Source organism: Poecilia reticulata, chromosome 22 (assembly GCF_904066995.2).
Source record: "Poecilia reticulata chromosome 22, P_reticulata-male-v2, whole genome shotgun sequence".
Taxonomy (NCBI): domain Eukaryota; kingdom Metazoa; phylum Chordata; class Actinopteri; order Cyprinodontiformes; family Poeciliidae; genus Poecilia; species Poecilia reticulata.
The window spans coordinates 11289917-11352853 of NC_088851.1; the positions used below are offsets into that span (position 1 = coordinate 11289917).

A 62937-nucleotide genomic window follows, 5' to 3' on the forward strand; every position below is an offset into this window, starting at 1 on the left:
ATTTGTTCATGCAAATAAAGTTTGCATGAACTTTATTGTCCTGTCTTGTCACAGGACGTGAACTGGGTGGATTTCTGGGCTTTAAATAGGACAACACCAGAGCTTTTATCTTACTTTTTGTCGAGCTGTTTAAAGGTGCTTGTGTGTTTCAGATTACAGTCCAGCTGCTTAAATAAGATGTGCTTGAGGTTACGGTCATAAATTGTTAGTTGGACGCTCTCCTGGAGCAGCAAATCATCCCGATTGCAACGGTTGTTAATTTTCTTCATTTTGATAGTCTGAGGTTAAACTCAGTTTCTCATAAAATGTGGGTAATTACAGTCTATTCACGATCAACAAGAGGGTCAATTACCTTTTCACATAAACTTAAAAAGCAAGTGTGTGAATGTAGAGCGAAGCGCTTTGGGGTCTTATGGATTTGATAAAGCACTTTTCAAGGACAGGCCATTTACCATAATGTCAGGATGATATTAGTGGTTTTTCTCCGCTTAATAACCAAACTCATCATTTGAAAACTTCATTCTATGCTTACTCTGGTTATCTTTTGTCTTGCATTAAAAGGTGTTTGATGATCTGAAACATTTAAGTGTGACAAAAAAAAGCATCATGAGTCTACGTATGATGCATTCTTTACATAGCTTATCTTTTGAAAAAGCAGGTTGCCCCGCAGGCCTTTAAAAAAAGAAAAGCTGTATGAATGTCAGAAGTCAGAAACACAAATCTAATACTTGAAAGATTGTTTATTTGAAAACCAGCTGTGTACAGGTAATAGACAGACAATAAATAATAGCGAGAGCAAAAAAAATAAAATAACATTTCGTATGCCTAATAAATTAGGAAAAGAAGTGATAGAAAATGTACAGTTTACTTTACCAGCCATGGAAAGCAACATAAATACACACAGAAATGGCGATTTGTCCTGGATCACCTCCAGAGGTTTGACACCTTATAGTAAAAAAACAAAACAAAAAAAAAAGAGTAACACTGGCTGAACATAAGAACATGTTATTTAAAAGTACACGTAATGCAGGGACAAATACAAGTACACATCCTTCATTCTCAGCATGTCAAAGCAAAAAAAAAAAAAAAAAAGATCTTATACAGCCTGCCTCCATACGTCAATGCAACATACATTATCAGTACACTAAGCAGTCAATGGTTGCAGCTCGAGAGGAAGTCCGCCCCGTTTCAACTACATAAAGCTAAACTAAAGATTACTTTAAGCCGAGCTAAAACTTGTCGGCTTGAGCCGAAATGCTATGGATGCACTTAGTATCGGTGCCGAATTAGCCCTACGCTTTGGGCTTGATCGGACGAGTCCATGATGCGAGTTAGTGTTTATAAAGCGTGAAGGCATTCCGTTGCGTTATAAGAAGATTACTAAAGAGATGAAAAGGCAAAACAGGTTTTATAGTACATCTGAGTTCCTTGAGAAGAGAAGTATTGTTAAATCAGCCTCGTAAAAAAAAAAAAAAAAAAAGAAAACAAAAATTGCGCTGAGGTCTCAGAAAAAAACGTCAGATGCTTCGGTCCAAGACGCCTGCAACCGCACTAGCAGTTATGGTTTTTGTGAAACTTTAATTTCACCGAGTTAAACACACACTGCTCCAGGAAACGTAAACTGAAACATTTTTTAACCTTTAATTAAAAAGAAAAAAAATTATATATTCCACATTCTCCCAAATGATCAAAAGTAATATAAAGTAAACAACAAAAAAGTTAAGTAAACAAGCAATTAATATCTACAATACATACAGAGTACACAACTTATGTTGCTCATTTATGAAAGTTAATTACTTCCGGCCCCCATCAACACCCTCGGAGCTGATGTGCAGTTCGCCGCCGTCCGTCCCCATTTCCATGACGTCTGGAAGAAGTCCGTAAAAAAACAAAAACAAAAAAAGCTTTTCTAAGATGACAGAAAAGGAGGTGCGTGGCTCCCTCTGGTGGAAAGCCCGTGAAATGACACGAGATGAGGGCGGAGGCGCTTCAGAGATTATCCCCCGGCTGGTACTGAGGCTCAGTGGCTGTGAAGTAGTCCTCCAAAAAGGCTTGCAGATACTCAAAGGTGGGCCTCTCCTCGGGGTCCTTCTTCCAGCACTGCACCATGAGCTCGTGCAGGGAGGTGGGGCAGTCCTGAGGGCACGGCATCCGGTAGCCTCGCTCCACCTGCTCCAGAACCTCGCGGTTGTTCATGCCTGGGGACGAGGGAAAGCGGACAGATTCCCTCTCACTCTCACTGACCTCATTCAAAGCTCCCAGCAGCACTAAGCAGCTTAATACATCTAAGAGTTTGTGATTTACTGCTGGTTCTTTGTTTTTGTTTGCTTTAATACGCCATATTGTTAATGTGGTTTGATATCTTATGAGACCTTTTTTTTTCTTTTCTTTTTAATGATTTTTTTTACTTCAGATTCAAATATGCGTGCTTTTTTACGTGAAAGTGCTGCATAGTTGTGAAGCAGAATAACGTCCTAATGGGACGTAAACCTCGGCCTCGGTTTCAGCTCAACGTTGGGTGTTTTGCTCCCTTCGCCTGAATCAGAAGGTGCCACCACCAAGACGAATTTATCCTCAAAGGCAGTTTATTGCTCGGGATTTTATTTAGTAAATGGCATGCAATCCAATTCCAATTTTTTTTTAATTTAAGGATTATTGTCCCTCTGCTTTGCGTTCGTCTATCGTATAAAATTGAAACAAAACGCACTAACGTTTGTGGCAGTAAATGCAGCACAATGCTTATTTTTCCTCGCAAAAACCCTAACGAGGCCACAAGCAGCATTTACCAGACGTGACCAATCAACAGGAAGGCGTCTCACCTGGATAGGGCACCCTCCCCTTGGTGACCAGCTCTGTGAGCAGGATGCCGAACGACCACACGTCTGACTTGATGGTGAATTTCCCGTACAGCGCGGCCTCGGGAGCCGTCCACTTAATCGGAAACTTGGCGCCTGAAACAAGTAAAGGCGTTTGGTTTGTATGTTTACTCCTCCAGCTACAGCAACGTGTTTGTGACTTCGCTTTTGCCGATCCCCGAGAAAATACTTCGGCGGCAAGTAGGTCAGGCTTCATCTGCGGTTTCACATCACAGCGTCCCGCTGGGAAAATGACGGAACAGTTCCATTATCTTCCCCTCCCCTCCGCCCCCCTCCTCTCCTGTCTCCGTTCGCACTTGGCCCGAGTTAAACAATCGAATGCTTTTTAAGCTGCTGTCCAACGAGCAGCTGGGCATGTTGACAAGAGTAGTTTATGTCCGACTCGTTGAGGAAAAACAGCCGGACTGTCGAGTGGAAACTCGAGCAGTTAAACGCGCTCGTCTGGATTAGGTTTTTCACTGTTGCTCGGTATATATTCAGCTGCCTTTCAGCCATGTTCCAACCACATCCTTCTGTTTTCCAAGCCTTCATCAGAATAAATTCATGCATGTTTACCCTCTGAAAAACCACGGACCTTTTTCCTCTGACTGCAAGTATTCCTAAGGATGTTGTGGGTGAGGGAAGCGGAGGCTACTGAAGGAAAACTGGAGGAACATGCAAGATATGTGCGCACAGATCGGCCTTTGATGTTGCAACTGTGTCTTGAGTTTTCACTGTCTGACACTAAATTAGAATAAGCTTGTCCTGATTTAGCTCGTTTACGATTCCAAGTTTTTTTTCTATTTGGTGAAATGCCAGAATAGTAAGATAGAGTACATTTTTTGTTAACGTTTTTCAAATTCTGCGAATGACATCACATTCATCATGTGAACTGACAGCGTTATTGTTGAAAAACAGTAATAGAAAAAAAAAAAGAACAAGTAAACTGTCTCTGTTTGAAGATCCAAGTAGGTATGTCTGCTGCACATGAAGTAGGCATTTCCAAAGGAAGGCATTTCTCAGGATCTAATTGGACAAACAAAATCAAGTGCAACACGATTGGGGGAGCCTGTCGTCATTATTACATAATAACAGCAGGCAGACAGTATTAGCCCATCCGACATTACCTGCATCTCCATAACTTTTCCTCCAGCCTGTCTTAACAGTCTGGTTATATTTCAAAATAAGAGCATCAACATAAATCACACTGTTGTTATACCAGCTAAAAGTTGTGACTTTTCTGAGACGTTTTACAAGTAGGGAGGGTTAAATGTTAACACGTAGCCATTACATTAAATCCATTTTGGTTACAGAAACAATGCGAAACTGACATTAAGCTAATATTAAAAGAAATAAAAATTAAATTATCATTCAAAAAATAACGTTAAGTCAAAGGAAGGTTGTCCATTTGGATGTCCAACCTGTTCTTTGGGAGTAAATGTAACCCGGCTGGTGTCTTGAGATGTCACTTCAATATATTCACATTGTTTATACCAAAATATTTTGGCACAAATCTGCCCCTTCACTACGCTCCTCTATCCGGTGGGCCCACCTTGTCTCGCTGTGTATTCGTTGTCCTCGATGAGCCTGGCCAGACCAAAATCGGCAATCTTGCAGACCAGGCCGTCGCCTACCAGGATGTTGGCAGAGCGCAGGTCTCTGTGGATGTAGTTCATCCTCTCAATGTACGCCATTCCTGCTGCCACCTGGGAAAAAGAGATTTCATTATTTTTCCATCTAAAACGACATAAAACCGAACAGTTTCAAGGTCGGCAATGTGTGTTACGCAGAGAGCGTCTTCCTCCCCCCCCCACACACACACACATTAGTAAATGGGCCCACACTTCAGCCACGCCATTAAAACCACCGTCTAATGGAAACGGGAGAACGGCGCTGCAGCATTTAGCATTTAGTCCTGAAACCCAACGCTGGAGATCAACTCATTAGAAGATAATCAAAACCAGCTGGGAGATCCTAAACAGCCGTCATCTGATTGTTTTTACAAAACTATAAACACCAGCTGAACATTTTATTCAATTTGAATACTTAAACTTCTTTAAAGATAACTGGGGTTGCTAGTTTAATAATGTACAGTTTGTAAGGACTAATGCAAATTAATACATTTTATCTGACTGTAACTTAAAAAAAACAGATTTAAAGGAGCGATTGCCTCCATTTATTTAACAGGGACAAGAGGTTCCTAGCCAAAACAAAAAAAAACAAGGATGATTTGTAGAAAAGCAAAGCTAATAAGTTTATTGAGGTTTTGACTAATGATTTATGTGTTTCTTATGGGGCATAAATTGAATAATACAACAACAATACAACAAAGCAGTGATGGAATCAGTCCACCATAACAAACAACAAGAAAATAGCACAGTAAAAACTAGAGAGGTTATAAGCAGCACACCTGCGCTGCCATGTCCACCAGGTTTGGCAGTTTAAGAACTCGTCCTTCTCCGTCTTTCAGGAAATCCAGCAAACTTCCTAAAAAAAGAAGAAGAATCTGTTGCATTTCACTCTTATAGAGGTTTCCCAGTTATTCCCTGGGTATCTTTTCTTTTTTTTTTTTTTTGTTCTCTCGAGGAATGACGCGAACTGTGACCTTTGCTCATGTACTCTGTGACGATGTAGATGGGTTCTTCGGACACGACTGCGTAGAGCTGCACCAGTTTATCGTGTCGGAGCTTCTTCATGATCTGAGCCTCCTCCAGGAAGGACTCGGGCGACATGGTGCCAGGCTTCAAGGTCTTCACCGCCACCTTCGTGGTGCCGTTCCATGTGCCTGATGAAAAAAAAACAAAAACAAAAATAGTTGCAACAGGATTCCGTTTTTCTAAGGAGTGGTGCTCATCTTTGGAACAAAATGAACATTTTCTATATTTAAAACCCATTTTCAGTTCTACGTCATGCTATTGAGCCAGTGTGAGCCGAATGTGGCTTCACAGCTACTGGTTGTAGACTGCTGGGAGGGACCGAAGCAGAGTTGTGAAAAACTGTCAAAGAGATGTGAAATTATGCAAGGTTTTCACATATTTCTAAAAAGATAAAAACCGGAAAGGTGTGGCAGTCGTTTGCGATCAAAGTGAAACGAATTGTTACAGCTGCATGTTTTAGTACAAGTCCCTGCAGGGCCGTGAACTTCTAATAGGTCTTCTGAAGAAAACCGTGTCCACAGTACGACGCAGCCAAAACCATGTTTCACAGGGCTGCCTTTGAGGTGATGTCTTGGCTTTTTTTCTTGGCCTTCCTCAAAAAAAAAAAAGAGAAAGATGTGTGACGTGCACGACTGAGAAGGTCCAGTCAACAGATTCCCTCTCTGTGGACCTGTGTGGGTCTTCAAAAGTGATTTATCTTCCTGCTTCTCTTTCCAGTTTTCGTGGACGGCCACGTCACCGCGTGTTTGGATTCGTGACATGCTGCAATTATTTTCAGAAGATGGATTGAACTTTGCTCCAAGAGAAGTTCAAAGCTTTATAAACGAACTCTGCTAAACATCGTCACGTATCACTAGGTTTCTGGAAGGATTTTGGGAAAAATGTGAGGGAGTTCATGGAAGGAGCGTGTCCTCTTTGCACCGGCCACCAACATGTACAGCAGATATTTAAGTATCGGTTAATGTTTAGAAGAAAAATTCTTTGTCAAAACTGAATGAAAGAATAACATCTCGCTCCTCCTAAGCTGCTGCTGGAATAGGACATTGGGACAAGTTGTGTTTTCATGAAGCTCAAGTCAAAATCCGCTCTCTAAAATCTTGACTCAGGCAAAATGGGTGCAGCTTTAAAACAGCAAATTAGAACCGGCTCCCACACGGACTCCAACTACGTACAGCTGTTTTGCAACAGCTGTCCGAACCGTCGCCCGCGCCAAACGATACACACCCATCCAGACTTCTCCGAACTGGCCGTTGCCGAGGCGTTTGATGAGCTGCAGAGACTCCCGTGGGATCTCCCACACGTCTTTGGTTTTGACGGAGAGGTCGGTGAGACGAGGCATGCCTTTGTGGCACGGCACGATCAGCCGACAGCACAGCCCTGCAGCCCTGGCTGGAAACGCGGAAGGACACACGCATGAAGAACAAAACTCCTACTCGGAGCTGTCATGGTAAGTCATTGCTCTCTCTCAAATCAAGCGCTCTCACCGGAGTAGTGCTGAACAAGCTGCTGGAGGGTCTCGAACTGGGCCCTGGTGGTGATGTAGTAGCCTCCGTTGTCCAGTTTACGAATCTTATAGTGTTTGACGTGATCTCCCTTGATGTCATCCCAGTCCTGGATGGAGAGAGAGTACGCCCCTGGAACGGAGACAACGCATGCGTCAACAAATAGCATATAGGCACGTAGCTCATGAAAACCAGGGAGCAGAAAACTGATGCCAGTACAATACAGTGATTTATGTAAGTATTTCCTATTGTTCCACATTCAACATTCTCTGTTCTTTGTGTCTATTTTAGCATAGTATGAATTTATGGTCGATATTTTGGCCTGAGGGTCATGAAATCTTCAAATTTCCACAGTCAAAAACAAGAACAGAAAGAGAACAAGAGAAGGAAGGATACGAGGAAGGATTAACAGGTCGGATAAGAGGAAGGAAAGAAAAGAGGGAAGGAAACAAAATGAAGAAAGACGTAAAGAAGAGGGATAAAAGAATGACAAGAGACTTGAGGGCACAGACTAGAAAGGAAGGACATGAGGAAAGAAGGACGTACAGAGAGAGAGGAGGAAGTGTGCAAGGATGGAAGGACAGACACAAAGGAATAAATTAAGGGCATGAAAAACACAAAAAGGGACGATGTACTTGAGAAGATGTAAGGGAAGAAAGGAAGGAAGACAGGAAAGAATGAATAAAGGAAGAAAAGAAATAAATGTAGAAGGAAAGAAGAAGGGAAAGTAGAAGTAAGGGAGAAAGGAATGAAGGGCACAACATTTAAGGTAAGGCCATTTTATTTGTATAGCACATTTTCAGCAACAAGGCAATTCAAAGTGCTTTACATGAATTAAAACACTTTGCACTAAGAAATAAAGGCTGAAAATGCAAATATTTTCACACATTCTTATTTCTCTTTTCCATACAGATCTGGACCTGGAATTTGTTGAAAGTTTTATTGAGTTTTCGAGTTTGCCAAGATGCCCTGCGCAGTGCTTGTATTGGCACGTGTTTCACACACCTTTCCTGAAGGGTAAAAGTGTTCGCTATCTCAGCGTGTCGCCGCTGTGCGGTACCTTTGGTTGTTTCGCTCTCACGGATGAGGAACGTGCCTCTGGCGTTGCCACCGGAAAGCAGCTGCCTCTCCGCGTCCTTTCGGCCTAATTTACCAAAATACCAGCTGCGGGAGAAACAAATAGGCATCAGGTTTAATATTTGTTGTTCCGAACACACTTCACTCGCTCTGTTTGTAGTGGGTGTGACACCGCGTCTCGTTACACAAAAGACAGACGGGGAAGTTGCTCGACATTTACGACGGGCTCCCAGAGAACAGGATCTGATCTCATGAGAAAAGGTGAACTCACTCCTCTGCCTGGATCGAATCCACAGGAGCGACGTAATTGCTGGGAATGTATCCAGTTCCACCTGTAGAGAGGGAACGAGCCTCCCACCAGTCACCCTCCCTGGGGAGAGAGAGAGAGAGAGAGGGTGAATGAACAGCAGGTTGGAAGAAACAAACACTGATCAGCAGCAGATCTCTGGCCCGAGGAAAACTTTAGCTCTAGTAAACCCAAAACGTTGCAGAATATTTTCTAGATAGTTTTGGCAACAGTCATCTGGTACTGTAAAGTGAAAACAAGTACGAGTGGGGCCCAAAAACAAACACTGAGAAAGACTGACAGGCATATTTGTGTGTACGCTGTAGCCATTTGCAAGATAATCTGTTCCTTTCTCAGCACATTTTGACTAAAACGAGCACAGGTGACTCTTGTCTCTTGTCCTGCAGAAATGTTTCAACTTCCTGTAAATATTGTTCTCATTAGGACAGACTGCTGTAGAACCAGCTACGGCTGCAATATTTTGAAGCATGACAGTAGCAGCTTTGCAAATTGAGAGACTGAAATCTTGGCCCCATTTTTTTTTTTTTTTTTAACAAAATAGCTGCAATTTAGTCAGATTGAATGGAGAGATTATCTATGGGATTTAGTTCTGCACTTTGACTATGCCACTCTATAAATCATTCCCCGTTCCAAAAAAATTTCCTGGAGCTCTTAAGACAACTAGAACTTTAGATAATACAAAACTTGTCAAGATTTAAAACGATTTAATGTATAAAACTTTATTTCACTTTGAAATTAGGTGATTCATTTTGCTTCTTTTTATTAGGTTTTTGTGTAGAGAAGGAACTTCAAGGTTTTACAATCAGCAAAAAAAAAAAAAAATTTTGTAGAAAGAAACCAACTGAGTCGTTTCCAAATTCAATCAAAGTGAATAAAAAATAAAAATAAAAAATTATTTGTTGGTGTCATTCTGGTGAATAAATTCCATGGAGATAACACATTAAACCAGATAAAATAAGAACTAGAGTATATTTACAAATACTGTTTCTATATAATGCTTGGACAGAGTTATTAAGACACATTATGAAGGGGCCAAAAAGCCACAAAAGACTCGAGAACGGTCATAAACATGAACTACTTTGTGCTGGTCAGTCAGATAAAATCTCAATAAAATATGTTAAAGTCCACGTTTGTGACAAAATGCGGAAGAGATCAAGTCGTAAGAAAGGTTTTCTAAAGTCTGGTACTACAATCTGAAGCTAATCCTTTTGGCAAAAACTGGAGCAAAGTGTTGAAATGTGCCACACAGCCAGTCCCAGCGTGGCTTAAACTCCACGACGACGTTCTGCTCAGAATAAAAGGAGAACGACGACAAAAACAACGTAATTCAACACAGACACCGACTGCTCTCCGTGTTCCTGTGTGGCATTTTATCCCAGATGTAGCGTTTGGATCTTGGTGAAAAACAATCCCTAAACTAATCGGAGGAGAACACAACCAGCACCCTCCCTCTGCATGCTGTCATACAGATGTTTTCACACTTACGTGCTGTTGAGGATCTGAAACCTCTCCCCCTTTCTGAAGCTGAGGTCATCCTCCGTCCTGGCCTCATAGTCATACAGAGCCACGAACAGAGTTACCCCTGCAGGGGAAAACAAGAAAGTCACATACAGTATGACAGCTGGGCTTAGAAAGAGACCTAAAAGACTTGAAGGCCGTCTGTGATTTGTACGGATTAAAAGTTTCATTTTAAGTATTTCACCAAAACAGGAAGGGAAGAAGGATGGAGAGATAGGAAGCAAGCACTGACTTTAGGGTCAAAAGAAGACGGACCACAACAAAGGGAGGCAGATAGGACAAAGCAAAATGATAAACTAAAAACAGGAAGAAAGGAAGGAAGGACACAAGACAGTAAAGAAAGGAATGAAAAAATGATTACAGAAGGGAAAACAAAGAGCTGCTGGACACAAGGATGGAAGGAAAGAAAAATAAGAAAAGAAATATGGAGAGAAAGAAAGTTGGTAGGACACAAAAAGGAAGAAGCATGGACAGAAGGGTGGAATAAATTAAAGGAAAAAGGAAGGCAGGCAGCTTAATACTCGAAAAGGAAAAGCAGAAGGATGGATGGAGGGAGAGAGTTGGGACACAAGGAACAAACAAAGGACACAAAGAAAGGAAAGAAGTAAAAACAAAACAAAGGAATGATGTGTGGACACAAGGGTGGAAGAAAAAAAATGCAAGAATGGAACATTCTGAAAAGAAGAACAGCATGAAGAAAGGACCTAATGACACAAAGGTGGATGAAGGACACAAGTAAGAAATTGTATCAATGTGATATTTTTAGGATTTGAGGCGTGGAGATCAATATGGATCAGTCCTGGTTTTAAGTCTGGCCCTAAAAATACTTTTATACTTACTGAGCAGCAAACAGGCGACATATGGGGAGTCAAAACTGGCCCAAGATCCTCGTCTGAATCGTCTCTCGAAAAAATGTCAGCCGTCTTTCGGCTCACCGCCTTTGTTTTACGGAATGCAACTTTAATGTTGTGGCGAGAGTCGCCACAACAGACTTTATCACAGAAATCGACTTGTTTGGCCACTAAACTGTTGTGGCTGTGACCAAAATAAAGGAATGCAGTCTTTTTTTGTTACAAGACGAAGATGCCTCTGGAGTCCCAGCATCTTCAAACAAGCCTGAAACTACTGAAAGATTTCACTTTCTGAATCCTATTAAACCCACCAAAAGCTCCCCTTTATCTCCTCTTGACCTTCATTCTCATCCAGTGTATCGACCTGTGTTGTTTAGTTCATTCACGCAAAACTCCACTGTACAATCCTCTGACTCTACGTACTTGCACGTTGGGGGGAAAAGAAGGCCCAGGACAGCTAACGGTGAAGAAAGACTTGCTTCATATGTGTCTTTAAAGCCTTAAGCAGAAGCGGCGCAACGCGCTGAAGAGGGATTTGCACTCTTCAGCAAAATGTCTGGTCCTTCTGCTCGTCAGATGTGCTTCACAGAGCACCGGCTATAAATTAGGTCACTCTGTTTTCCATTAACCAGAGGGCCGGGGTCGAATGTCCTTCACAGACAGATTCCTTTATCGCAGCATGGCATTACTGGAGAGAAAAAAAATCTAATAATCCCAGCCATGATGAGATGTTTTTTTTTGTGAGTCTAAGCTGTGAAGAAGGAGATGATTTCCAACGTGTTTGAAGCTCCCCTCTGTGTTAAACTGAATATTTCTGGTTTTTAATTGCTTTGTTGAACAGTTCTGACATAACCGTACGTTGAACGATTCCACTTAAAATGACTTGAACTGAAGAGGTATTCACTCTTTTATTGGGATTTCAGGTTACAGATCAACAGAAAGTGGAAGAAAAATGTTACACGTCTCTACCAGCTTCATCTCATCTGGAGACCTTTGGGGGAAGGTCTGGTCGTCCACAAGGTGATTCAAAGTCTCCCCACAAAAAAAAAATAGAAGCAACTGAGATCAGCGAATCATATTTAAAACAAGAAACGCATCGAAAGAAAAACAGCTAAACATCTCAGCTCAATCAAACAGGGTTTAATAGTTTCTGTTTATATTTAAGTCCTGGCACTGATTCACGGTCGGATTTCTGACATTTAATTGGGTCGTTTTAACACATAACGATGCTAAATCTTTCCATTGCAGCCATGCGATGTGTGGTTTTCATTGTCCTACTAGAAGGTGAGTCTGTGAGTCTCCACCCCGGACTTAAACAGTTTCGCAGCCTCTTGTTTTTTTGAGCAAAACACGTTTTTGATCAATTTTGACACTTCTTTCGTAATAAAACGTTTTCCCACAACGTGACATTGTCACAAAGTGGGATTTTGAGGCTCTTTTTGAACAATAACTTTATTTTCACAGCTTTTCCCACATAAGGTCAAACTTGAGGAGTGACTGACGTAAACAGATTCTCCCACCTGAGCGGTGGATGTCTGCACCTCCTCCAGAGTTACCATGGAAATCCTGTCTGGACTGTTAGCTTAGCGCAGGGATATGAAAAAGAGCCACTCTTTTCACCTTCCACAGTGGCTCTAAATAACATGGTTTAAAAAAAAAATCATCTAATATTTTTAAATATAGATGTTATAACAAATGCAGGTTTTAGATTATTTTTTTTGTCATTGAATAATTGCGTTAAGTTTCCACAACAGAATGACACTAAAAAAAAACCAGCAACATGTTTTTAGATCTTTTTTTTCTGTCATTTAGTTAGAAAGTGTTTAAATATGATTTTTCTGAAAATATCCACAGCATCCCGTTTGTCTTCTTTTTTTCAAAAAGCGTGCGCTTTTGTTTATTTGAAACTCCTACAAACAAAATTAACTTAACGGTTGTTCTTTAAGAATGTCAACACATTTCCAGCAGTAAATATTGATCAAAATTATAATCATGTAACATTATTGGCTCTAGATAAGCTTTATTTAGCTGGATTGAAGGTAAAAATGGCTCTTCGCATTGTGAAGGTTGCAGACCCCTGGTTTAGTAGAAGGCCATGTTTAAAAAAAAAATAAAATACACACTACTTTGTGATATGCCAACCAATCACAATGCAGTTTTTGATTGCATAACAGATAACAGAAAAAGTCCAGATACTTTTCCAAGGCAGAATAGAATCGTCACCTTCCTAAAATAATGATTTTTTTGCAAAAGAACACTTGACGACGTCTAACTGCGACCGACAGAGCAAGACCGTGGTAGTTTTTGCAGCCACAAAGTGTTGTGCATTAAGTCTGCATGCGGATAAGCTGCTGCGCAGGTCCAGCCTCACCTGTCCCTCCCCGAGACCGCAGCGTCCCGGACTGCGAGGACGTGTGCACGCCTCCGAACACCGTCACCCCCTGCGTGGCGGCGGTGTGGAAGTTGTTGTAGTTGGGGATACTGGTGACGCCGAAGCTGGGGTAGTGCTGCGGCGTGGGGTCGGAGCCATAGCGGTACCCCGAGCTGTGTGTGAGGCTGGTCTCGCGGTCATCGGTGAGTTTCGCTGCTTCTTTATCCTTACATTGGACACAGCCCATCCTCTATCGTCTGTGAGCGGACAGAAAGAGAGAGAGAGAGAAAGAGAGAGAGATGGAAGGAGTGAGAGACAGAATGAGGATGTAGGTGGAAATAACAGCTCCAAAGCTGCCTCTCCTGGGGAATTTATGATTTAATCTTCCATTATTTTACATTTTCCTCTGAGACAAAGCCTTCAGAAAAATTCAACAGTTAGGCTGAAATTAAACCCGATCCTCGCTCTCCAATTTAACACAAAAACAGACCGAAACCGAGCCGCGTGTGGTTGCTTTTAAAATATGAATTAACTTCTTTATGGCTTACTTCTCCAAAGTGTCGCGTGACCACACATGTGCAAAGAATTTACTCCCACGCCACCACATTTATGATATGGCATGCAGTTCGTTTTTGTTTACTTTAACAGGAGCTCCACGCACACACACACACACACACACACATCTATGGACCCGGAGTACTGAAGTAAAAAAACAAACAAACACACACAGCAGCAAACCGCTTCCTGGCACTGCTATTTATCCCTGAGCACGGAGGATTTGGCCTGACTAAACCAGTTTTGCTAATGAGTAAGGCGATCTCTTTAGAAGGAGCCCTTCCATCTTTATGGACCCAGTCACACTAATGAACATCTAGGCTCAAGGTGTCCCTGGAAGAGGGTCTTGAAGCTGGTGAAGCATGGCTGGCTGCGGGGTCGTCTTTCATCAGAGCGAGCAGCCGACTGACTTCAGACGCGGCTAATTGGAAACACACTTGTTGACAGAGTCTGTGGACGGGGAGAGGTGGCATTAGCGGGAAGGGGAACCGTCACCGCTCCCTCCATCAAAGAAAAGGATGGGCTGTCGGCTGATGGGGGATAATTTATGAGTGCTGGGTGTAAAAGGAGCAATAATGTGGAAGTAACCTGTCATTTAAGGCATTACTGTGCCTTAAATGACAGGTTTTACACTAATTGCATTCTACGAGGATGAAAAAGAAAAAAATACAATTAATAGTACAAGTTTGGAAATACTGAAACAAAAAGAGTTTTTACTAGGGTGTTATTATTATTATTGTTATTGTTATTACTAAGGCTGCAGAATAGGATTAGCATTAAGAAAACTGGTGGCATTATTGTTGCAGATTGCAATGACGATACCAGTTGGCATTAACTCACATTTTTTTCAATCCTTTTAAAATTTTTTCATAAATAAAGGATAAAAATATGACATAAAAAACAGTACTTTACAAAAGTTCTAGCTTATCACCCACAGAAGTTTATCAATCGGGTATCATTATTAATCGTCATCATCATCATCATCATCATTTAATTTACGTTGGCTTAGTAAAGTATTCATATTCCCTGAATTTTGTCAGGTAATAACCACAGATTTCAATTAATTTTATTAGGATTTTATGTGATAAACCAACACAAAATAAAGCATAATCATGAAGTTAAAAGAAATCTTAAAATCTTAAAAAAAAAATAAAAAGGTTCGACACACTTTATTGTTCAGCTCCAATAAAGTGTGTGTGGAGGGTTTTCATAACAACCCTCCACACAGGGCGGCGCAGCCTGAGGGGCGGCAAGCATTCAGAAAAAAAAAGAAAAAGAAAAAGCCCTGCCAAGACCGGAAATCAGAAAAAGCTGCGTATTTACAACTTTGGAATGGTTCCGTGAACGTTTTTATCTTGGAAGCAACAGCAAAAAGAAAGTAGCGATAATTGCTTTATAGGCCTAGTTAGTTGTTGAGTACTGAGCAGCTCCCAGTACTCTGATACCCCAAATTAAAATCCAGGATAAATATTCCCCATCATCGCTGCTGTGGGGAAGATTTTCCCTCAGCGGGGAGTCAGAATCCAGTCAGAGTTGACAGGAAGACGAATGGAGATAAATAAGATTCAATAACAGTGGGAAACCCAGTCAGAGGACGCAAACGATCTGAGGCAAAGGTTCACGGTTATGCATAACAACAACAACCCTAGAGATCTACATGCTAACATATAAGCATATTTATGTTTTAAAAAATCTGTGACAACACACTGCTTTATGTTGCTCTATAAAATAAAACCCCAATATAACATAATGCAATGAAGAATGCTGCTACCATGTCACAAAAAGTGAAATATTTTTCACTTAAAGCAAACTTTCTCTTAGGATGGCTGTTGCGGGATAACTGAAACTTTCCTGAAAACATTTTATCATCTTACATTGTCAAAAGGAAACACGTAAGTGAAGTGTAACATCTCTAGAACAGCCGGGCAAATTCACTTTACAAGCTCAGATCTCCTGCCTTCTAAATCTGCCGCAGCTCCTGTGTATCAACAGACGGCAATAAAAACAAACTATGGCTTTGGCAGACCAGGTGACAGGCACAAATCACTGCTGTGCCGTACCTGCGGAACAGGAATCCCACAGCAATGCACCTGGCGGGATTCTGGGAAGCACGGCGCTCTGTGTGCTCAGAGCTGTTCGTTTCACTTCCTCCGACCCGGTGAGCGTTTGCTCCACTCTGCCTAACTAACGACGGAGAAGGGGAGCCACTGCGGAGAGAAAGAGATCAGCGTGATTCACGACCGCCCATAAAACTCCATAAAACACCCAAAAGAGGGAACGGGCTCGCAGAGAGCGCGCATTACGGCAGGAGCCCGGAGCAAAGTGGAGACCGCGGACAGAAACGCAAGGAGTTAAACTGCAGATTTGTCTCTAATCCTCCAGATTTTGGATAATCTTCTTTGACATTTATGTTCACATCTTCAGTCGTGTGGTGTTTGCAGGATCCCTCTCAGACAGTCCAGCACATGTATTCAAGCTAAAAATACATCATAAAACATTTAGTATAGAATGCGAGCACATGAGCAATCAATAAGTATTTTGAACGAGTGTTTGCAGCAAAAACTAGCAATATCTTTTTCTTTTTTTTTTTGACGAGCAGCTTATAAAACATTTACGTTATTTGGCTGCGGGTTAAGAAAACGCTATCGTGTGAGTTTAACGGAGATGTCCATCTATTTCTTACCTTTTTAAAACCAAACTTTCAAGTAACAGTGTTGAAAAGAGTACTGATGAACGTTCTGCTGCTGCTTTGCATAAGCTTGAAGTATTAAGAGAACAGACAGGAGGAAAATGGCAAGAGTCTGTTTTCGGTGACTGCAGAGATTTAAATAGCACTGCATCCACTCCTGGAGGGAGCAGAGTAAATGAGGGGAGATCTCCTGTTACTGTTGTGCCTGTGGGGGGAATCATGAAAACCTGCTGTCTTTTCCGAGTTAAAAGGGTCCAGGGCGTCTCCGTTTGTGCACGCCTTCCCACCGTGCGCAGGCCGTCACGTTCGGGCAGCAGAGAAAAGTTTCCGGGCAGAAAAAGATGCGCCGCATGAATCAACACAGGCGAGGAGACGGATAACAATCATTCACTACTGTAACGCCATAAACATGCCACGCACACATTCATCAAAAAGTTTCAGATTCAAGCTATTACATGGATGAGTCAACACCGTTTATCATACGGGAAAGTCCAAATAGTTTTACTTTTTCTTGTGTTTACGGTGACAGAGAGCTACATAAACAGACACTAGCTCCAACAGACACAGGCCAAAACTCTGTCTGGTGGGAAACGAATGCTGCACATGACCATAAAAACACCAACCCAAGGTAGAGCATAGTGGTGGCGGCGTAATGCTGTGTGGAGGGTTTTCACACAGCATGTACAAGCTAACTGATTATTATATAGGGATATTTCCTTCAGCTAAAACAAAGCAACGGTGGAAGAAAAAGCTGTTAAGTTGGGTTTTACACTGCGTAGTTATCGGCTGTCTTGTTCAAAATCTTTGGCCGCGAAAGAAAATCTCTAAAAGTGATCTTGCATTATTATGCCACTGTCAGTCTCTTACTTCAAAACAACAATATTATCATTTATCGGAATAATTACTGGGACAATTTATCGTCCAGCAAAACTTATCGTGAGGTCAGAGGTCAGTTTCTTTCCTCTTTCAGCCCAACCACGAGCCCTTCTGCAGATCTTGCCACTCCTGCATCTTCCTCCCCCTCTTTCCAGCATTCGAATCCAACAATGACCGCATTAACGCCCGTAACTTAGTACCAATTTATTGATAGACTAACACATTTATCAACTCTGTCTGATGCAACTGTGCTCCAGCAGTAGGCGGTGCGGCACAACATCTTCCATCATGCAGATTGACGGGAGTTGCAAACACATTTAGCCTGCACAGTGTGCACGTTCAAGTCCAGCTGCAATTTTGGTGCAGCAAAATATTTCAGACTTGAGCCAGACTGGGGCCGATATTGAATGTAGGGATGGAAGTTTATCATATCGTTTATTGTGATAAATTTCTCATTATTTATCGCTGCAACAGAAAATTTCACTTAATTCCCAAACCTGAGGATATTGTCCGTTAGTTTTTACTATTTTCTCCACAGTTTGTTCAAGGAAAGCATCAATAAATCAATAATTTTGAAAATATTATTAAATGCATTTACAATTTGTAGATCACACTTCTTTATATGACTAGTGTCCTAAAGAAGTGCTTTACAAGTTGGAATGTTTTATGTTTTTCAAGAGCTGTATTTGTGTTTGTGGGGTTATAATTGCTTTGACACAAAGTCACAGCTATACAGTTATCTAAAAAAGGAGTAATAAATCATTCTTATTGCCAATTTTATCGTTATCATAATAGTGCCACAAAATATTGCGATAAAACTTCAAGTTCATTTCGCCCACCCCTAAGTGAGTATACAAAGAAGTGTTTTAAAGTCTGTTCCTATGTTAAAAATGTCAGATCAAAGCCAACACTTTACAAAAGTACACCGAGCTTTTACAATATTTATTTACGGTAATTAGATAGTATTTTCTCTTTACAATCACAATTTTGCTGCATTTTGCATTTTTTGCAAAATGCAAAAAAGTTCAAGTAGTATCAAGACTTTTTCGAGGGGCTGAGTTCCAACACGCTCAGCTCAGATCAACCTGTGACACAACTTAACCCCCCCAAAGAAAGCACATGATGGTATCACAGCCTTAAGTCTTCACCTCAGTCTCAGCAAGAACAATTCTTGTGCTATTTTCAGACCCAGATGAACAGCTTGAGTCAAAGAGGCCCACAGCAGCAAGGTAAGGAAAGAGACAGGGCTGTTCCTGCAAGTGTGTAGGAATGTCAGGTTAAGGTTAACAGATGGATAAAACAGGAAACAGTCAGACAGACCTGAGAAGGTGACGCGTCCAAAGTGAACGCTCTGCACAGACGAAACCATCTGCATCCAGTAAAACAGAAGTTAAAATGTATACTTTTCAAGGTTCATCGAAACATCAAAGATCATAGTTAGGAAAAAATTTCCTGTGTAGGTTTTACAATAATCTATTAATCGCATAATAAACAAACTCAATAATTTTCACTTGCATAATTTATTGGTTTTTTTTTCTTTTTCTACCAAAAACTGGATGAAAAAAGTCTTCAGACTGGTGATTTGGTGTCAACTGGCCCTTATTTTGAAGGACAGTTTTGTTCACAGAGACTTAATGATTCATTTCATATTTTGTTTTGTTTATGTATTGTTGATATTTGAAAATTTTTCCAGTTCCAGTGTTAAATGTTCATCAGAATTGTAAGTTTATCTCTAAGAATGTGTCCTTGCAATATTATTGCTTGAAAATGGTCTCAACACAACAATATTATCGTTTATCGCAATAACCTTTGGGTCAATTTATCATTCAGGAAAATTTGTTATCGTGACAGGGCTATTATTGCATTTATAATATATCAAGTAATATCTTTTATATTTATGCCACCCTGTTCAACACCATCCTACTTCATTCATTCATCCTTTAAATCCTCACCTCTCCTGCCTTCAACCCTTACATCTACCTCTCACTACTGGATCCTACCCTTCATTCTCATGTTCTTCAACATTCATCCCTTCTCCTAACTCCCAAAACCTTACTTCCTTCGACTCTCATCTCTACCACTGAACTCCCTAAACGCTCATTCCTACTTCCTCCAGCCCTGACCCTAACCGTTCTCCTTCATGACCATCTTCTTGATCCATCTTCCCTGCCTCATTATCCATTATCTTCTTCGTTTGACCCATTCGTTCTACTGCGCCCTATGTGGCATCATGAAGGTCCTTATCTGGACTGGGGAACTGATGTGCTGAGACAGAAATGCCACTACGAGTCTGGATCGCTGAAGCATCCAGCAGCCAGCCTCCCCTCAGATGAGTCCATTAAAATTCATTAATCCTCTTCTCCCAAGACAGACACAATCCTTTAAATAAATTTTTTAAAATAACATTGTTGTGGCATGGTGCTTGCCTGTAAATCACAGTTAAATTATGTTTATTTGAGTGAATTGAATAGATGGCCTTTCAGAAATCTCGCTACCACTGCATTAGATCTTTTGGCTCCTGTTTTCTCTTAAAACAATTCTGCTTATTTGCTCTAGTGTCCAAAACAGTTTTCAGTATTTACTGAGTTTTTGGTAAATTGAAACTCATAATCTGCAGAGCCAGCATCCTTACCTGATACAAAAATAAAACCTCAATAACAAAAACTGGCTTTGAGTCTTTGAAACCTGACCAAGAACCACAAGACAGTGAAGCTGTGCTCAGATTGTGATTACTGGAATGTCTTCATCGTTTCACAGCACTTAATTACCAATCTCTCACAAATGCGACCGCTTCCAAACACAGGCCTGATTCTTTTGAGGTGTAGTGTCACTTTACACTCAAGACTATTGATATGTAGGAGTTAATGTCGAACTTCCCACCCGACTCCCACGGACAACGCACACGCGTTGACCTTACCCAAGTCCAAAACCCGACGTTTTGTTCCACCAACAAAGACAAGTACAAGAAGAGCATCACTTGAAGCTGTGTCCCATTTGGATGAAATACGACAAACGCCGCTCTGTCTGCTGGATTTTCTACGACACGGACAATCTCCTCCTTATGGCTGCCATTCTCTGGATAGTTACAACATTTGCTTGTGTCAGACAACCGAGTTCATTCAGTGTATCAACAGCAGGACAATGGGCACATTTCACTTGGCCACAAGATTACGAGCACAATGAAACGCAGTGTAAAAGCTTTCAAAGCGCTCTTCGAGCGCTGAATGAACAGAGTGGGTTATAAAACCCACAGCTGAGCTTCATACAGTACGTGGTTTAAGCCTAGCTGTGTTTCAGTGTCACAGTGTTCACAGTTGAGTGTGTTGAGTCATGCTGTTAAATAACTGAGACCATTGTAATTATCCGTTCAGTCAGCTTGATTTGGGCATCTTGCACTGACACTTGGGAAATAAGGAAAATTGGAGTATCAAAGAAACCAGGAAATAGCAGAGTATTTGTCTGAATTTGGGATCTGTCTATGAACATTTCCAAATGTTGTTTCAGTGGAGGGTAAAGGTTGGTTCTTCATCGTTTGCCAACATGATGAAGAACCATGTTGTTATCCTTTGTACTTCCAGCAGAGGATACTGGAAATATATTAGCTGAACTTAAACTAACTCAACAAAACAAATTTTAAAAAATGGACCATGGAGTCTGCAGGTGACTCAGTAAATCAGGAGAAAAGAAATAATGACAACTTCTGAGTCTTAGAAACCACAAAACACGTATTAGCCTTTCATGCTAATGTCAGTTAGCCTGGTCACTCTCCGTGTCAAGCAATTTCCAATTGATTTCCAGTTTGCTTACGTTGGGTCTAATTTCGTTCTCACATCCAAGTTCTGAATTTAGAGGTAAGTAGCCACCAGCACTTGTTCCTGTTTCACTGTTCAAATGAAACAGGAATACAGGAAACAAGGTATTTACTTATAGAAAAATATCAGCCACCACAAATGATCAATGTTCAGAAACCTATCAGTCTCACTGATTATCAAAACTTAAATTAGTCCTGTATGTTCTTTATTGTTTAGGATCTAAATTAGTTAGGCTTTACACCCAGCTACCCAGCTGTAACTTATCAGTAAAATTAATTTCAGAGACTTGTTTTTTACTTACGTAAAGAATCAACCTGGAAATTTGAACAGTTCGCAAAAGTTCATAGAGTGAAAATCACATTTATACTAAGAAACTGAAACTAAGGAGAATTTAATGGTTACAAACTACAGATTTATGACATAAACAATTTGACATTGAGGAAGTGTTACTTGAATGATGAGGGTTGTTTTTAATGGTCTAATTCTAACTATTATAGCGTGCTATTTCCAGAAAAACAAGAAATAAATCAGAAAGAAATAAACAGGGAAAGGAGACTTATCAGGAAGTATTGAGCAGACAATCAGAAGTGAGAATTGGTGTAACTATTCCTAATTTTGATTTCCCTTGTTGGATATAATAAAAGACAGAACTTGCAAACTGACCTAAAATCAGAAAAAAAACATTGTTTTTTTTGGGGGGGGTGGGGGGGGTTATGAGCAAACAACTTATCTAAGAGTTCGTTTTGCCCAGCTTGTGGGCAGGAGAGCAAAGAGTCATTGTAAGCAAAAGGTCAATAGCCAACAAGTTTCAAATTTCCTCCAGTGAACTTTGCTTTGAGTAGATTATTTTTCAAAGCAAAGATTAGTGCACCAGTACACTTCCTGTCTTTGACTACAGGCGCTTATTGCAGCACAGTAAATTCAGATTTACCTTGCAAATATTTAATCCTACAATTTATTTTGAGTCCCATCCCACTAGTGTACCACAGTTTGAGGGCCATGCTTGTAAACTAATGCTGAGGTGCAAACATGTCAGTCATCTGTTTTACTTGTGAACACAAAGGTCCTAAAGAAACATTTGCATGGAGCATTAGTAACTCATTTCAATCTAGTGAAACACATCACGCACAACTGTGCACTCTCAGGTTTAGGGTGATGAGTGGAGATGAAGACATGTCAACTAAAACACCAACTGCATCCTAACTTATATCACATGGGCAGCCAGCACATCATCCCATTTGTGTTTGCCTCCAAGATGGATGGCAGCACCTCCAGACACAACAGATAACCCGATTAAAGCGGCTTTAATTGGAAATTTAACAGCGTGGCAATGCAATAAGCTCAACAAATGTGACAATTAATTCGGAGACTAATCAATAGGAGGCTGTCTGCGGGTCGAGGTGACTGTGGTGCTCTCGGCCTCAGCAGTCAGCTCTCCTCTGCAACCCAACCGTCCCTGCAGCAGATGCAACACCACTACAGAAACGCACGAATGCAAAACACCAGCCGCAATCACAGCACGTTGTTCTTTTTGACTGATCTCAAACTCTCACATGAGAGCAAAACCCACTTCTACAGGAACCGTCTGGCCATACGACCGTGGCGATTTAAAACGTGTTATTTATCTCCCCTCTTCTCTCCATAGATGGATTCAACCCACAGAGCAAAACAGAGGACGAGGCGGCTGCACCGGTTTGGAGCAGAAGTAAGATATAAAAAACAAAAGCAAGCTTACCGCAGAAAATCAAATCAATCCATCGGAGTTTTCAGTTGAGATTTTGTGAAGAAATTTTTTTTAATGTTTTTTTTTTTCTCTCTCCTCTGTCTGTGTTTTTTTTTTTTCCTCACACGGAGGGAGAACAGAGGGGGAGACTCGTTCCTGCCGGAGAGCCTGTCGCCGCCGTGTGTTCGGATGATGACGATGGAGTGAGAAGTCTGTCAAGCCACACTAGCTGTATCGAGCACTTCCGGTTAGGACTTTCAAAATAAAGCATCTGTTTCTGGAGGAAAGCGAATATTCCATGTAAATACATTTAATTTTACATACTTTATTGAATATTATTTCACTATTTATCGCATAGAAGCACAATAATACACACCACAATTCATTTTCAAAGCATAAATCTGTGTTATTGTTCGTCGCAACTAAAGAAGTGCCGCTTTAAATTCCGGTTTGTCTCTGTTTGTTTTGAAGCACTTTGTTTTGCGTGAGGCTGATGCGGAGTCAGACCGCCTTGATTGACAACGTTTTCCTCCAATGAGAGTTTACAATGTGGGCACAAGTGGGGCACCTCCTCGTCCATGAGAATGCTGGAAAACAGGGCACTGTTGTTGGCTTTTTGTTTTTGATCAAGTGAATTTCAGCACTCGAGAGGCAGTCCTGCTTGCTGTGTTAAAGTGAGATTTTTTTTTTTAACTCAAAGTCAAAAGGACAGAACGTAGCCTGAATGTTTTCCTTTTTAAAAACCTTAGAATATCTGCATGAGTTTACCTGTCTGTTAACATTGATAATAATGGAAATGAACTGTTGCCCCTTTATTCCCATCAGAATATTTGAGGCCAATGAAGAAGACCAGATTCAAATGTACAGCGCCCTTCACGCCTGCTGAGTCCCTTTGTAAAAACGTGCAATAAGCCTAAAAGTACTGCTGAAATAGAATATTTTACATGTAAAAACAAACAATCAAACAAAAAACGATTCTTCTTTTTGTCTGACTTTAAATCAGACTAAACTTTCCGTTTTAGGTTTGGAAGGATTACCCAATTTATTTAAATTTTCTAATGACAAGGGAGAAGATTTTTTATTGCCTGCTACACATTCAGAAATGTACATACCCTGAAATCTCTATACCTCTATACAATCTGGGAAAGGCTTTGTGAGTTTCTGAAAGGCTAATTCGAAACATTTGAATTGTTAAAATGAGACACAACTGTGGATGTAATCTAAAGCAACACCAAGCATTTTCAAACTGCTTTCATAAGTGCAATCATAGAAAAAATAAATTACACAATGTGAAAAGAATTGTGAAACTCTAAATCCTCGGGAAAACTTTCAAACACTCATAGCTTATCTAGTCACCACACTCAAATACCAGGATGCAAAGGGAGGCAAACAAATCTAAAGCTCACAGGTAAAAAAAAAAAAAAAAAAACAGCAAAAAAAGTGGAATCTTAGGATTACTAAATAATAATGTTTCTTCGTATGAAGTAGAAGACAAGAGAATGAGCAATTTAATGTCTTACGTTTGTTTTTCTTAATAAGGCGGATTTTGGCTACTGTCAAAATCTCGCCAAATTAAAAGTTAGACCAATAATCCCTTTTCAAAACAGCAATTATAAACATTGAGCTTTTTAGCAACACACATTCCAGGTGTGTTTGGTGTGAAACAAAGAACAAAATGTGTGGAATAGCACCTCATGCCCACAAAGTGAAACGAACAATGAAATTCATTTGAGGATTTTGGACAGTCAGTGCAGGACAAGAGTTTGTTTTATTCAACGTGCCCTTATGTACATTTTGAAGGGCCTTGGTGAAATGCGTGTGAAAGATCAGATTTTATGTTTTCATGAAAACTACTAGCAAAAGGGGGAGGAAAATCCAAAAAACAAAACACAGAGATGCATCAACCTTCAGGTTTTCGGAAATCAGCTTGATGGGTTTAAAATATTGTTCATTATTCTGACTCAAATTATAATGTCTGCTAAATGGGGTGTTTTGTTCAGATACAACAAAAGATCACCTTTTGTGTACAGAGATAATTTTATCCTCTTAAAAGACACATAATGTAATCAGTTTCAGAATTAAGTGGCTTAGATACCTGGTATTCAAAACACAGACCTTAACATTCACCTCATAATTTGATTTGGATTATTTTATTTTCAGATTACAACTTTGAGCTTTGCTGCTCTTTCTGCTTGACTTTGTGTCCTCAACCTGCCCCATTTTTTAATTTTTTTTTAGGTCTGTGGCTCTTTAAAAAAAACCTGATTGGTTTGAAATACATAAAATGTGAACATTCCTGTGTTCATTTAAGAACTCTCAGTTTGGTGCGCTAAATGTTTAATCTTTTTGTTGTTGTTTGAAAACAGTCCGTGCCCCACTGCCTTTGTCTCTAGGTTTACATATTCTTTGCTGCTCCTTATCATAATTACAGCTTTGCATGTCATCAGAATATGGCAACAATGAACGTGGCCTAGTTAGCGGGAGTAGAGAAGTGGGGGTGAAAGAAGTCACCCTTAATCCTCGGTCTGCGGCGTGTGTTCGCTGTGCAGTCTCGACTTCACTCTCACGCCCGCTCCTCCGCAACCAGAGGTCACAGTCGCTAAAGCACCTTGTCAGCCAGCGCTCTGCTTCTTCCTCGCAGCCATTTTGGACCGGTAACCATGGAGATGTGGGTCAGGCAGTGATGGCAGAGAGAGAGAGAGAGAGAGGGAAAGAGAGGAAAGATTTGTTGCTGCTGGTGAAGCTGGAGCGCTGCAGGCTGGCGGAGCAGACAGCAGAGCCATAAAGTCTCATTATATCTGGGTCACTGGGATGCTCCAGCTGCAACACGCAGACAAGACACTATTATGCAAGAGGAGCGACGAGGGATGTTATGGGTGCAGGGGCTTATAGTTACAGGGGAGGTCTGTTTACTCAGAGGGGCATATGTCAGGAGGGGACCCTGATAACATAGCAGCAGACAGGCGGCAGCCACCTAAACACAATGATGTTGTTTTGACACATAACAATTCAAATTGAGAGACAATGAAGCTTCCATTCTAAATAAAATGGGAGCTCTGGATTGGATAATTAAGCTCTGCGTTGCTTTCTACATTGGTGTAACATTTACTATTAGTCCACCAAAGTGAATGGCTGGAAGTGGATAAAATTACATTTAAAGACGGAGGTTCTGAAAACGGGTGATTCATCTGATTTCGGACCAGTTTGTTTGTATGTCTCTCCATTGATTTTTTTTTTTTTCACCTTTACCCACTTATCATTTTTAATGATCTAAGAAAGCCTCCCTGCCCCCTTTAAGATTCTCCGTCAAACTCAATAACATGACTTAGAAGCAGAAGAAACATTTTGCTTAGGTAGAACTAATTTATATAGTTTTCTATAGAACTGAGATCAAATTCTTTTGATGGCTACTCCAAAACATTGACTTTGATGTCTGTAAGTCACTTTGTAGCAAATGATCATTTTCCACATTTTCCATTTGGAAAATCTGATGGCCACGCTTTTACTTCCTGGTTGATGCAGCTTTAGTATTTCAAAAATAATTCTCCTTCCTCATGATACCATCCATTTTATTTTGTGGAGCGCACCAAAGCATCAAAACTCCCCCATAATAAGATGACTCTAGACTCATAATTTCCAGTTGGGATGTTTTTTCAGGCTTGCAGGCTTCCTCTTTCCCCCTCCAAATATGACAGTGGTCATTATGACCAAACACTTAAATTCTAGTTTGATCAGACCACATGATGACTTATTTTAAGAACTATCATCATGAATGCATTTGCAAACTGTATCCATGCCTGTTCTGTTGTTATTTTTTGTTGTTGAAGTAATTACCTGTCTGAAAAGGAATAAATATAATTTGTCGCCTAAAAATACATACCAATTTTCGCACTTATTCATTTAAAAATGTTCACAAAAGTCACGACATAATCACCAGCTTCTCCAAATTGCTCCCCAAACTTCTGACTAATGAAGTAAGCAAATCAAACAGCTATCTCGTGAAATTTGTTGGCATTTAAAAAATATGAATAATAATTTAAAAAAGATGTTTAGTCTGATTTATTGTCAGACGGTGAGGAAAAAAAACTGTATATGTAAAAAGATATATTGATTGTATCTGTTTGTCTAACGACTATCCAATCTTTAAAAAATATAAATAAATAAAAACAATAAAAAAAACATCCTCAATAGGATCAGCTAAAATAAAATGTAAAAACAACAACAACAAAAACAGAGAATTTGTTGCTTCCCTGCAGAGGGGGAAAAAATATCGGTAAAAAAACAAAACAAAACAAAAACAAAAAACAGCTGCGTTCCCTAAAATATCACTACATGACCTTGCTACGTTTCCAAATCAGCCTCCACATCAAATGCGCAGCGTAAAGAGCCCAGTGGAAAATGATCCTGTCTCCCTGCTCTAACGTGGATCCACAAAGTTGTAGGCCATGTTGTTGTGTCTCTCCCATTGTCCGCGTCCCCCTCCCCGCTGCACGTCCCTCTGCTCCACGACCTCCCCCTCCGCTTTACGTTCCAGACTCGTGATTGGCGGAGACGCCGGGGGTTTTTGTCGTCACAGCCCCAGCGCCCATTCATCAGCGGACTTGGGCGTTGTACTCCGCATCTCATTTGCGGCGGGGCCAATTTCTCCCCATCTACAAACTCTGCTCTAGGAAAAAAAAAAAAAAAAAAAAAAAACCGGATTTCTTTTGCGCCTTCGTTACATTTTCTCCCCCCCAAGTGCTCATTACTCTCATTGCGGTCTCATTTTTTTTATTTTGGATTTCAGGCTTATTTCTCCGTTTGTTTCGCGCAAAGAAGGCAAAGCGGCGTGCCTTAAATTTTGTTTCGGGAGGAAGCTTGCGGTCTTTGTTCATTCATTTGATCGGTTGGGTTCCTTTGTTGGAACAAAAAGCATGGGAGCGCAAATCTCCAAAACCGCTGGAAAAGACGAAGCCGCGGTGGAAAAGCCCGCAGAAGGAGCAGCTGTTGCGTCGAAGGCAAACGGACAGGTAAATAAGCCTTCTTGCATTATTAAATTCTTAATTGCCCACACGGAATTTCGCCTCAATTTAGCAATGTGTTGCGTCAATGGCGTGCTCCATGTTCCCCCGTAGCGCATCCCCACGCTCACCGGCATTCAGGGAAAGTGGCCACATGCGCTTATATTCTCCATGCTGCTGTTTGGTTATTTTACAAAACCGTTCCAGAACCGGAATTTAATCGGGATGCTTTTTAATTGGTTCTAAAAGTCATCGCCCTATGCAGCTTTGAACGCGTTTTGATTTTTTGTCTTTTCTTTAAATGTGCAGAAGTCAGGTTTGTTAAGAGTTGGAGGTTTTGCGTAGTTTGAGTGGATAATTTAAAGTCTGGCTTTTCTGTTTTTGTGGGACTGTGTGCAGCAGGGGTTTGTGGTCGCCCCTCACCGTGGCATGGCCATTTTAAAAAACGGTACCACGCCTTTGTTGCCAGGTTCAAGAAAAGAAACGTGTTTTTGCATAAGTGAACCTCATAGACTTAATAAATTCTAATAGCATTAAGGTTGAAATGTATGGAGCGCTCAAAGATTTGGTTAATGCATATCGATTTAGCTGGTTTATGGTAGAAATTTTATTTATTTATTTTTTTATCTCAAATTCCTATGTTGTTTCTACAGACTGAACGCCCTCTAGTGGGGTCCCGGCTTTATTGCAGTTTAAAAACCCGAGCCTACTGCTAAAAGCCAGACATGTGTCGTCATTCTCCTAGTAACAGATGTCTATGCAATTTTCTTTTTCTTTTGGTGGGCACTGTGGGTAGTTTCTTTTGAATACTTCTAGTTTTGGAATTTGGTTTCAATCCAACGGTGTTCAAGATTTTTACAAAGAGGTTTTCTGGTATCTTCACTAACATCAATACAGTCTAAAATACTCTTAAATAACGCAATGATTTGGACCTTTTTGACTTCTTTCTAGGAGAACGGCCACGCCAAGACCAACGGAGATGCCTCTCCTGCTGCAGAGGATGCCAACAAAGCCGACGTGCAGGCCAATGGAAGCACTCCCACTGAGGAGGTGCCAAAAGAAGAAGGTGAGAAAATAGAGGACGCCGAGGCCCAAGGAGACAAGGAGGCATCCACCACAAACGGGGAGACCTCTGCCAAGCCAGAGGAAGGTACCCCGTCCACCAGCGAGGACGGCAAGCAGAAGAAAAAGCGGTTCTCCTTCAAGAAGCCCTCCTTCAAGCTCAGTGGCTTCTCCTTCAAAAAGACCAAGAAGGAGTCCGAAGAGGCAACCGAGGAGGGGGCGGCAGCTGCGGCAGAACCGACCGAAGGCGAGAAGTCCACCGAGGCCCCCGCAGAGGAGACCGAGCCGGCTGAGGCGAGCGGAGGGGAAGTCAAGGAGACTGCAGCCGAAGAGGTGAAGGCGGAGGAGCCGAAGGCAGAGCAAGCAGCCGAAGGAGAAGAGAAGCCGGCCAAAGTTTCTCCAACTGAGCCAGAGACGGCAGCCAGTCCGGAGGCCGCCGCTGCCGCTGAGTAAACCCCCCCCACCCCCTCGCTGAACGACGCACCGGAATGAAGGAGACGATGTAGCCTGTCTGAAGGAACACGAGGACTTGTCTAAAACCAGGGAATTTGTTTTTCTTTTTGTTAATTTTCTCTTTTCATTTCTTTTGTTTGTTTTGTATATGTTTACTACTCTGCAACCATCTCATCCATAATGACTGCAAAGTCCAGAGCAGTGATGGACAGGAGGTGCAGCAGAGAGTGATGCTCCTCGCTGCTTTTTGGTGCTTGCATTTGTAACATGGGTGAGTGTGATAGTGCAAAATGTGAGTGGATTTTTTTTTACGTTTTTTTTTTTTTTTTTTTAAGGTAATACCATCACAACATTACTGAATCTTTTTTTTTTCCATATATTTAATCAAAGTATTTGGTGCTGGGCAATTGGATGTAGCAGCTCAAGCTGTCTCTGCAAGATCTGACACATTGTGATATTTAAAGGGGAGGTCCTTAAGCGAGTCTTAAGTTGTCATTGCAGTGTACAGTTGTTTACAACTCTCTAAGCTCAACGCTCCTGTGAACACGAACCATTCCTGAAATAGATTTAGCCGTCAAAACGATGATTGGTGCTCACCACTTTCCATTAGATACCACTGTTTCAAAATTCTGTAGTAATGCACGTTGTATAGACTTTGATATTACTGGTTTTATGGCTGAGATGTACCTAATGACTGAAGTTTTTAACTGATTACCCATTGTAAATGAAGTTTTTCTTTTGTCTTTTTCTTTTCTTTTTTTTCACCATTTGTAAGATTGAATAAAATTGGGAGATGTTTTAAGCAGACTTTTGCATTAAGCTGTGATGACTACAACACCACTCTGAATCCACAAGTCAAAAGCACACAAAGTCAGGATTTTAGACGCTGTCCTCTACCGGCTTCTCTTTCTGTATATAACGAGGCTCACATTTTTTTCAGTATGGAATGTAACATTGCCTGCAAAAACTGGTAACAAGGTGTTGAGTTTGTTTCCTGTGAATTCTGAAGAATAAAGCGATGAAGTGTGAATTGGCACTGTGAGCTTTTCTTTTTCACATAATGCACTACAGAGAACGTAGGGGTGGAGGGTGAGGGGTGGGAGGCCCTCGGCAACAACCTGAATGGACATTAACATTTACTCAACTGCTCCCTCTTGTGGACGCCTTAAGACTTGTAGGGAGATTTTATTTGGAACATTTAAACAGCTTCAAATCTAATGTAGTTAAGCAAACACAATTATTGACTTTTCTAAGCTAGTCAATGTGGTTGCTACACAAGTACTTTGACTTTAATTGGAATTTTATTTAATTTTTACTTTTAAGTAACATGCTGGTTCATAATTAGTTAAACTGTGAAAGTGAAATGTGATTTTACAGAGTTAACACTTAAATTCCCAGTAATCAAACTAAATTGACTAAAATTCTAACAACTTAGAATTTTTTACATTTTTGAAAGTATTTATTCTCTGTATCAAATTGGTTAAATTCTTTTCACACTAGGTACCTTTTTATTGAACAGGAAATGAGATGGAGAAGACATTCATTAATTAGCCTATGACTGGGAATCAAACCCAGGACTACAATCTCTGCTCAAGTTCCAAAAATGGTGAAATAGCCATGCACTATCTGCAAATGGAGAAGAATCTGGCTGGGGTTGACTGAGAAAAAACTGGTTTAAGTCACATGATTTAAGTAGGTAGAAGCTCACATAATGAACAAAGACAAAAACCACAAAACTTCACAAATTCCACTAATTTATGGTCTAACCTAGCCTGGCCATTGCCTTCCCGGGCAATTCCTCTTGAAAACAATTCTCGCTTTCAGCACAGTGGGCTTTCTCCCTTTGACTCGGATTGTCTCCGGTTGATTTTTGACCAGGCCAATCAGCAAACAGAGAAGTTGAGAACAATGACTTCCATTTTCTGTGCTGTTTTAGAACTGTAGTCTGACTGCAGTTGTCACAACAGCACCGAAGGAAGTGAACGAAGCTGTTCAGTCCGCGTCGGCCTCGCTTCCAAATATTGAATTAGCATTAACAGCCTCCTCGTTCTGACCGGTACTTCTCTCTTCACAGAGGAGGATAGTTGCTTACAGCTCAGGCAATTTCCGGTAAGCTTCTTATCGTCAAACTGGTGCATTTACATCCATCACAGGCAAACATTAGAGTTTGGATAAAATTTAAATCTCAACACAGGTCATGTCTCCAGAAAGCAATTGTTTCTGAGAGTCCAGATCCTTTGGATGAAGCATTGTGTGGTACAACGGGTTGGTTTTTACCAGGCTAGGTCTAAGCTAATTCTGATCCCTAATATTTCCCTCAATCTGTGTGGGAATAGAAACGGGAAGGAGGAATTCAAAGGTCTTATAACTACCTGGATTCACCAGCTTTTGGCTCCAGAACCACCAGGGATTGCTGTTGTTGTTTTCAGGGAACCAACTTTGGACATCTGAATCCCTGTGGTGTCACAGTCGGCTTTGGTCCCAACAGCGGTTTTGCCTGTCACAGGTCACACCTAAAAACAGGCTTTCAGAATTGTGTGACACTGAAAGAATGTCACTAAGTGACCTTTAGCAAACACATAAAAAAAGACAAAACAAAACAAATAAAAATTGTCACGAACATTAAACACAATTAGATTCCATCCTATTCCACTCCGTTTTTTTTTAAATATAAAAGACATTTTAAAAACACCCAAAGCACATATTTACCCAAAGTGCCAAACAGTAGGGACAGATAAAACCAATAATAAAAAATAAAAACATTAAAAACAGTGTAAGATGTACTAAAAACAAACAAACAAACAAACAAAAAAACAACAGAATTATGAAACAGAAAACAACTAACCAACTTACGTGTCAAAAGCCACTGAAGGGGTGCAGGGGTAAAGGGGCAAACCTTATACAGAAGCCTTTGCCACATGTCGTCCCCCTCTCTCATAACCAACTTTCCTTTCTGTCCACTGTTCAATAAAGGTCAAAACAAAACAAAAAACACTGAAAACAAGTGCTTTTAAGAGAGACATAGATAAAACCAGAGAAGAAGCTTGCCTAATATTCAAATTGTTTCACAATCTTAGAGCCACAACAGAAAAGGCCCGATCTCCTCTGACCTTCAGCCTGGTTTTTGGTACCAAAACAGTCACAGTTATAAAGCGCGCTCACGATTCATCAACGTTAAATCTCTTTTAAATCTTTTTTTTAAAAGTTATTCTAACAAGGCAGGATGTAAAGAACTTTCTTCCAAAGAACCAAAGATAAGATGAGCTTTTAAGTCGACTGCCTCAGTTAAGAAGCTCAGGCTGCTTGTTTAGTTTTGGCACTGTGCTCAGGCAAAGCTAGATACTTTAAGTGAAGAGCACATTAAAGGATAATTTAAATTAATAATTTAAGTTGGGGAAAAAGTGTTAGTGAATCTGAGGCATTTTTTATACACTACAATACAAATGCAAATCTCTTAGAAATCCTATCGTGTGGTGTATGGGATCTACCGGCTAATAACAAACTATTATGCTTGATTACAGTTTAAATTATTTTTAATGGCTTCTGTTTAATGGCCGTATGGCTTCTGTTTAATGACCTTCAAAATTAGGGCTTGGTGTGTGTGGAAGGCATTCGAAGTTGGCTAGAAACTATATTCACAGCAGGCAACTGACACATTGGTATTCTTCCTACCAAACCTCAAACCCTGTAAAAACACCCGACTTATTTTAAAAGTTTAGAAGACTGCCACAGACTTCTCCAGGGTGGTTTTCACAGTCCACAACTGTGTCCATGTACACTGCGAACCATCTATTTGCTTTGCACCCAGTTCTACTCTGTGTTGCAGCTCTGGCCACCACAAGAAGGGCGTGCTTTACACATAATATTTCTATTTCTGCTTCCTGGTTTTCTCGTTCAGCTCGGTTAAGTTGGTGAGGTATTTGTTGCCCGGTTTAGACCCCTAGCGTGCCTCACCGCTGAAATATCTCATCACGCCCATACATCATCCTCCATCCTGGAAGCTGCTATTTCTCTTCTTTTATTCTAAAAAAAAACCAAAACACACATGAATATTTTTGAGATGTCAGGTGAAAGCAGAAGTCCTTTTGGTTAATTGAGTCAACACAGGAAGTGGTGCATCTACGTTTCCGTCTGTCCGTCTTTATCCTCCAAGCCAATGGTGTCTTTGAGTGTCACAGCCGGTGGATGGCAACCCTCAGCAGTCTCTTTAAAGCAGCTCTTCCACTCCGCTCTCTCTGCCCGGGGCCTCTCACCTAACCACTGTCTCGCCCTCTCACCAAAGAAAGATCAAACAGCTGCTGCCTTACCAAACAACCTTCCCTGCTCCCTTATTCCACACCCTAACTATTTTTAGGTCAACACTCACTGGTAAAGCTGCTTTTTTTGAAGCTTTAAGCGACAGAGTCGAAAACCTTGAGATAAGGTTTAAAGCCAGTCTGCACTTTATTAGGATTCAGATTTTAATTTTGCTTATTGTATTGTTCACTTCTACATGTCCAAAAATGAACTTTTGTTGCACACTGCTGTCTTAAAATTATTCTACCTGTTCATAAAAACATATTTAACATAGATAACACTTTGTAAATGTACATTTTTAATGATTATAGCCTGATACAGATGTGAAGCAAAGCCAGACACAAGTCGCAGCTTCCGCTAACAAATAATAACAAACTTCCTGTGGAAAAAGGCCTGTAATATTTATCCATTTGTGGCCTACAAGCACCTATTTTAAAATCTTCCAAAAGCTTGACCATTAAGTCTTTCAGGACTTTCTCTGAAAATGTGGACATTGAGATGCGCTTGGGATTGTTGTTCTCCTTGAAGGGCCAACAAATCCCAAGCTTCAGCTTTTTTACAGGCAGCAGGACATTTTCTCCCAGGATTTCCAGGATGCTTAAGTGAATCATCCTGGATTGATGTAAGGCCTCCACTCACTGCAGGCCTCTAGAGTTAGGAAGCAAAACAACCCAAAAGCATCACTAAACCCGAAAAGTCCCAGTTTGATTTATTCTCTCACAGAACAAAATCACCAAACAAATTTGGCTTACTAGTACGTTCCACCTGTGAGAAAATTATACACAACTCTTTGGTTCAATAGTTGTGTATGTCTTGGCATGGATAAAAATACAAACAACATTAGTTTTTTTGTTTTAATATGTGTTTTTGGTGCATGAACAGTTTTGAAATTTGCCAAAAAACCTAACTTGGTGAGGGTTTTCTATAAATTATTTCAGATGCAGCTAGTAGCTTGAGGAAGCCAATCAAACAGAGTTTATGTTCTCCTAATTCTTACATGCTTAATCCATATCACAATAAATATAAACAAAGCATACATTTGTTAGTAGTCAAGTTGTTTGGGGACAATTATATGTGCATTGATCATATTTCTTAAAAACAGATTTGATGAGATATGCACATGCCTTTCACTGCAGTGCTAATCATTAAATCACTTAAAGGAATGCAGAGGACCTCCACTGCATACAGGGTGAGGCTGCATATTTATGCTGCACACTTGTGATCTTTGATCCTTCACACAGCTCTAAATCAAGAACCGTCACGCGTCGGCAACAGAAATAACCATGAAGGCCAGGGATAACTTGGGAAATCTTTAACAAACAGTAAAATTCACAGTTATATGACCCATAATTCCCTTTAAAGCTTTTTCATATGTACTTAGAGTGGAGTGAGTTGAAATGCAAATTAGTCTTCCATATCTATTATATTGTAAATATGACATTCTCTTTTTAGAAGGTTGTCAGCACAGAAGCTGTCCTGAGTCATTTACCCACTGCAGACCTTGCAAAAATTTTCACACACTTGAAACCGCTTCAGCTTATTTTCACATCAAAACCAAATCCTTCAATGAATTTCATTGTGATTTAGGTGGTAAACAAATACCTGATTCCACAAAAGTGTAAAGTGGAAGAAAGCTGAATGCAAATGTTAAAAATATGATGTGTATTTGTTGTTAGCCCCCTTTACTCCTAATCCTGCACCTAAATTAGATCCAATGCAAAGAGCCTGTCATCAGAAGTTGATTCTAAACTGTGATTCTTGCTTGGTGTCATTAAAAGATTGAAGTTTGGTGAAACAAAACATGTTGCAAAGTGAATAACCCTTTAAAGTGGCCTCAGTGGTGTGTGTGAAGGAACTGTGCACAACAATCACAGCTAGGTATCTCATCCTCATGCCTGTTTCCAGGTTGTTCACATGCTGCAGCCGGAAAGATATTCTCTTCTTCAACCAGCATTTGGCACACATCAACCAATGTGTTTGCATTTGTCAATCTGGCACAAACAGCACATTCCAACCTATGTCACAAGTGTTCAATGGGGAGACCATCCCACTCTCACCCCTCCATGAATCTGGTGGTAGTCTCTGATGTTTTAGATGAGGTTTGGTCCCTCAGCGTGAAGAAAAGGTTTTGCCACTGGTTGTGGAGTCTTATCTTGAAGTCTGAATTGAGGCTGATTCTAGTTTTTCCACTTAGGGAAATGTACATCGTGATTACAATTTTCTGTATATTTACCATATTAATAGTGTTTTACTGAAGGTTTTAGTAGACATAAATAATATTTATTAAGCGAAATGCTGCCATAAAAATGAGTCTGAGGCAAAAGATTCAGTAAGACGTTATTTATTTTTGGTCTCGTTTTACATGACACAATGCATGTCAAGGGTTATAACAATGTTGCTGCAGAAACAGTTTGTGTTTAGAAACAAAAGTCAATTTGATCACCATATTTCACAATATATTCAAGTCACATTTAGTCACAAACATGTTGTGCAGAGAAGAATTAATGTACTTTGATAAGATTGTTGTTCCCTTTCATGCCCAAAGAAAAAAAAAGAAAAAAAAAAGATTGTACAAAAACAAAAAAGACAGACATTAAGTTCAAAGACATCAGTTTAAGACAGTATAAAAGGAGCAGTGTGTGGAAAAAAAATTACAAATTTTAGACACAACACAGTTATAACACCTCGATTTCACATGCTGTTTACATTACAAAACATCACTGGAACATTGTGTATTGCTTTCTCCCTCCTTAAATCAACTGTTTTCATAAATTAGTTTTCCTTCTTTTAAGCACCCATTTCTTGTAGTTTTCAAGTTAAGATGCTACTATTCCTCAGGAAGGTTTCACTGCCTGTCTGTTGGGTTGCGGTAAATGAACAGGGAGTTTTACTTTGAGAAATAGATTGCAAAATTAGTTGGTTGGCTTTTTGGAAACTTCTGCGCCAACGTATCACGTTGAGGCAATGAGGAATCCAGAGAAAGAGCAGTGGACATTCTCTGCAGCAAAGACACCGTTGGCCTCTTCGTCAGGGATCTGGACGTAGACTGTGTCCTGCTCATCGAGCAAGAGGACAGCGCTACCAGACATCTGGTCCAGGAAACCCTTGTTGTACTCATCATAAGTGAACATGATTGGCTGGCCGTTCTTGTACAGGGCCACCAGGGCATGAGCTCCATTGACATGGATGCTGTAGGAGAAGTAGTAAACTCCAGGAACCTGGCAGGTGAAGATGCCTGACTCAGGGTCATAGTGATTCTCAGCATTGTAAACAATCTGGTCAAACTTGATGGGAGTGCCAGCAGCAGGGTAGGGAGTGGCCAGAACTGCAGTGAATGCAGACATGGGGGACTTGACCATAACCTCACTCAGTCCCATGCCCTTCTCGAAGACAACCTCACCAGGAGGTCCAGGGGGGCCAGGAGGGCCAGCGGGGCCGGGCTCTCCATCAGCTCCGGGCTCACCGGGTTGACCAGCAGGACCCTGAGGTCCAGAAACACCCTTTGCAGCCAAACCAGCAGGACCAGGAGGTCCAGGGAGACCTGGGTGTCCCTTAGCGCCAGTAGCACCAGAGGGTCCTTGTGGTCCAGTAGGTCCTCTGGGACCTGGAGATCCATCAGATCCAGAGGCACCTGGCTCACCAGGGCGACCAGTGTGTCCTTTGGGTCCAGCAGGCCCTGGGATACCTGGAGCACCTGGGGTACCTGGGGCACCGCCATCACCTTTGTCACCTGCAGGTCCAGTGGCCCCTCTGGGTCCAGGAGGACCAGCTGCCCCTGGATAACCTTGCTTGCCTTGGAAACCCTGTGCTCCCTGATCTCCCTTGTGTCCTTTAGGTCCCTGAGGTCCAGATGGACCTGTGTCACCTTTAAGACCAGTGGGACCAGTGGCTCCAGGGAAACCTCTTTCACCTTGAGGTCCAGCTGGACCCATTGAGCCAGTGACACCAGTAGCCCCAGTATAACCTGTTGGGCCCTGCTCTCCCTTTGCACCTGTGGCACCTGGGCTACCTGGGGCTCCTCTCTCTCCCTTCTCACCATTTGCACCTGGCTTTCCATATCCTGGAACTCCAGGGGCACCAGGAGCTCCAGCAGGTCCCTGATGACCCTTAGGCCCAACAGAGCCAGGCAAACCGGGGGCACCATTCTCACCTGATTTACCTGGAAGACCTACACCTGGGGCACCAGTGTGTCCTTTGGGTCCCTGTGGTCCCATGGGGCCAGTGGCACCATCTCTACCTGGGCTACCTGACTTTCCTGGCTCACCATTGGCACCTGGTTTGCCTGGCCTTCCGATTCCGGGTGCACCGGTTGCTCCAGTTGGACCCATAGGTCCCTGAGGTCCTGTTTCACCTTGAGGTCCAGGAGCTCCAATCCCTCTATCACCCTTAGACCCAGGAAGTCCAGGAATACCTGGATGTCCTTTCAAACCAGGCTCTCCTCTTGGTCCCATTGCTCCAGGAAGGCCAGAAGGTCCCGGTTTGCCAGTTGCAGACAGACCAGCAGGTCCTGGGCTTCCAGGAGAGCCAGGAACTCCCCTTGGTCCCTGAAGGCCAGTGGCTCCGGTGTCTCCTCTCTCACCAGGTGCTCCAGGGATGCCAGGTTTGCCAGGTCCACCTGGAGTTCCAGGTTTGCCAGCGATGGAGCGGCCAGGCTGTCCAGGAGGTCCAGGGGGCCCTTGAGGTCCAGAATAACCTACGCCATCCTGACCTGGGGGGCCAGCTGGGCCTTGAGGTCCCTCGGGGCCAGGCTCACCTGGAGGACCAGGCTCACCTGCCACTGATACCACTGTGAGAGAGAAAGAGGGATCATCATGAGTACCAAAACCAAAACAGTCAAAAACCATTGAATTGGGTTGTGTTGAGTCACCATTATGGATGTTCAAACAAACAAACAAACAAAATATATAAAATGTTTGGTTCATGTTCTCAACTGGTCCCATTCAGTGACATGATTTTAATATATTACATTTGTGTTGGAATGTAACTGATTGAAATTCATTTTAAAATGGAGCTATTAGAAGAGTTCTTGATCCAACTTTCACAAAAATAAAGTGCAAATAAATCCATCTAAAAGACATAATAGGTTTTATATCTGATTGGGTCTAAATGAGATGCACTCGTTCTATTCTTTCCCATTGTGGTCACGTGTTTAAGTGAAAACATCCCTCTCTCTCTCTCTCTCTCTCTCTCTCTCTCTCTCTCTCTCACTCTCTCTCTCCTCAGCTTTCTCTCTCTTTTTCTTGCTCTCCCTGCGATACTCTCTGGCTAATTCTGGCCCAGTTTGGATAAAGCAAAACCAGATGTCTTGAGTTTTGTGTTAAGCAGGCACACCCAGGCAAAAACCATACCACTGGCTCACTGGGCTCTAATTGCCTGTGTCGAAACCAAAAATAATCTACAAACAGCTCATTTCTGGACATAAAAACAGGGGGTGTTTACTCGCAGAAATGCAACATGGAATATTTGCAGTGCCTTTTTGGAAAGACCTAAAAATATATAAATATATAAACATTTATATTTTAAGGTGGTGGACTTGTTTTGTGTTTGTTTCTTTGTGACTAGTCTGGAAAACTCATCAGATCCTATTCTCGGCTTGCAACCATACATAGGAAGCTAGATTCTATCGTTCATGTAAAGATGCAGCAATCTCGCAAAAAACAAACAAAAAAACAAAAAAAAACCCATAAAAATGATGTATATATATATATATATATATATATATATATATATATATATATATATATATATATATATGTTATAAGTGCAGTTTTATAACTTTGCATTTTGTCAAAACATTTTATGTTTAAATGCTAAGGGGAACTTCTATACATAGATCTCTAAAAAACATAAAATTAAACAATAACCAAAAAAACTAACCAAAAAAAAAAAAACTGTTAAAAAAGTATCAGACTCTGCAGCCTCCAGAAGCAGAAAACAGTCTGACTCTGCACCGACTGAGCAGGTTTGTCATTCTACATCTAAACAGAGACGATGAGTGGAGAGAGGCAGGTCCACTGCCGCAGCCAATCAGAGCGCGGCACTGCCGCTCGGCAGAGTGGAGTTCAGTTTTTAAAAATCCTACACAGCTGTGATCAGCATCTGCCTGCCTGCCTGTGTGCATCAGTCATATGAAACCGGCTAATTTCTTCAAGATTCAAGGTGTCACGAACTCCGGCTCAGGTAAAAATGACTTCTGTATTGAAGAAATGCTGATTATCTTGCTTAGTTTTTCCATTTGAAAAAAAAAAAACAAACAAAAACCTGAAAAGCCCACAGCTCGTGTACAAGGTTGCATTTTGCTCACCGTGGCTCTTAACATTCATGGGCACCACTTTCTTCACCACGTAGCCCTTTCCAGTGGCTGCTGCAGAGGCCACAATGAGGAGGAGGATGCTTGCCACTCGTAGGTCCATCTTGCAAGCTCAAACCTGCGGGGAAAAAGAAGAAGATTGTCAGTGCAAGTGTCCCTCAGGTAAATCTTTCTAGCATCACTTGCTATCATGTCCTACAGAGATTTGTTCTAACACTGAGGCTGCAAATCGGCATCTGAACCTCAGCGGGATGCACACAAGAAGTCTGTTAGCAGGATCTTCTGAATATTGCCAGTGAAGCATCCCGAAGTACTACTTGTTTCTCCATTGAGCCGAGGCCTGGAGAAAGCCTGGATCTCGGCTATTGCTTCTCCACAGAAAGAAACACTCAGAGTGGAAGAGGAAGGTCGAACATACCGGCATCCAAAGGAGAAGAAACCCAAATCTCTTCTGCACCAGAGAGCTCCTGGTGCCACTGTATATCCTTAGGGTAGGAGCACAACTGAGGATATGCTGGCCTCCAGTACAATGATGTGGGTATTTATACCATATCTGCCCCTCACATCATTAAAAAAAACTCACCAAAAAGCACCTCCCTCCTTAGAGCTAGGGTGTAATTAGCAGACAGATCTTCCCAAAGCGGGCATGTCACGTCAGAGTGCCTCCATGTCTTGAATATCCAGACACATGATTATCACATTTTCTTCTGTCTTCCCTCTTCTTGAAATAAAATCTTGATAAATGAAAATTGTATTGAGGAATTTAAAGAATAATTTGATGCCATTTAGTTCCTGTATTTGTCATCGATTGGCCTGATTGCTGGTGGGCTTCTGTAGACCTTCATTTCCTCAGATTTATTACTTTTCTACTTTATCTAATTCTTTTAAGGATTATAAACTTATTGTGATTACTTATTTATTACAGTGACTATTTATTATTTTTAAGATTTCTTTAGCTATTTAATTAGTTTTTCAATATGTTTCCTATGATCAGTCCTTCCAGCTATTACATAAATGTTGTGTCTATTTTGTGTTTACTTTCCACATTCATATATTGACATATGAAATGATACAGGGTTATGTATGAGCAGTAAATATGCCTCTATTTACTGCATATTTACTGGAAAGAAAGTTCTTTTCTCTCTTTCCTCCTTTTCTTCTCACTAAAGTTGCATTTTATTTTGCTAACCCCAAAAAGAGAAAAAATATAACCACTTTATGCAATACTTTATTTGAAAAACTGGTTGTCTATAATGTTTGTATTCAGGAAACAAAGTTCATACATAACACTTTCTGAAAATGGGTCAGTTTATACCAACATGAAGCTTGCTGGGAGGATTTGATAAAGACATTACAAACTGTATAAATCATGGGTTTGACAACTAGGATCAATTGAAATGTATGTATGTATGATTGAATTAAAATTTTATTTATTTTTTTGCTAAAAAGAAAAATCACAACAACATTTGTTGTGAATTGGCGCAATAGAAACTAACTAAAGTGAATTGAAGTCATGATTTGTTAGGGAGGAGAGTTATCTGGACTTTTTTGAATGAGTTAAAATATTTAAAGGACTAACATAGGACAACATTGAAAGGGACAAACGTGTTACTTAAACTTTAATATCCACATTATTTAATCAGATTGGTGTAGTTGCGATACAGCATGGGATGACATACATTTTTAACATTTCTCGTTCGTTTTTGCATCTTTGAAAGTTAAAGAGCCTCTATCTTAACATCCGAGCACACGCAGTGCAACCGCTCAGCCACCAGGGGGCACGTTTTCACTTGTGTACAGCAGATTTTTCACAGCCATACCCTTGTGGTCGTGCATTATTTTTGGTCCTCTCGGTGCACATATATTACCCAGGGCCTGGGGTGCATTTGCTCCAGTAAATCTGGTTCCTGTCGTGATGTGATGTTGTATTTCCTCAGTCAGCCCCTAAGTTATCCTCCCTTGCCCTCCACCTTGCTTACTTTGAGATCTTCCGACTGTAATTTCACAGCTTCAGGCCCGGCCACATAGGAAATGCATACACCCAAATAATCACATGTTCTCTAACACACCAGCAGCCATAAACGATGTGTAGGGTAGTTCCCGTGCCCCGTTCCCAAATCTCCCTGACCATCGCGCGGCCATTTATAGCACGTGTTCGTCTTTCGCTCCTCTAATGTGCGCACATCATGCAGGCAACATGTGTATATTTGACAAAATGATGATGAGCTGTGTGATTGAGGCCTTCGCTGGGTTTCTATATGAGGCGTCTATAGCGCACGTGACTCTGACAGGCGTCTTTCACCACAAGTTTAATTAAAGATCCTCCCAATAGGGCTCGTTTGAACCCCCCTCTTTCTCTCTCTCTCTTTTTTTGTGTAAATTAGACCCAAATTATCTGCAATTTTCCAAAGTGCTACCTTCTCTTGCTCTAAGCACTTAATCATGTTTGGCAAGTATTGTTTAAGTTCACTCATCTTGTCAAATAAAAATAATGTAATTTGTGATCTTCATTTGCAAATGATCTAAGATGGGAGAGATGGTATGCAGGGAAAAAGCAGACTGAGTTCAAAGGTACCAATGACAAAAATGCACATAAAAGCAGATATTTGTATGCATTATATAAAAAGACACAAAACCCTTTTTATAATTTAGATAAAACTTCTGATTTTGGTCAGTTAGTATGTTTGCTAAGTGCCAGAATAATGAGAGAAATTTATTTTCCAAGGAATTTTTAAAAAATTATTTATTTAACCCAGAAGTTCACATACACAAATTTACTATGCCATTTCAGAAAAAACACAAAAAAATTATATCATGGCTTTGTAAGCACTACATCTCTAAATCTGAAACATACTATTTCATTGCTTAATACTACTGAGAAATGAGCTCCCTTGTATCACTGAAGCTGCTGACAGAGTTTCCGTATTCACAATTCGACGTGTCCTGCACCTACTTGAGCTAAGGAGCCACTCGGTGAAGAAGAAGTCATGGATGAATCCATTTCCTTTATCTGCTGTGCAGGGACACACATGGTGCCTGTCTCCAGGAGAGGTTAGGTACACCATGAACAAGCCATCATTTCATGTGGGATAATTGCAAGACATCGGGCAGGAAATGAAAACTTGGGCAGGAGATAATATTTGGCTTAGACAAATGACCCTGACAATACCACCAAATTAGTGACAAAGTTGCTTAAGGGCATCAAATTCAGGGTTTTGGGGGTGACCATCCAAAGCCTTAATTTCAGTTCCCGAGAAAGTTTGTGGACAGAGCTAAAATGGTATATGTAAGTAGGAGGCATACAAAGCCGACCCTGTTAGCCAAAAACGTCCAGCGACGTATTTAGAAGAGGTTCTGGAAGGACAGCCATGATGTCTGACCCAACTCTGGCAGTGTAGATGCAGTTCTTTGAAATACTAATAAAATGAACTCAAACTTTATAATCTGAAAAACATTGAAACTGAAAATCTAAAAACGATCTCCCTCATTATTCTGGAGTGAGCAATTGACTTGGTATTATTCAGATTTAATGTCAAGCAGTGTCTTTTCACTCAGTGTATGTAAATATCTGATCTAACTGTACGTTGAGTTGATTTTGCCACCTGCAGCTCGAGCTGCTGCAGCATTTTTCATATTCTCTGGCATAGTTTAGATTTTTTTTAAGGCTTTATCCCACTTTAAAAGCTGTGCAAAATTATGTTTGTCTCATAGTTTCACTTGTTTTGGATGAATTGCTTGTTGATGCTGTACTTTCCGCTCCTGCAGTTTTGTCACAATGCTTTAAAATCTATTGGTGTACTTTGCAGGGAGGCTCCACCTTTTCCTCTTTACTCCTGTTAAGACGCAATGACACTGCGAAAGAGGGTGAAGTTTATATTTTTCATAACTGTTTCTTCATATAAGTTGAGTGCCTTTCAGTTTCTCAAATGTCTAAACCACTGCAAATCCTCTCCGTTTTTTGGTTCCATCCTCTGAGAACAATAATAATAACAACAAAACAAAACAAAAAAACCCCCAGAAACAACAAAAAAAGAAAACTTGAGCGTCTTCAAACAAATGTGAAGGATCCGAATTAGAAAACCTTTATTTTCTGAACACACCAGTGCTCCTCTATGTGAAAAACTTTGTTATTGTACTGACCTGAAATCCACAAAAGAGCGTTAAAAAGTCGCCTCTTATGTGGTCGCGTCATCCTGACAGGATATTAATGTGGTTTGCTGCTGTCTTTGTAAAAACCATTAGAAATTAGCTTAAAAAAACAGCGTGCTGACGTCGCTTCACTCCCTTTAATATCATTAGTGCCTCCCCGTAAAACACTTGCTTTCAGTTTCATGCTGTTGACTTAACATATGGCATAAAATGGTTTTACTGAATTTAGTAAAGTCAGTTAACAGCCAATTAAGAACACACCCAACGTCAGTGAGTGCAACCAAATGCTTGGGAGCCTCCCGTTTTCACACAGCCATTTCACATGTGGGTTATGCAACAGTCCTCATCAGTGTAATGAACACTGCCTTGCAAATATATTCACAGCCCTGGCACTTTTATTTATTTATTTATTTTTTTACATTTTGTGAGGTTACAACCACAAACTTCAATGTAGTTCTTGGGATTTTGCATTTAAACCAACACAAAGTTGCGCAGAGCCGTGAGGTGGAAAAGGATTCATGGCTTTCAAAGTTTTAATAGATAAAACCTGAAAACCGTGGCGTACGTCCACATCTGTTGCAATCTCTTGCAGGAGGAAGTCACCTCTTTTGCAAAAGGATTCAACGTTGCTCTTGGTGTGAATGCGAATGTCCTACGAGGGCCTCAGAGGTTTGCTAGTGAACATTCGTGAACAAACAGCACCCTTAAGATAAAAACCACAGCCGAGAGGTCAGGAAGAAAGTTGTGGAGAAATTTAAAGCAGGATGAGGTTATGGAACAATATCCCAAAGCTTAACTATCACACTGTTTGATTCGCCATCTGAAAACAACAAACTGGCCAACGCATGGCTTGGTGTTGGTGAGTTTGTTGGTGACTCCTGGATTATTGCCCCCGCAAGAACACCAGTAACCAAATAAGCAGCCGAGAAGCCCATGGCAACTCTGGAGGAAGTGCAGGGAAAACTTTTAACACGCTCCAAACATCTGAACTTTACGGAAGTGTGGCAGGAAGCGAGTCGTAGAAGGGCCATTTGCAGTCTACCATAAGTCCAACGAGGGAAACAGCAAACATGGGATATAAGTGGCTCTGGCCAGACGAGACCAAATTTGGACACCTTGGCTGTCATGCAAAATGCCACAAGTGGTGGAAAACTAACACTGCACAATACCCAGCGAGACATGGCAATGGAAGAATCATGCCTTGTAGATTGTTTTCATCAACACGAAGAGGGACACTGGTTAAGAAAACGAGAAGACGAATTCAGAAAAAGATGAATTATTGACTTTAGTTTGGCGTGTGTGTTCTCCCTCTACAAGAACAATGACCCCTAAACATACAACCAGAGCTACAAAATAACGGATTAGATCAAAGCATATCCATGAGTTAGAATGGCCTAGTCAAAGTCCAGAACTACATCTCATGATTCTGTGGCAAAACCTGAAAACACACCTTCATAGACACTCTTAATTCAATCCCATAGAGCTTGACATGAATGAATAAGCAACAATTTCTGTCTCTAGATGGACAAAACCTCGTGAAGAAATTAAAATGGAATATAAATCCACAGTACAGTTGTCATATTTTATATATAAAAGCAAACAAAGAAACAAAGAAACATGTAGTTTGTGTTGCTCATCAGACAAAATTGTAAATAAGATAAAATTGTACTGAGTGAAAAAGTGAGAAAGATCAAGGATGGATACTTTACTGTTTTTATGCTGGATGAGTGAAACACAGGAAGTGAAACATAAAAAAACAAGCATGGGAGACCATGACAGGGCAAAACTTTCTGTCTTTGTCCTCTCTGTGTCTCTCAGGCCTTGTCCAAGCCAAACAACGACCTGTGGATTTCTCAAAGTTCCCCAGAGAGCACTTCTGGACGGCGTTACTGGCAGTGGTCGCCATGTTTGTGCTTACACTCTGAGATGATAACAGTGTTTGGAAGGAAGGTTTTTGCATTTTGTCTGTTTTTGTTCTCTCCGCTGCCCAGGAATTGATGTTTCTGGTTTCTTCTCCATACTGACCGAGGCTCAACCCACACCCAAAGAGAAGAGCATAATTGGCGGTTGATGTAAAGAGACCCAGCGAAGCACGTGAGTTTTAGCAACATCTAAAGATACACCATCACTGCATGGATACAAATTTAATGTTTCAATAAACTCCTGGAACCACTAAGAGCTACTTTAAACTTTATGAATGGCAGACTTGACGGGGGCCCTTCTGAGTGATCGGTGGGGAAATTACAGGGTCTTGAAAACAAACATAGACCTAAATGGAGCCGGAAGTGTAAAAGTAACTAGAAATCAAGGATGTTGTCTGGGAGGTCACCAGTTTGAAACCCAGATTGACAAGGAAATGAGGGGAAGTCTGCAGCTCCTTAGCTGCTCACAGGTACAGACATCATGCAGATCTAAAATTATACGTTATATAGATGTACTATTACCAGATTAGTATTACATTTGCTGTGTTATTAAAAATAATTAGTTGGAAATTGCGGGAAATCGGTGCTCGCCGTACACTTGAGATACTATCACAAGTCTGCCGGCGGAAACTGCAGCTCCACACGCTTTTGGAAAAGTCAGCACCTACTGATTTCTAGCCAACCTAGACAAGTGGCACTTTCCTCCTTCTCCCCCCGCTTCAGTTAGATTGTTTCTGTTTCCATAGAGCGCTGTGCATTTATTTAAGGAAACATCTGACTCAGCTGTTGGTTAGAGGCACTGTTCTCAAAGCTGCTTTGGAGAAAATCAGACTTTAAGATCTGCAGCGGTCAAAAACGAATAAAATTAGTCGCCAGGCCTTATTACAGTGCCCTTAAAAGCCACACGGACACGCAGATGTATTAAAAAGGTGAAAAAGTCAGATGTGTATAAATAGACTACTCCTCCTTTCTTGCCAACTTATCATGCGAGATTTTTAAAGACCTTGCTGTACATTTTTTTGGCTCATCTGAAGTTGTTTAAAGTAAGAGTGATTAAATAGGAAAACTGTCAGGCTGTACCCGAGCATGTCGGTGTTCGGTCACTGTAGGAAAATGTAAAACTGACAAACAAAACAAAACTACTCCGTATTTTATTGTTGGGAGATCACTGTTTTCAAGAATGAAATAAAATAGTCCCACAAAACCAGAGAAAATGTTTCCTTTCCTCTGAAAACAAAATATTTAAAAATAGTGTAAGATATGGAAACACAATGGACACTCCTTTTTCCACAATGGACACTCCTTTTTCCACAATGGACACTCCTTTTTCCACAATGGACACTCCTTAATTAATTTCACAGTTTGTCCTGATACATGCACAAACTTCAATGTGTTTCATTAAGGTTTTACGTTATTGTCCAACACAAGGTAACATGGAAATGACTACCATGCTACCTTGGTACCATGGTAGTGGTACCAAGGTACCAAAGTATGGTTCCACAATACTTTGTGGAACCACAAAGTATTGTGGAACACTTTGTGGAACCAACTTCCACTCCGGCTACAGTGGCAGATCTTTTGAGGTACGTCTCCATCAGCTTTGAGCATGTTGTTGACAGTGTTTTGCAAATTGTTCTTTGCTATAAATCTGTGCTCAGCCGGTTTGGATGGAGAACATCTGGGAATATAAATACACACATCTTGCCACAGATTCTCAGCTAGATTTAGGACTGAAATTTAATTGGGCTTTTCAAGCACATACTTGTAATTAATTGTAACTCTGGTTGCATGTTTAGGGTAACAGATACTCCACCCTTGTCCATAGTCTTTTACGGCCTCCGACTGGACGAAAACTCTCATCAGACCAGAACACCTTTTGGTACACTTTTGCTGTCCCTCCTACATGGCATGTGACAAACTGCAAGTATGGCTTCTTGGGTCTTTAATTCAACAATAGTCATTCATTAAGGCCCAGATTGGTGTTGTTCCATCAGTTCTCCCATCTCAGCTGTGGCTCTCTGCAGACTCTCCAAAGTTTCCATTAAAACCGTGGCTGCCTCTGTCAGTTTCTGACGGCCAGGTCTTGTTGGGTTTGCCGTTTAACTGATTAAAGAGTTAAATAGTTTTTTCAGTGATTCATCAGAACGTTTGCCGTTAAGTCTGACTGGAGATGCTGACAGGAGGTGGGATGATGTGGAGCGAATAATGACAGTTTCTGTGCCCGAAATGCAAATTGACAACCTAGAAACACTGTTTCCACAACACGATCCCACCTCAGTCACTCGTGAGCACGGCCAGCTCTGAACCATAATGACCTGTGGAGAGGCAAGACAAGTCTCGCTTGTGTGCACTATATTTGGTGCAAGCCATGTCTGTCTCAAAATAAGTGCAGGAGGCAAACTGTTAGTTAAGGCCCACACACTTCACATATCTCAGAGTGTGACTTTTGTATATAAAGACGCGGCTAGAGGAAGTCAGATGGAGTTTAATGCACGGTGTGTCAAAGACATTGTTGGGACTGAGGCTCGGTCCGGTGTGGTTTGGAGGTTTGTTTTGTTGGCTGATGAGCGTTGTGTGGCTGAAACAGTAGGACCAACTGTGCTTGAATGAGAATCCTCCTACGTTAAATAATATAGCTAAACAATGTCATCCTGTCCACTTTGTACCACTAAAAATATAGAGGCAGTAATGTCTGCAAGATACTTTTGTTCACTCTCAGTGCTGCTCACGTCCTCTTCCTTTTTGGATTCATCATTTTATAAAAGGATGCACCTTGTTTAGTTGGCGCTCATGTGTCAGGTGCGTGGACAATACGTACAGTTCTGACCAAAAGATCACATGCCATCTTTATGGTAACACATGTCATGCTGCCTTAGAGCTTTTGATGATAAAAAACAACACATAATTCTCATGTAAAACATCTTGAGTGAATTTCTAATGGGTGATACATTTTTCGTGCCAATCCAAGTCACCACAGTTGATCGCATTCAAACTAACCACACAGACGTCCCGATTCCACACTAACCTTATGTGTTACGTGATTTCACAACGACTTTTTGATCTGTAAGAGCTACAATGACAATCACTTCAAACAATTTAAAAAAAAAACGTTTGAAAATATTGTGGATTTTCTTCAACTCACAGAGACAAAAGATACTTACAGGTTTAAATCTGCATCCCTGCTCCACTATCAGAATAATGACACACATCAAAATTAGGTCTGGAATTAAAAAAAAATTGCATGCAGATGAAAGGTAAACTGTATTTTGTGAATTAGAACATACAAAATGACATTTTCTGTGGTTCAAGATAAATTATTTTCCACTTTGTGACATTTTAAAAGCATGTCAGGCTTTTGTTTATCTGGTTTTCTGTTTGTAGATGCGCAGACACCTGAACCCAGATTATTACTGTGAGATAGTATGTTTTTATAAATGTCTGAGGAATCTTGTTTGTCGTTCTTCAACCTGCCACAGCACTGGCAACCGCTTTATTTAATTTTCTTTTGCTGACGTCTGACTAATGGGATCTACCTCAACACGGGGCTCAGAAATACCCTCAACGCTAGAGAAAAAATTTACTGATTCTGGTTAAATGCAAGGAAATCAATCAGAAGAGCGGTCAAGTATTTAAGGAGCTGCAATTATTGGATACAGTTATTTGGTAAAAGGCTCAAAAGTACCAAGATATTCATGACCACGATGAAAGTGTTTAATCCTCAATCGATATTTAGACTGTTAACAGACCCTGAAATCAAACAGATTGAAGCAGATGATGCGTGTTATAACCCAGGTCTTTTCCCGTCGTTTTACTCTGGATGTGCAAGGTTAGTTTCTGTTTGTTCAGATTTTGCATGTGCAGCCAGGAAAAAACAAAACTAAACAGAAACTACTTCATCAAAGTTCATCTGCTATAACCAGGAAACCAAACATGAAGCCCTTTAAATCGGACATCTGAGTTATTTAGGCAGTAGACGACAGATGTGGAGTTTAAATCTAAAGTTATGAGAGAAACCAACATCTGCTGTTTCAGAACGTTCATTTATGCAGCACTTGTTTTGGAGTTTGTTACTGGTAAAATACAGACGCAAGCTCATCTAAGAATAAATCAAAAGGAAGAAAAACAAACTGGAGTTTCGTTCCACATAGTTTACACGTTGGTAGCTGGCTTCCCTTCATGTTTGCTCAAGGCCTTTACATGGCCAGACTTCATACTTCTAGGATATTTTAAGGAGAATTGCCGACGTTAGATTCCGAGTCCAAACACATTTGTGTTTGGGGAATTTATTCAGAGCCTTGTGTGGCATGTAATTGTGGAAATGGAAAGATATCTCACACTGCATTGATTTAGGGTATTTCTTCCAATCAGTGCACCTTCTGATTACCCACCGAAATGCGAGCAGTCGAACTTTAAGACTGCCTGGCCACAAGTCTGGGACTCTACCTGACATTCAGACAAAGCAAATCTGAAGTGCAACGTACCTCCAGTACTAAATTTAACTGTTGCTTTTAACAAGCATTAATTCAGAAAGGTTTTGGAAACAATAACTGAACAGAACTGTGTTTGTAATTCTGAACAATGCCATGAAATTACATGTAATTTAAACTTTGCTGAGCTTCAGAAGCCATGCTTTAGCTTATCTCTAAAGGAGCTTTTAGATCTGCGTTTATGTTAAATGAAGTGTTAAAAACTTTGGCTTTTAGCAGCCAGGAGTTCAGGATGCGTGAACCTTTGGAAATGTTTCACCTGTAACAACTTCATGTTCTTTCTCCCAAAATACCTGGATTTATTTTGTTAAGTCACCAAGACAACAGAATGAACAAAAAAACAGCAAGGAGAATAAGTGTTAAATGTTTGAAGGATTCTCTTCAAATAAATCAACATTTAAAGTTCGTACGCCACTATTTTTATGTTTTTATGATGTTTTTGTCATCATAAACCCGATGATTTATGATTTACAACAACCATAAATCATCGGGTTTAAGTTAGGGTTAATCAGAGCATAACCCACTTTCTTACAAGGTTTGGGAGATTTATTCTGGCCTGGATGTTTTGAGTGGAAGAAAATGGTTGTATTTTGCAACCCTACTCCCAGACATATGGGAAATACTAGAGACTATTGTCATACCAACTGGCATGACCAGTTTCCACTTTTCCTTTTCAATAATTTGGTTGGAAAAAAAGCATCCAGTTTTCTGATATATCTCTAGATAATTATGATTACTTTCCCTGCACCGCTGTAATAATATACTGGGGAATCTTTTGTACCCCTCTTCTGACTGATACCTTTGCACAATGAAAACATTTTTATCCATCTAACCTCTTAGCAAGAAACACCTAAGTGATGTAAAGAAGCGAATGTGGCTCTGCACACTTAAAGCTGCCAACATATCACATTTTATGTGCTAATTTTCCAAACAAATTGGTTTGTTTTTACAATAAACAAGAAAAGATACATGTCACTATAAAACCAGAAAATATTTCAAACTACTGCTCTTTTTATAAAATTATATATATATATATATATATATATATATATATATATATATATATATATATATATATATATATATATATATATATTATATATATATATATATATATATATATGCAATATATATATATATATATATATATATATATTTGCATAATGATACATGAGATGTTCGGTGAGTCTATGTGTAATAAAGTACGACACACCAAGAAAAGCTTAGAAAAGGTACATAAAGCCAAGAAACCAGGTGTAATTGTTCAGCATTGAGAAAGTAATCTTGCCCCCATTAGTACAAAAGATTATTGGCTGTTTTTTGGCTAATTTATGGCTTGTTAAAAGGCTGGTCATTATCAGTATATAATGCTGCTAAGCATACAGATTGTTTTGGTTACATAAACATTTCTAAAGCTCTGAAAGAGCTGGAAACATAATGCGACCACTATGGTCTCTAGGAGTGCTCCCTTCACCAGACTCCACTGTTGAAAAACATAAAGTTTAAGCATGCTTAAGATTTGCTCCAAAACATTTGGACAGACCAATGAGATTCTGGAATAATAAACTTGGTCATATTGGATCAAACTTTACTGTTTTGATTCTTTCTGCATATAGCGTGGAGGAAAAATGGCACTACACTTCACCACTAAAGCACCAGTCCAACAGGGAAGTTCTGAGGTTGGAGCATCTTGGTTTGGAGCTGCAACACTGCCAGACTTTACACAAGTTAAGGAAGGAGAAATAAAATGTGGCATTCCTGAAAATGAAACAAAGGGGGGGACAAAAAGGGGAAACAAGACAAGAACCAGGCCAAAAACAAAGCGAATGAAACTCTCAGTTTGTTTCAGAGTTTGCAAAACTGTGGCAAAGAGAGTTAAGAAAAACTTCAGGATCCCAGATATTCAGGATATAAAGAATGTTTGTTTGGAGGAATATCTAAAAATTACACCAGAATTGCGCTTGTTGCATTTTTCACTTTTTTCACCCCCAAAAAGATTTAAATAAAATAATGTTTAATTCTTACCTCAAGTGGCATTTAATGATAAATAACTTAATTTACTAATTAATTAATTCTGATTTATCTGTATGTGTGAATTTGTTACGTAATTATTTGGTGTAGATTTCATGTTTATATCCTTACTACAAATCTATTTGTACAGAAGAACATTCATAGACAAATAATGTGTCCAACACTTTTTTTATTTCCCCCCTACTTTATATTTCTAAGGATTATACTCCAGGGTTTTCTGTGGCGTTTACGTATTCATTTGCCTATAAAACTGGCAAAGCCTTGGTTTCCGTCAGAACAATGAATCTTCGAGGTGGTCTGCCCGTGTTGCTAAGGAGAACAAAGAGTTTTTTATTTTTTGATGAGCTAACAGTTTTTGCTGAGGAAAGCCTATTTTTACAGGGGGAGCTCGTCCAAACCCTAGCACGGCCGAATGGTCTCAAACACAGAAAGAAAATGAATCATTGTACTCTGTAATTTCGGCACACTGCAGCTGTCTTTGCTGACCACAGCTGCAAACCTGTTAACTGGCCTGATCCACATGTAAAACGTTCCCTTCCTCTTAACGTAATAATTATAATACTCTTCCCGGAGCTCCCTCCTCGCATGTATAGATTTAACTGCGATGACAGCAAATGGGAATATGTTTGAGGACGGGCCTGATGTATATTTTTGGTCGCTGACCTTGTTTCCCGTCAGTGAGTCTCTGTTAATCTCTTCTGTAACTCCAGTTCTAAGTCTCCACTTGGCTGCAGGAGTTACTGTAAATGCCATTTTTCAAATGTTAAGAGCATTTGAGACGCAACTAAAACCTTTAAGTATATGCCTGCCTCTGTAGCTTGAAGCTGGAGCTGGACATTTGAGTCTGCATGACTCAAGGTGGACTGCTGACTGGGATGAATGGCACATACAAGACTTTAAAGACTTTCCAACTGGCTTTTCCAGCTATTTGGAGATCCATATTTCAAACAAATCCTCCAAATATGGACATTTGAGGTTATGTGGTAGAGGAAGAGAGAATTACAGCCCTAATACCGGTGGCCCTTTTTTGCTCTGCTGTGTTTACGTTGGTCTAGTCACTTTCTGGTTAGATTGCAGCAGCAGCACGCGGATTGGAGCTGTGGTTCTAGCTGCTGTATAAATCCCATCATATCCGAGGCAGACAGGTGAACAGTGTCTGGAAAATCCTGCACCGGGATTTAAATGGCTCTGCAAAAAGGAACAAGACATTTGATCAAACATGTTTCCTCAAAAATAGAAACCCTCTTTCCAAAGAGACTTTGCTGCTGTCTGTGTCTAATTTGGTGCGCCGATCCAGCTACTGCCGTTCAATGGCATGGTTTTATCTGGACTCATAGCCGTTTGTTTTGCTGTCCGCGCACAATAATGATTTAAATTATAAGTTTACTAAACATAAATTTCATTCTTTTAGAGTTTTTATTATTTTAATTACTAACCATCAGAAAAGGGTTTTCTTCTTTTTTCAGCGTGGAATGAAATTTAACAACTTTATTTAAATAACTCAATTTGAGTAGACAAATTGGAATTTATTTTGGATTTTATGCAAAACACGCAATGTCAAAAATGATAAATACATACCTTTACTCCTACTACTACTTACCAAGTGTCCCTTTAACAAATTATAGAGAAACTATACAATTTTTTTGTATCCACAAACAAGCATCTAGCTTAACTCTGGCTGGATGTTTGGCCACTTTTTTGACAGAAATGATGCAGTTAGCTTAAATTGATTAGTTTCTTGCCACAGATCCTGCTTTAAAGCACCGTCCACAAATTGTTAGTAGGACTGAGGTTCAAGAATGCCAGAAGCTTAAATGTGAGCCTTTCAAGCTCGTTTTTATGTGTTTGTGATTACTGTCTTGTTGGAATATCCTGTTGTTTCCAAAGTATAAATCATCCTGCAAGAATTTGGAGGTAGTCTTTCATCTTGATTATTTCACCACTTTTTGAAATGCATCCAAACATTGGTCCCAGTTGTTTGCAGCTGATGCTACCACCGTGTTTGATAGCTGGTACGCTGGTCTTTGATTTTGGAAAGCTAGTGTTCTGACGAGTTCTGAGAGTTAGTGGTGTCTGGGTTGTTCCTAGACATCTTAACCAATGCTCCTTCATCTAAGGGAGACAGCTCGGGTCAGCTGGTTGATCCTTGGATGCAGTCCATACCCACAAGGCAATCATATAAAAAACACACAAAACACACTGGTTTTATGTTTCCGAGTGGCTCTGACTTCAGCTTTGTTGAAAATTTATGGAAACCCTATACTCTGACGAGCAAAAAGCATTCAGAAATGAAACATAAGGAAATCCTGCTATGTCCAGATCCACTGTGTCGTAGTCAATCTACCAACCAGCCTGACTCAGACAGAGAAAGGGCTTTCTTTCTTTTTTTTTAACGTCCTCTCATGAATCAATGTTCTTTAAAAGATGAACATATGCAGAAAGTTTATGTGCAGAACTGTGCAGAGCTACAACTCACTTTAAAAAGCAACATGAAATCAAAAGTGTGGATTCCCAGATATCACTACTGTATGTTATTTAAGGAAAGGTGTTCTAATTTAGCTGGTGATGATAGAGAAACAGAGACGGACAAAACATCTATTTCTCAAATATCAGTTTAGGCTTTTACTGAAATTCCTCACAACAGAATTGCTGACAACCTGTTGTGAGGTTGTCAGCATTTTCTGATAGTTTTGCTGTGTAATTTATCCATGCACTGACCTTACCTAATTGTCCTTAATTAATTTAAAATAATCAAACTAAATCTCCAGTAAAGTCTTTATTATCAGTTATTTGATGTTTTAAAACACTATAAAATCAAGCTTCTTTATATATGTATGTATAACAGCACGTTCTGCAAGTTCTTGATTTCATAATGTCTTAAAACATAAAAAAACTAGCAATTTTTGATGCTAGTATCAGAAATCTGTTTTCAGAATTTTTTTCCTGAAAATTTCATCTCTCTCTCTCTCTCTCTCTCTCTCTCTCTCTCTATATATATATATATATATATATATATATATATATATATATATATATATATATATATATATATATATATATATATATATATATATATAGATATATATATATACCTGCTCATACGCTGCAACACAGGAAAAGATAAGGAAAACTGAGCATTTTTAAAAAATCAACCAACCGTTATAAGATCTTTATCATAAAGCACTTATTTTAATCTCTTCACTTTCACTTTGTAGTTTCGGCATGAAGTACCCTCAGTTTCATCCACCATTTACGTCACAGACTAGCGGTTTAGTTCATTGAAATTAAGCTAATTATATTCCATGCCTGCACAAATGCAGGCTCTGGAAGTTATACTTTCATCCACTATTATCTATGTAAGTTTCACGACTGTGAAACACCCTCTCCAAATTAAAGGTCGGAAATGTGCCAAAGCCTGACATTATAAACCGAGGAGGGACTTTTTAAAGTGTTAAAAAGTCAGGTCTCACCAGACTGTGCCAGACTATACAGAGAGCGTAGAGAATGAGCTCAGAAATGTTATGCTTACAGTTCAAAGAAACACAGGAGCAATAAAAATGTTCGTGTTTATAATTTCCTTGGGGGTAGAAGAAAAAAAAAAGTTTTTTTGCACTCATTCAAAGTTTCACAAAGCCATTTTTAAATCATACCTTATCCGCAAGGCAATTTTTACTCTTGCTTCATCTGAAAGAAACACATTATTTTACTCTACTCTTGTGTTTAAAAATAGACTGCATATTTAAAAAAAACACACACACAAAAAAACAAGGTCATTCCTCTTAATTTGGTAAATGCATTTAAAACAGCCCTTTATTTATATATGCATGCTCTTTGCTCTGTCATTTACAGCATCTTTGCTGTGCAATATCTGCTGTCACTAAACACAGCATTCAGACGCTCTTCCCCAGGAGTTTATGTGCTTTGAGGGAAATGCGTTTTCTGGCTCATATAACAACAGCTGTTCCTATGGTCTTGTTGCTTTGTTCGCCAATATGTTTAGCGCTACACAAGGTTATGTTATAGAGCTCAGAGTGGTTTCCAGTGTTTAGACAATGAGAAGCAACGCAGCTTTATTTAGGATGCTCTGATCCGCGTCACCGCAGTGATGATTGCTCTCTGATTTAAGGCTATATCTGGACCCGCAGGGTTGGAAGAACACATGCTGAAAGCTTAGTGAACACATCCATCAGCAAATGATCCATCACAGATAAAGTTAGCATCACAGCTCCAGACCAGACTAGGGAGCGGTGGAGGAAAAAAAAAAATTCAGGTCTTATACTTAAGTACCAAATTACCTCTGCAGCTGTGAAAACATCTCATTAAATTCATCAAATGTTTCACTTTCAAATCAACTTAAGTGAAAGTAGGAAGCTCGTGTCTGTTTTTAAGAGCACTTAAAAGTGCTTTTTTTTCAGAAAATTTCAATAAGGGGACCACAGTGTGTGTGTTCCAACTACAGAGGGATCACACTCCTAAACCTCCTTGGTAAGGTCTATCCAGGGGTTTCTGGACAGCCGAGTATTGGATTCAGGAAGAACAGTTTGGTTTTCGTCCGTGGAAAAATGGACCTACTCTGCACTTTCAGTGAGATCCTGAAGGATGCACAGGAATTTGCCTAACCAGTTTCCGTGTGCTTTGTAGGCCTGGAGAAGAAATTCAACCATAGTAAGGAGTATGAGATGTCAGGCCCCTTTCATACTCTACAACCAGTGTGAAAGCTTGACCCACATTTCTGACAGTAGGTCTGACTTGTGGAAGTCCGACAAAATAACGGCCACCCATCATGTGGGTGTCTATTTCTCTCTCTTCACAATCTCCTTCTGTCAATCAAAACGGTAAAAACTACAAAAACATGGACATTTGGCTCAATTATAATATAAAACATTTTTCTTTAAGAGCCTTCTGATATTGTCTGTCGTCCCAGAACCAAATAAATGAACAGTAACTATATATGTGCATATAGGTGTATGCATGCACCTATATGCACATAGGTGCACATATTGTTATGTAGGTTCTGTACTGGTCTGTCGTGAGGAAGAGGGAGCTGAGTCAAAAGGTGAAGCTCTCAATTTTACTGGTTGAACAGTAAACCTACCATTTACTGCGTAGAGCTACTGTCTGTGGTCACGAGCTCTGGAAAGCGAATAAAAGAATAAGATTATGGATGAAATGGAATAAATATTTTTTTCTGCAAGATTTCTGGGCCCGTCCCATCAGGAGGAGACCCAAAGGAAAACCCCAGACACATTGGAGGGGCTCTGCTTCCCGACTGGCCTTGGAGTGCCTTAGGATTCCCCTGCCAGTGCTGGCCCAAGACGCTGCAGAGAGGGAAGTCTGGGATTCCCTGCTTAGGCTGCTGCTGCTGCAAGCAGAGTTCAGATTAAGGGAAAGATAATAGATAGATGCATGGACGGTTCAATGGCTCGTTGGTTGGATGGATGGATGGATGGATGGATGGATGGATGGATGGATGGATGGATGGATGGATGGATGGATGGATGGATGGATGGATGGATGGATGGATGGATAATTGTGCCTGTCTGACAATCAATATCCTAATAAAATAGGTCAGGATTAAATGAGTTAAATTGAGTTTAAAATTCAGCATGATATTAAATATTTTCTGACATCATCTTTAGTCAGAAGACTTTTCGATTTGGACATTTTGTAGAAAATTGTGGAAGTTTTAGTGATCTATTTGCAGTACCTGGCTCATATAATAACATTTATAAAAAATTTTAATTTTATATATATATATATATATATGACAAAACAACATATATATGTGTGTGTGTGTGTGTGTGTGTGCGTGTGTGTGCGTGTGTGTGTTAAATGAATGGGTGGCTAACAGGTTTCTGCAGCTGCTGAAGGCATGCAAAGGAGGTTAATGCAATCATTTGAATAAGCTGTGATGGAGGGGAGACACATCTAAAATATGCAGGACGGTGGACCCTGAGGACCAGGGTTGGGGACCCCTTCCTTAGAGATGACCAAATTTCCTTGGCAGCTGAGATTTGTCATAAAAACAGAAGTTGCACAAATAAATACAAATTATACAATAAATACTTAAAATTTCATGTCCCTCCCCATGTGCGTATTGAGAGAGCATTTTGCACCCTTTGAAAATTGCCTGCTAGCTGCTTAAATCCTCTTAAGTATAGATATGTGTTGGAGTGTCAGACCACAAAGTGCAGGGCAAGCTGCTTTATGTTGGGTAAAAACTTTTCCAATTCTTCTGTGTTCCCTCAGTAATTAAAGTTTACAAATCCTTAAAATATCTTACTTTTAGTGCCTTTATTCTGTAATGTCAGAAATTCTACGCCTCAGCACAATGTACCTCTAATTTGTCTGCGCTCTGATTGGAGCTTTGATTGCTACATCTAAGTTTATGATCGCTCGTGGGACTCGCTGTTCAGCAAGCGCGGCAGCATGAATGAGGTCTTTTTAGGTTAGTGCTGGATTAAACGCCCCCATAAGCCTTTATTGTGTGGGTTACAGTAGGTTCAGAGCTTGATGGCTGTCACATGGTGTCTCAGACTCCATGCTTGGTGGGCGTTGGGACATTTTTAACTCCTTGGCCTATCTGTTGTGGTGAAGGGTGGGGTGGATTGGCGCTAAATGTCTAATTATGCATCTTCTTAGTTTACCCACTTTCCCAGGCTACAGTAACAGTAACCTAATGCAGTACATGCTCTGTAATCAGTAAAGTCAAACACCACATGAGGCAAAGAGTTTCGCTGATAATGCTCCCGAGTGGTGGGGGATGCTCGCTCCCCTTGCGCCGCCAGGGCTTTAATTATGTTGCTTTCACATTCAAGGAGAATGTTACGGTAGAGAAATGTTTTTAACTAAATAGTGCAAACACACCTGATTTAATCAAAAAAAGACTTCGACGACACACAGACTTCTCTTTCTTGTCCAGTCTATCGTCCAGAATTGCTTTCCAAAGATTTCCTAGAATAGTTTCCAGCATAGTCACAAACTGTAAAGTGCAGAAAACCAGCTGTTTATTTAACATTTATTCAGTTGGGAAGACATGTTAGCACTGGTGAATGTTCTGGCCACTTTATTAGGTACACTTTACTAGCATCCCTTCGAAAACCGCCTTAATTCTTCATTGCACAGAAACTAAATTGATATGACAACATCATGGAGTTGCTGTAGGTTTGTTGGCTGCACACTTGACTCTTACCTCTGTGTCCCACAGGTGATCTGGACTGTGAACTATTATCGTCGTTAATAAAACATTTCCAGACGATTTGAGGTGTGTGCCATGGAGAATTATCCTGCCAGAAGCAGCCATCAAGAGATAGTTACATTGTGGGGAGAAAAAGGAGTAGTCAGTAAGATTGCTCAGGTAGGCTGTGGTATATAAATAATGCTTTAGTGGGTGCAAAATATAGTAAGAAAGTATCTCCCACACCATTACACCCATCACCTTCCAGAACCATTAATTCAAGGCCTACATGCTATTTAAGAGCCCATAATCAGAATGTTGCTGCTGAAATGGAAACTCGTTGGACTCCACAATGTTTTTTCCAATCTGGTAAAGTTCAATTTCGACGAGAATGTGACAACCGCAGTTTCATGGTTTTAGCTGAACGGAGTGAAAGCCATTGTGGTCTTCATTTTGGTAGCTCATTTTCTTCAAGGTCTAAAATGTTGGGGTTTTCAGAGAAGGCATTCCCTCCACCTTTGTTGTAACATTGTTTAAAGTGCTGTTACCTTTGTGTAAACTGGAAACCAGTTTATCCATTCTTTTTATGATCCCTAACATCAGCACAGAATGCTCACTGGAAATGTTCTCTCTTTGGAACTATTCTTTAAAAATCCAAGAGAAAATTATTTTTTGTAATTTGATCAGATCAAATTACTCGAGCCACTTTAACCTCCTTGTCATGGCTCAAACAAACAAACAAAAAAATAACATGAAAATGAATGACGGTTATTTCTTAGTTACACTTCTATTTATCTTATTTTTATTTACTTTTGTTGCAAAGTTATCTTGGAGTTTGAGGTGATACTTTAACATCTGATTAAAAAAAAAAAAAGTTTTAATAATTTGTAGATTAAAATATGCGTCACATCCAAGTCAGCCCTTGCCTTCTTGAGTGTCCCACCCAAGCTGACCATGAGTAAATAATTTTTAAAAAAGTTTCAGAAGAAAATAGAGAGTTTAATTCTTCGTGGACAGACTCATTCGCCTTCATTGCCAACAATGCTTAACTGTGTGCCGGATATGTGACGAGAAATTAGCAAACAACAAAAAGAACTGCTTGCTCTTGGCGCAGTCATTTTACTGCATGGTTCCTAAAGTATTAATAGGCATCACCACAAGGGGGCGCCTATTCCCTCGTTCTTTCGTTGTAATCCTGTACCGAGTAAGAACTCGTTTTCCGTGTTGTTTTCGAGAAGAGAAACATCGGCAATGATGAGATGCAGAGCGGTGCAACTATTGTTGCTTTTCCCACAGAGAAGATAATGTAAAATGTGACTTTACATCGACAAAGTGAAATAAAGTGAAAGTGTGGCTTCAACCGCGCGTTCTTGCTGATTCGGGCTAGCGTGGCTAACCACCGCTGCTAACTCCTTCTCACCGCACCGTCACACTTTGCAGCGATCTTAAGAAACAGAAGTCACATTAAAGAGGTGAGAACACCTGCGTTTAATAAACTACTTTTGTTGTTGATCTAATCACTATATCGACAGCTGAAATACCTCGAACAGGCCACCTTCAAAGTCAGATCTCCCATCTACTCCCCCTTCTGTTTCCTGTTAGATGTAACCCGATTGGTTTATATGTGACGCCACACATTCCAATAAGTGTGGAGAGCATTGAAAATGCATAAAACATTTAACACACAGATCTTTTTTTTTATGTGGATCTGGCTTAAAGTCTTTGAAGGTGAATGCTTTCAACCTGATTTTGTTTTGTGTAGAACTCTAATGGAAAAAAAAAACATCTTACTAAAAATGTGACATGTTTTGCTGTGTTTATTTGATTAAACTAAAGAAGAGAAAAGATGGACTGATTTCTTCTGAATGATACATCTTGGGGGAAAAAAATGAAGAAAACGACTGTTGGAAAACTCATCATAAATTAAGTTTACTGCTGCATCAGCTGGATGTGAAAATGGAAATGCAGATTTAGCTAAATTTAATGAGTTTAGATGTTTTGATTAAGTGGAAGAATGGTAAACAGTATGACCCCGAGCTACCCGCAGATAGAAAACATCTACTGAAACGATTAGAAATAACTAAACCGTAAACAACTCTGATGGAAATTAAAGAACACAACTTTTCTGCCAAAGAACTACGCTACTGTCTCTAAGCACGTCAGCAATATTTGTAATTATATAATTTAGGTACCTGGCCAATCTAATTTTCTTTAGAGCAAATAAAAAAATATTTTTGCTGAAAAGCTAATCCTCCTTAAAGTGGCAATAACGGGCAAAATCGTATGCGCTCAAATTATCCCTCACGGAAAACACTTTTAAGCATTAAAAGAGACAATATTAGTCCTGCAGACAAGGTTTAAGTCTTCTTTTCCCTACAGTGGGAGGCATGCAACCCTCGCCTCAGAGCAGCAGGGCAGGGTGGGTGTCCGTGGTCACCGTCTCTGCCCTTTATGTCTCCAGTGGGTCACCGTACACATTTCTCCCAGTGGCATTCTGCCAAAGCCAGAGGTAGCAATCCACGAGTGTGAGTGTTGCCTTAGCAGTTTAAAAAAAGATGTGTTTTGATCATCCCCTTTGGCTATTTATTCCCATGCTAGCTTGGCTGTATCTACAGAATTAGTTCTGCTGGGGAGGAGAGGGAAATTAAAGTTCAATCATTTAGGTTTTCTGCTACCTTACTATTATTGCTACCAAAAGGGTTGCAAATTAAGATTCTCCTTGTCTCCCTTCAACCACTAAAACTGAAAAATGCGTCATGATGGACATGATATGGTATTTTGTGGCTTTGACTATAAATGGGATGCATGATGCACAGTGAAGTACTATAAATTCATGCTACCCCCCTAAGGCTTTTGTTCAGAGGGATACCTGCTATATATATATTTTTTTTTTTTGCTGGCATCATGTTCCTCTCTGCCTATCGTAGAGCTACTGTTTTTGCAAAAAATAAAAAAGCTTTTTGTCTTCTCCAGTTCCTTACAAAAGTATTCACACCCCTTGAGCTTTTCACATAAAGTTTATGCTATCGTTTCAAAATGCCAACATGATTTTGTTTTTTCTTTTAACAAAGCTGTGTTGCTGTGGCATTTATATATTTATCCACACTGGAGGATTTGATTTGCAAAGCAGTTGGTTGCACTTTAACTTTCTTTCCAGGTATTGGAGTAAAATCTACGGAGTACAAGACATGCCACACACACGTACACACAAAGAAAATTTTTGTCTCACTTCACAATTATTCACTTTTGTTTATCAC

At 40.2% G+C, this 62937-nt stretch overlaps 3 protein-coding genes and 2 long non-coding RNA genes across 5 annotated transcripts; 2 read left to right on the forward strand and 3 right to left on the reverse strand.

Moving 5' to 3' along the window:
- Nucleotides 1-722: 722 nt before the first annotated feature.
- LOC103458742 (tyrosine-protein kinase fyna-like) lies at nucleotides 723-22962 on the reverse strand. Its single transcript, XM_008399760.3, has 12 exons — nucleotides 22806-22962; nucleotides 13139-13395; nucleotides 9884-9980; nucleotides 8363-8461; nucleotides 8075-8178; nucleotides 6997-7146; nucleotides 6737-6901; nucleotides 5461-5640; nucleotides 5266-5342; nucleotides 4408-4561; nucleotides 2820-2951; nucleotides 723-2198 (listed from the first exon to the last, which is right to left on the reverse strand). The coding sequence occupies exons 2-12, from the start codon at nucleotides 13383-13385 to the stop codon at nucleotides 1990-1992; spliced, it is 1614 nt and encodes a 537-aa protein (XP_008397982.1). The 5' UTR covers nucleotides 13386-13395; nucleotides 22806-22962; the 3' UTR covers nucleotides 723-1989.
- On the forward strand, nucleotides 22436-22960 carry LOC145549986 (uncharacterized). The gene is made up of 2 exons (XR_014085798.1): nucleotides 22436-22775; nucleotides 22925-22960. It is a non-coding gene; the product is annotated as an uncharacterized LOC145549986 (long non-coding RNA).
- Nucleotides 22963-27424: 4462 nt separating the features above from the next.
- On the forward strand, nucleotides 27425-30338 carry marcksb (myristoylated alanine-rich protein kinase C substrate b). Its single transcript, XM_008399761.3, has 2 exons — nucleotides 27425-27802; nucleotides 28745-30338. The coding sequence occupies exons 1-2, from the start codon at nucleotides 27707-27709 to the stop codon at nucleotides 29306-29308; spliced, it is 660 nt and encodes a 219-aa protein (XP_008397983.2). The 5' UTR covers nucleotides 27425-27706; the 3' UTR covers nucleotides 29309-30338.
- On the reverse strand, nucleotides 29440-33670 carry LOC145549987 (uncharacterized). Its single transcript, XR_014085799.1, has 2 exons — nucleotides 33263-33670; nucleotides 29440-32268 (listed from the first exon to the last, which is right to left on the reverse strand). It is a non-coding gene; the product is annotated as an uncharacterized LOC145549987 (long non-coding RNA).
- A 2259-nt stretch (nucleotides 33671-35929) lies between these two features.
- Nucleotides 35930-40456, reverse strand: col10a1a (collagen, type X, alpha 1a). The gene is made up of 3 exons (XM_008399762.2): nucleotides 40333-40456; nucleotides 39909-40032; nucleotides 35930-38390 (listed from the first exon to the last, which is right to left on the reverse strand). The coding sequence occupies exons 2-3, from the start codon at nucleotides 40015-40017 to the stop codon at nucleotides 36556-36558; spliced, it is 1944 nt and encodes a 647-aa protein (XP_008397984.1). The 5' UTR covers nucleotides 40018-40032; nucleotides 40333-40456; the 3' UTR covers nucleotides 35930-36555.
- Nucleotides 40457-62937: the final 22481 nt, after the last annotated feature.

Excerpts from the sequence above, each read along its gene's own strand:
- LOC103458742 (XM_008399760.3), bottom strand. The coding sequence starts at position 13,385 with ATGGGCTGTGTCCAATGTAAGGATAAAGAAGCAGCGAAACTCACCGAT. Across the intron at positions 7,147-8,074 it reads TGAGAGCGAAACAACCAAAG|GGGCGTACTCTCTCTCCATC; the intron begins GTACCGCACAGC and ends TCTCCGTTCCAG. Across the intron at positions 4,562-5,265 it reads TGGTGGACATGGCAGCGCAG|GTGGCAGCAGGAATGGCGTA; the intron begins GTGTGCTGCTTA and ends TCTTTTTCCCAG.
- marcksb (XM_008399761.3), top strand. The coding sequence starts at position 27,707 with ATGGGAGCGCAAATCTCCAAAACCGCTGGAAAAGACGAAGCCGCGGTG. Across the intron at positions 27,803-28,744 it reads CGTCGAAGGCAAACGGACAG|GAGAACGGCCACGCCAAGAC; the intron begins GTAAATAAGCCT and ends ACTTCTTTCTAG.
- col10a1a (XM_008399762.2), bottom strand. The coding sequence starts at position 40,017 with ATGGACCTACGAGTGGCAAGCATCCTCCTCCTCATTGTGGCCTCTGCA. Across the intron at positions 38,391-39,908 it reads CATGAATGTTAAGAGCCACG|TGGTATCAGTGGCAGGTGAG; the intron begins GTGAGCAAAATG and ends TCTCTCTCACAG.